This window comes from Marmota marmota, unplaced genomic scaffold (genome assembly GCF_001458135.2).
Source record: "Marmota marmota marmota unplaced genomic scaffold, marMar, whole genome shotgun sequence".
Lineage (NCBI taxonomy): Eukaryota > Metazoa > Chordata > Mammalia > Rodentia > Sciuridae > Marmota > Marmota marmota.
This window is the reverse complement of record NW_025999977.1, coordinates 55,255,736-55,326,008: the sequence shown is the minus strand read 5'-3', so window position 1 is coordinate 55,326,008 and position 70,273 is coordinate 55,255,736. Positions and strand designations below refer to the sequence as shown.

Sequence of the window (70,273 nt, the reverse complement as noted above, 5' to 3'; positions counted from 1 at the left end):
GGGTTTTCTATTTCCCAACTTCACAGTGAGCCCTTTGAGGGCAGGATTGGGTCCAGTTTGCCTCTGGATCCAGAACAGGGCTGGGGGCAGAGGGCATGCACATGTCAGGAGAGATGGAAGAGACGAAGACTGGTCATTGATTTGAATCCCCCGTGACAAATACACCCAAGATGTTTTATTCTATCTCCTTCCTGCCCAGAAATATGAAGATGTCCTCCTCTTGCAGTCCAAGACTGCACACTCACCTTGCAGGCCTGGAGGGCCCAGGGCTCGATGGCGAAAGCTGAAGGGCACAGCTGAAGGGCACAGCCGACATGCGCAGCTGGATCCACCCCACCCCACCCCGCATGCAGAGGTGAGACAGCAAGGAGTCCAAGCACAGGTCCCCAGGCAGAGGTCAAGCACACCTGCAGCTGCCCATCAGCATCTCACTGGGCCCAGATTTCCTTTTAAAATGCTTGTCAGCTCGATGTGCCCAGAGGACCCGAGTCACTCCCTGTGGAATCCAGGCCATTTACACAGAAGGCAGAAGTGAGACCTGGTGGGAGCTCACAGGTGACAGCAGGTGGGACCCGCCTTGGCTCCTGGAAGTCCTCACCTCTGCCCAGGAACCTTTTCAGAAGACTCCTATTTACACAAAGCCTAGAAATTTCTTAGACTTTTTGATTTCAAGACTACTTTATTATTTATTATTGGGCATCCTAAAAAAACTTTTGTTCATGAGGGCTGCATTTGATGATGCTTACTGTATTAGAAATTAAAATAGAAAAAAATTTAAATGTGTATCATTTTGCATTAAAAATAGCAATCATAAGTCCATTCCATATGAACATAGATTTCATACCGCAAGAACATAACTATTTTCCAAGCGAAATGAGCAGTGATGATAATAGCAATGGCTTATACCTGTCCAAACTCCTCAGTGTCTCACATAACAAAGCAGCTGCATCTCGACTGGCTTCCGGCTCATTCCATGGCATCAGTTGTTGAGGTCTGTGAAGAACACTCAACCTCCAACAAACACTCAGCTGGGAGAAAGAAAACACCCCCCAGCAGACTTTCCAGGTGACCAGGGCTTTTCTTCTTTAACAGAGCACCAGAACCCAACGAGAGGTAGCTTTGGCAAAGTCAGCCCCAGCGTGGAATCTGAAACCCTAGCCATAAATTCTGTACGAATGCTAACTATCGTGCACCTCGGATAGACTCCTGTTTTCCACTCACCTGTGATTTTGCAATGTGGTGCATTGGTCATTTGGCAAATATTGATTCATGGAGTTTGCAGATCTACCAAATGTTAACACATTTTATGACTCAGCCTTGGCATTACTACAATCCCTACAATCAGAAACGTCTCTAGGTGTTAGGAATCCGTCAAGCTCATAGGAGTGAATGCAAGTTCTCTAAAATTTTAATTTTCACTTGAAAATTTCAACTTTATCATTGGCCGCAGGTGCAGTCAGTTAAGTTTCTTAAAGTAGCAGACTCACTCTCTTTATTTTCAAGAAAACATCTGCCAGATTCTAGCTCTGATTAACCTACTTTGTTAGTCAGTCAGTCTTTTTTCCCCAAGTCTTTCTTTTCCCCATGAAAAAGCTGTTGGCTCCATTCAGAGCTAGAAACCAACCCCCCCGTCCCCCCACGATGAGGTAACTTACTCCCAACACCCACGACGCTGCCGAGCTGCAGAGGGACCTCCTGTGGACTCGCGAAAATTCATCCTTTTCCCTTTTCCACCAGGGTCATCCTTATGAAACTGTTATTGTTCATGATGACAGTGAGTCCAAGAAGAAGGTGACAACTGTGAGTAATGACCGAGAGAACTGTCCTTGACTCCTTCCTGCCCGGCACCAGCCCTTTTCCCTCGACTCCTGCACACCAACAGGACCAACAGGGCACCATGAACAATCAACCGGATTTTAGCATTTCTCTGAAAACAGTTTGACCTGTGGGCCCTCCAACAGCACCTTGGGATTCCCCAGGTGTCCCTAGGTCACTCCTTGCAAAACACAGCCATAAGGAGGAGGTGTGGGCCAGCTGAGCTGGGAAGCCTCACTCAGTCCTCACAGGCCGCTGGCTGATGGAAGTTCCCAGGGTCTGCACAGTCGGGGCAAGGCAGAGAAGGGCTCTTCATGGAGGTTCCTCTGCAAATAGCTCCCAGGAGCCCAGGAAATCACAATTCATCTGAATAACCCATTGGAGGCCGGGTCAAAAGTAAGAGGTCGGCCTATTCCACGGCTGACCCGTGAATCAGAAACCCAGCGTCTGTCGTAAAAATTACGAAAACAACTGCTATGGTTTGGGTGTGCCCCAAATTTCATTGCGTGTGTTGGAAACTGAATGTCTTGTGTTAAAGGTAATTGAGGATTCAGGGGAAGCAATTGTGTCACCGAGGCTCTGCCCTCACTAATGGACCAATCCCTTCATGAATTGATGGATTTGTGGGTTAGTGTGGGAGGGGCTTTGCACGTTCTCTCTGGCACGCTCATTCTGTCTCACCTCCCAAAGTCTCTCGCCATCTCCCGGCACAACAGGAAGGTCCTCACCAGAAGTTGAGCAGAGGCCAGCAACGTGCTGTGGGGCTTCCAGTCTTCAGGACTGAAAGTCGAAATAAACCTCTGTTCTTTATAAATTACCTGGGCTGCAAAAACAAGTTACAGCATCAGAAAACAGAGGAGGCAAGGGTCAGTGTATCCTCTGGCAGACAGTGGGGCTCACGGCAGTGAGGGCCAGAGTGGCAACCACAGGGCATGCAGGCAGGCAGGACCAGGCTGGGTGCGCGGCAGCACCTGCATGTGGGACAGCCCACAGGTAGAACAGACTGCACCCCGGCCTGAGCACCAGGACCGACTCTGTACACAAAAGCCTAGACTTGGACACCTCGCCCTTGCAGGTGACCAGGGAGCTCTGCCCAGGCTACAGAGTTTCAGTGGAGGGAACAGTTCCACTTGGGCAAAAGACGTCAGGCCCTCTACAGTGTTCCCAAACACTTCTGTTCATGCCCCAATGCATCAATTCGGTTTTAAAAGAAATGTCACAGTCTTTCATGGAATCACAAATTAGTGAAACCATTTTAATCATTTAATTCTTCATTTAATGACTTTCTAAAACGTCCAGAGCATGTTTCTCCCCCACTCGTTATTGGAGGCATGGCTGATCAGCGAGGTGGGTGAAGTCAGATGGCAGAGCCTTTGGAGCCTGGATCCTGGCTCTCTGACCGTCGAGCTGCGATGCCAGGGTGGAAACCTAACCACTCGGTGCCTCCACTTCCTCAGCCGGGTGCTGGGCAGAAATTCGGCCCCTGCCTGTGGAGTCACAGCGAGGACTGAGTCAGCTCTCAGGGCGAAGCTCTCCTTGGAGGCAGGTGTTCTGCTCCTCTCTGACGAGCCTGTGACCCGGGCCTTGCACACCCTCCCCTCTGGCTGGCTCTTCACCCACCCAGGCAGCACCTGTCCCCTGTCCCTGGTGACAGCATAACCATGAGTCCAGAAAGCCAAGCAGGCAGCTCCTCCTGGCTCCTCCTATCAACAGGAAGAGGAGGCCCCAGCAATAGATGGCTGGGGCTGGGAGAAGGTAGGGACAGAGGGAGGGCCCCTGTGCCTTTGGTATTTCTTCGCAGCTACCCCAGGGGATCCATAAGCCATGGGCCAGGCAGGTGCCCTGGGTAGCACTCAGGGTTCACAGCTGAAAGATGGAGCTGGACTCTCAGCCCTGACACCATGCATTTGGGGAAATGCTCTGGGTAATTTCACACTGCAGAGGGCACAGTCTACACAGCCAGAAGTGGGGATCCACCAGGTACCCCAGCCAGTAAGGGCCATGCAGCCTCACCACAAAGGTGGACTCTTGGCGTTCTTGCTAAGGGTTTGTAAGGGACTCTCCCTCTGTGTAGAGAGACCCATCTCAGAGCCAGGCAGGCCCTGTACCATGAGATATGTTCTAGAGACAGGAAGGGCAACAGGGCAGGCGGTGAGCTATTGACCATTTCAATCAGCCTCTGGAAGGACTTTGCAAAGACTGATGGGTCGGCATAAGTGACTCACAGGGAAGTGCATGCAAAACAGGTAATAACTCCCGGAGCCAGGACACACATGCCTGCAAAAGGGGGTCAGGGTCAGGCACCTCTGGGGAGCTGCCAGTCAACCGCACCTTCTACACTGTGAAGTCCTTCAGGGTGGCACTTACCAGGCCTCTGTTTAGGTTGGTGTTTTCCTGTTCTTCCGACCCAAAATTAAATCACCAATAATACTGGTGACTTTCAACTTTCAATGACCCTGGCCCAACCCACATTTCTTTCACAAGACATCTGCGTCAATATTGCCAACCACTATTTTCAAACTCACATGAACTAAGGATATGAATGTAGCTGAATCAGAAGCAGCGGACACATTTATTTGCAAAGAAGGAAAAGAAGGAGGAGGAAAGGGGTGCATGAAATGAGGAGAAAGGATGATCAGGAGCAGGAAGAGGACACAGGCAGGTGGCCACACGTGGAAAGCTTGGCGTGTGCTGAATGCTTGTCAGTCACCGTCTCATGCTATCCCAGGAAGCCCGAAGCCAAAGTACTCTTCCCCTTCACAGAGGAATGGACCAAGGGGACTGGCCACGTGTCCCAAATGGCAGACGTCCTCAGACTCCAAGGCCTTCCTCTTTCCTTTGCACAAGGTTGCTGCTGGATTGAGGAATGCGAGGGTCGTAGGAAATTTCTAGGGAAAGTCACAGCGAACCCACGTTTGCCCCTTGTTTTATTGTGAGCATCACACACACAGGTCACCAAAGCACTTAACTACCACCCAAGACCATTACTGGAGAACAAAGGCGGCTGACGAAAGCTGGGGGGCTGAGGATCCCCGCAGCCATGATGGGCAGAGCACCATGCAGGGGTCAGGAGACCCCAGGGCCCAGGGCCAGCCCTTCCTGCAACAGCTAGGGACCATGGGCAAGCCACCCTGTCTGTATGGGCTGTGTTGCTGCATGGGACAGTCGGGGCTGGGGCAGATGGACTCAGCAGCTCCCACATCCCTCCTAAGAAGCACAGGCATAACTAAGAGGCATCAGTACATCATGTGTACCCACCGTAAAAATTCCACAAACTCCTAATGGACACACAAAAAAGCAATCACTGTTTACAGATAATAAGGCTTCCTAACCAAAAATTTATAAAGAAATCATTTAAAATGTCATCATACTAAGTGGAAAGTAACAGTAGTACGACAGGAGAAGGAAAGCCTGACCACAGGGCAGCAGAACTTAGAAAGTATTTCTGACACAGCAGCTTTAAAAATCTATAAGAAGCAGCCTAAGGAATCTCCATACTGCCTAGAGTGGTTGCACCAATTGCAGTCCCACCATCAATGCATGAGTGTGCCTTTCCCCCACATCTTCGTCAACACTTATTATTGCTTGTATTCTTGATAATTGCCTTTCTGATTCTGGAAAGCAGTAAGGAAATTCCTTAGAAAACTTGGAATGGAACCACCATTTGACCCAGTTATCCCACTCCTTGGTTTATACCCAAAGGACTTAAAATCAGCATACTACAGTGATGCAGCCACATCAATGTTTGTAGCAGCTCAATTCACAATAGCTAAACTGTGGAACCAACCTAGGTGCCCTTCAATATATGAATGGATAAAGAAACACACACAATGTAATATTACTCAGCATTAAAACAGAATAAAATTATGGATATGCAGGTAAATGGATGGAGTTGGAGAACATCACACTAAGTGAAGTAAGCCAAGCCCAAAAAACCAAAGGCCAAATATTCTCTCTGATAAGTAGATGTTGGTCCATAATGGGGAGGTGGGGATTAGAAAAATGGAGGAATTTTGGGCAAAGGGGAGGGTCAGGAGGGGAGGCGGCTTTGGGGCAGTAACGATATATGGACATAATTCCTAGGTACATGTATGACTGCACATATGTATACATAATATACTCTACATTGTATATAACCGGAGAAATGAAAAGTTGTGCTCCATTTGTGTACAATGAATCAAAATGCATTCTGCTGTCATCTATAACTAATTAGAACAAAGAAAGAAAACAGGAAGGAAGGAAGGAAGGAAGGAAGGGCAGCCTAATAAGAAAGGGTGAGACCCGCGTAAGGAAAGTCATCAACGTTTTCTTATTAAAACACCATGTTTGAGGGCTGGGGGTGTTGCTCAGTGGTAGAGCACTTGCCCAGAATGCACCAGGCCCTGGCTCTGAGTACAGTCCCCAGCACAGGAAGGAAAACGGAAGATCTTGTTCCTGGGTGGTCAGACACCATTTTCAATTATGTCCATTTTCCTCCAAGTTAATCTATAAATTTAATGTAATTCCAAACAAACTAGTGAAAGAAGTCTCATGGAACTTATCAAAATAAAATATATATTCTTCAGAAAAATGTATTTTAAATCAATACTACTAAAGAGGACTTGCCCTATCAAATGTCAAAATATGATGATTTATAAAGATAAAAGCAATGAGATATTTGTGCAGTATTAAACAAATAGACCCATGGAATTCATTAGACTCTAAAAAACAGATTTATTATGAATGGAATTTTAAAACATGGCAAGAGATAAAGAAATAGTTTTAAAGCATGGCTACAAATCCACTGACACTTCTTCCATTGATAAGTGGGGTCTAGATTCGCTCTCTTTGAATCTGGGCAGGCATGTGAATGTGCTGCCACGTGACTTCCGATGTGAGGTCAGAGAAGGCCACGCGGGTTCCTCCTCCTTCTGTGGCGCATTCACATCTAGTGTCCTGAGCTCCCATCCAGAAGTCGAGCCACCCCGAGGCCTCCACACAGCCTCACAGAGGCCCAGTATAGTGCTCCAGGGACTATCTCCAGCTGAGCCCAACTTTGGAGTCATCCCAGTCTAAGGTGATTCCAGCCCTCCACTGCTGACGTCACCCCAGCCATTCAGGTGTCCCCAGCCATTGTGGAGCAGAGACCAATGATCCACATTCCACCCAAATTCTCAATCTACAGAATTCATGAGCATAATAAAGTGATAGTTGTTCTATGCCACAAAGTCTAGAGTCATTTGTTATCCAGCAATAGACAACCAGAGCAAGAGAGATTTCCAATCAGTAAGGAAACCCTGACCCCGTCAATAAATGGTATAAAAACTTAGAAATTATTTCTTAATGTTGAACCCTACCTCATGCCATAGAAAAATGAAATTTAAGTAATTCAAAATGAATATTTTAATACTAAAAGTTTCAAAACAAAATACATCAACATCTATATCTGTGGGTTCCACATTCACAGATTCAACCAACTGTGAATCAAAAATGATGTTCTGGGGGCAGGAAAGATGGTGGAATGAGATGGACATCACTACCCTAGGTACATGTATGACTGCACATATGATGCGTCACTACATTGCGTACAACCAGAGAAATGAAAAGTTGTGCTGCAATTGTGTACAATGAATCAAAATGCACTCTGCTGTCATATATACCTAATGAGAATAAGTAAATAAATAAAAAAAATTTAAACAGTGTTCTTGCCAGATGTGGTGGCACATGCCTGTAATCCCAGTGGCTCGGGAGACTGAGGCCAGAGGATGACAAGTTCAAAGCCATCCTCAGCAACTTGGCAAGACCCTATCTCAAAATAAAAAATTTTAAAAGGGCTGGGGATGTGGCTCAGTGGATGTGGCCCCTGGGTTCAATCCCTGGTACTCACCCACCCCCAAAATGATGTCCTTGCTGATGTGTACAATGTAGTTAGGCCTCTAATTGCTGCATCCGTAATGAACATGTACAGAATTTTTTTTCTTGTCATAATTTCCTAAAGAATATAGAATAACAACTACATATGTAACATTAATAATTTATGGAATATCATACGTAATCCAGAAATTATTTAAAGTCTATGGGAGAATTACATAAGTTATATGCAAATAATTGTGCTATTTTACATAAAAGATTAAAGCACTTACCAATATATGCATGAGGCACTCTAGAACCAAACCCCATGGATACTAAGGAACAACTATATACAAAAAACATTTTTAAATTGATGGGGGAAAAAAAGATTGACAAATTCAATCACATAACATAAAAATCTTGTATCATGGGCTTCATAAACAAAGTTAAAAGATCATTGACAGATTGATAGAAAGTATTTGCTGCATATGTAATAACAAAACTATTAATGTAAAGAAAAAACAAAGAACACCTACACATTCAAAAGGAGCAAAAATCCAACAGAAAATTTGGGAGTGAATGTGAGCAGATATTTCAGAGAAGAAATATAAATGGAAAGTAAATTTAAAAAGATGTCCAACCTCAATAGCAATCATGCACATTCATGTTAAGGCAGAAATATCCAAAAAATATATTATTTTTCCCCAGAAAGCTTATATACAGACATTACCAGCCAGCTGGCCTACCCACAAACACCAGCCAGCCCATCAATGGACCCCAACAACCAGCTGGCCCACCCACAGACCCCTGGCCTGTGTGTGCCCCTGCAGATGGTGCCCTGCAAGCTCCCACAGACCACAGCCCGCAGGCCCCTACAGACAGCACGTGGTGGATCTCGCCCGCCAGCTCAACTCTGTAAGGTCGGGAGAACATCAACAGAGGCTACAGCAAGCAGAAGAAATAAACAGTGGTCTCAAAGAGGTCATCTTCAGTTATCCATGGAGAGAAGATAATAGAAAAAAGAATGAGAAAAGTGAAGAAAACTATGGGACTTATTGGACACTGTCAGGGGAATAGGTCCATACAGATTCATGAAGGACAAAGGACACCACACAGTCCAGACCTAAGAGGTCTGCCCTGAGATGCATCATGCTCAAATTCTCAAAAGCCAAAGAAATGTTGGAGGCAGCGAAAGGGTGACTCAACGCATCAAAGTGGTCCCCATGAGACTGTCAACAGGTTCTCAGCAGAAACCCTGAGCCCAGCATAGAGCGAGACGGTGTGTTCAACATGCAGAAAGAAAGAACTGTCACCCAAGAACGCCACACAGCAGGTTAGCCTTTAAAAACAAAAAAGAAATAAATGGAGGGGGTTTGTCACCCCTAGACCTGCCTTATAATCAGTGCTACAGAGACTTTTTCCTGAAAGAATACTAGGTAGCCATACAAAAGCACATGGAATTATCCATCTCACTGGCAAAGGTAAATATGCAGACAACAGAGTGATACAACACTTTAATCGGTGGTGCTTAATCACTTTTAACCCTCATAGGAAAGTTAAAAGACAAAGCATTAAGAACAGTTGTGATTTCTGGGCTGGGGCTGGGGCTCAGTGGTAGCGTGCCTGCCTGGCACGGATGAGGCCCTGGGTTATCCTCAGCACCACATAAAAACAAGTAAGTGAAATGAAGGGATTGTGTCCATCTACAACTAAAAAAAAATATTAAAAAAAAAGAAAAAGGACAGACAGCTATAATTTGTGAATAGATACACAATATAAACAAATTGCATGCAATTGAAATTAGGGCAGTGTCAGTTTATAGCAGACTGTTCTGACTGTAAAAGGTTTTATGCAAACTTCATGGTCACCACAAAGAAAAAAAAACCTACAAAAAAGTAAAAAAAAAAATTATCACAAAGCATGTCACCTCAAAAATATCAAATCACTCCCAGCAGCTCAGGAGGCTGAGGCAGGAGGATCACGATTCAAAGCCAGCCTCAGCAACAGTGAGGCACTAAGCAACTGAGACCCTAAATAAAATACAAAACAGGGCTGGGGACGTGGCTCAGTGGTCGAGTGCCCCTGAGTTCAATCCCCAGTACCCGCCCCCCCAAAAAAAAAATCACATCACAAAGGTGGACAACAGAGAGGAAGAGAGAAACAAAAATGAAAGAAGTTCAAAACAGAAAACAGTGAACAAAATGGCAACAGTCAGTCCTGAATCATGAATAGTTACTTCAAATATGAATGGATTAACCCACCAATCAAAACAAGCAGAGTGGCTGAGTGGATTTTTTGAAGCTGCAGCTACACGCTGTCTAAAAGACACGTACTCTAGAGTGAAGGCACATACACGCTGAAAGCGAAGGGATATAAAAAGGGAGTTCATTCAAATGGAAACCAAAAGAAAGCAAGAGTAGCTGTATTTACATCAATCAAACACTTTCAGTCAAGAACCCCACAACAAAGAAGACCTTAAATAATAACCAAAGGCTCAATTCAACAGGAAGATCTAGCAATAATTCACATGTATGCGTCCAAAGTCTTAGTACCTAAGGATGTCGAGTAAATATTTACAGATCTGAAGAGATTAACAGCAGCCATGCAGTCACTGCAGGAAGACTCAGCGCTCTCAGTGACGAGTCTGCTGTCCAGGCCGAAGAGCAGTAGGGAACAAGAGACTAAGCAACTCTGCAGAACATCCGAGAACATTCCACCCAACACGGGGGCAGCATCCTTCTCAAGAGCCCCCAGAACATCCTCCAGTGTGGATGACGTGCTAGGTCACCAAAAAAATCTTAAAATGTTTAAGAAAGTCGAAATCATTCCTTTTCCAACGATGAAATTAAATTAGAAGTTAATAATCCAAGTCAAACAGGAAAATTTACAAGAACTTAAAAATTAAACAATACTCTTGAACAATCAGTGAGTCGAAGAAGAACTCAAAGGGGAAATTATAAAACATCTCAGGACAACTTAAACTAAAACACAACACACCAAAACACGGGAACAGCAAAAACATTATCGTGGGGAAGCTCTCAACTAAACGACCTAATGTCACACCTCAAGTGAGTAGAATAAAAACAAACCAAGTTAGCAGAACGGTGGAAGTTATAAGATCAGAGCAGACATAAATAAGACAGAAAAGAGAAAAATAGAAAAAACACCAAAGCCAAGAGTTGGTTTTTTAAAACATAAACTAATTTGACAAACTTGTTAGACTATTCAAGACCATACTGTAATAGATGGAACTTCCAGACAGCAAATCCATAAAGAAACAACTGATTTGAACAGAACTACAGAGCAAGAGAAAAAAAAAAAGAGTGAAGACCCAAAAGTAGACAAATGAGATTGTGCCAAACTAAAAAGCTTCGACTCAGCAAAGGAAATAGAAAACTAAATAAAGGGCATCAATTAGAGAAATGCAAATTAAACTACACTGAGGTTTCATCTCACTCCAGTCAGAACGGCAATCATCCAGAATACAAGCAACAACAAATGCTAGCGAGGATGAGGGGAAAAGGCACACTCAGACATTGCTGGTGGGACTGCAAATTGGTGCAACACTCTGGAAAGCAGTATGGATTCCTCAGAAAACTGGGAATGGAACCACCATTTGACCCAGCTATCCCACTCCTTGGTTTATACCCAGAGGACTTAAAAAGAGCATATTATAGTGAGGCAGCCACATCAGTATATATAGCAGCTCAATTCACAATAGCTAAGTTATGGAACCAACATAGGTGCCCTTCAACAGATGAATAGATCAAAAAATGTGTTGTATACAATGGAATATTACTCAGTCATAAAGAGAAAAGTAATTATGGCATTTGCTGGTAGATGGATGAAACTGGAGACTATCATGTTAAGTGAAATAAACGAATCCCAAAAAACCAAAGCCAAATAGTCCCTCTGATATGCAGTTGCTGACTCACAATAAGCAATGGGGTCGGGTGATAGAAGTTCACTGGATTAGACAAAGAGGAATGAAGGGAGGGGAGGGGGATGGGAATGGGAAAGACATTTATAATGAATCGGACATATTTTTCTATGTTCTATATGAATATACAACCAGTGTAACTCCACTCATGTACAAACACAGAATGGGAAGGTATATTCCAGGTATGGATTCTATGTCAAAAATACATTCTACTGTCTTGTATAACTAAAGAGAACAAATAAAGTTTTTTAAAAAAAATGAAAGGACATCTTTAGAATGGCAGAAAATATCTGTAAACCACATATTTGATACAAAGTTCACACCCAAAATATAGAAGGAAGTCCTACAACTTAATAGCAATAATAATAATAACTCAATTGAAAAGTGGGCAAATACTCTGAATACACATTTCTTCAGGGAAGACCACTAGATATATGAAAATGTACCGAACAACACTAATCATCAGAGAAATGCAAATCAAAACCATAGTCTGCTATCACACCGTGCCTGGTAGGATGATTGCTGTTTAAAAAAAAAAAAAGATAATAAGACTATGGTTGAGGCTCAGAGGCAGGGCGCTTGCCAAGCAAGTGTGAAGAACTGGGTTTGATCCTCAACACCACATAAAAAAAAATCAACAAGTAAAACAAGGGTATTGTGTTCATCTATAACTAAAAATGTTGAATAAAAGGATATCAAATGTTAGCAAGGATGGGGAAAAGGCCACACCTGCGTCCTGTTGGTGGGAATGTAAATCAGGTGGCCACTACGGAAAACCCTATAGAGGTTCCCTGAAAACGGAAAACAGAACTGCCATGTGATCCAGAAATTCACTTGTGCGTATATATTCAAAGAACTTGAAATCAGGGCCTTGAAGAGCTGCCAGTTACCAGGCAGCATCATTCACAAGAGCAAGAACAACTAGCGTCCACTGACAGACGAGTGGATAAAGGAAACAGCGAATGTACACATGCACACAGCCTCTTCCAAAGGGAAGGGAGTCCCATCGCTTGTGACGATGTGGGTGAACCTGGAGGATGTTGTGCCAAGGGAAATGGCAGAAACAGAAGGACAAACACCACTAGGCTCACTCGTGTGGACCTGAAAGGGTTGACTCCTAGAAGCAGAGAGCAGAATGGTGGCTGCCAGGGCTGGGGCAGGGTGGGCTGCTGGTCCCAGTTTCCATGATGCAGGATGAGTCAGTTCTAGAGAACCAATGCTCGGCTTGGTGGCTACCGGTGATGATAACACATGTGTGCTTGACCTCTGCTAAGATGGTGGGTCTTCAGTGTTCTCACCCACCCCCAACACACACACACACACACAAACATAATATGGGAGGTTAGGTGAGGTGATGAATGAGTTAATTAGTTGGATTGTCATGACCATTTCATTATCAAAACATCAGATTTTATAACTTAAATTTATATAATTTTTGTTTTCTAATAAATCTGGGAAAAAATAAATAGTCCAATGCGGAGAGAAAGAGTAGAATACTGGTTGTTGGGAATGAGGAGAGGCGGAAAAGGAGCTATTGGTCAAAGGGTACACAGTTTCAGGGCTGGGGATGTGACTCAAGCGGTAGCGCGCTCGCCTGGCATGCGTGCGGCCCGAGTTCGATCCTCAGCACCACAAATTCTCTCTCTCTCTCTTCTCTCTCTCTCTCTCTCTCTCTCTCTCTCTTTAAAAAAAAAGGTACACAGTTTCAGTTATGAATGATGACTAAGTCCTATGGGGTAAAGAAAATGTGGTGTATATATACAATGGCGTCTTACTCAGCCATAAAGAATGAGTCTATGACATTTGCCAGTAAATGGATGGGTCTGGAGACTACCACGCTAAGTGAAATAAGCCAATCCCAACAAACCAAAGGTTGAATGTTTTCTCTGATATGCGGAAGTTAACCACATAAGGGAGGTGGGTGTGGGAACAGAAGTTCAGAGGAGTAGACAAAGGGAAACGAAGGGGGGGGATGGGAAAAGGAAAGACAGTGGACTGAATCGGACGTATCTTTCCTACGTACATACATGAATGCACCACCCTGAATCTCACCATCATGGACGTCCATAAGAAATTAACTTTTTTAAAAGTAACTATGGGTAAATGACAGAAAGATCAAATCGGGGAGGTAAGGGGAAGGAGAGGTACTGGGGACTGAATTAGAACAAGATATATTCCATGCTTTTATAATTATGTCCCAATGGAGTCTTCTGTCCCTAAAAGAAAAAGCAAAAGATGAGCAAGTCCTAGAGAACTTCTGTACAGCATGGCGCCTGTAGTTATCTATACTTTATTATATACTTAAAAGTTTGTTAAAGGGGTAGTCTTAGGTTAAGTGCCCTTATCACAAAAAATAGAACATAAGGTGATACCATCCGATGATGACGGTGGGCAGGAGTAAACGTCCAGGGATGTGGAAATGTTTGCAGCATAGATTGTGGTGATGGTTTCACAGAAATATACTCATCTCCAAACTCATCAGGTTGTACACAACAAACACATGTACCCTCGGCCTAGGAATCACACCTCACTGAAATGGTAGAACAATAAAAACAATAATACTAATGAGCTGACATCTGATGGATACATCAGTACTATGAGTCCAGCTGGCGTGAGTCTCGACCATGGAGTGGCTGGGGACCTGGCTAAGGCTGCACGGTCAGTCCAGCCCCGGGGACTACGGATTGGCTTTCTCGCCATGAGCAGCCAGCTGTGTGGCCTCTCACACAGTCACCCAGATCAAGTCCCTCTGGGTTGAGTTGTGTGCTCAATGCCATGCTGGGTCCAGATCTGTGGGTTACAAGGGGTCAGGGTACCCTCCCACAGGCTGCTGTGGCCGACTGTGTGCCCAGAGTCCATGAGATTAGAACATGACCCCCAATGCAACAGGGCAAGAAGGGGAGCATTTCAGATGCACACAGGCTCTAAGGGTAGAGCCCTCCTGACAGGTTAATGTGGGTCCTGAGAGAGTGAGCTTGTTATAAAATTGAGGATGCCCCCTCCTGTGATGCCCTCCACTTTGTTATAACACAGAAGGAGGGTCCTCATCAGATGCAGCCGCCTGCATCTTGGACTGCCCAGCCTCCAGAACTGTGAACCATGTAAGTTTCTGTTCATTAGAACGTGCCCAGGCTCAGGCACCCTGTGAGTGGAGATCTAGGCCACCTGCAAGGCGTGATAGGCAGCCCAAATCTCAGGTCCACCACCAGACCTTAGCCAACATGCAGCTGTCCATGCCAGAGCCCAAATCCCAAGAGGTGCCCAGCAGATGGTGGTTCCCTCTCCTCCCAATGCCCTTGGGGACATGCACATCCAGGCCACCTAGCACTCCTTACCTCCTTAGATTTCACACAGGGAGTCCTGGACAAGGTCAGGGCAGGAAATGCACCAACCGGGTGGGGCTTCTTCAGTGCACGCCTCCAACCTCAGGGTGGATCTTTGCATCTGTGATCAGAAAGCCATGGTTGGAACAAGAACAGGGCCGCCCTGGGGCCTGCGGCCTGGGACGGGCAGACGGCACAGGGCTGCGCATCAGGGAAGAGCAGACACAGCTAATGGGCCCTGGAAGGTGAGCGCAGAGCTGGCACCAGAGACAGGAGGCTCCACAGGACAATGACAGGGCGGCCCATGGCTTGGATCCCGTCAAAACCATCAGGACTCAGGGCAGCAAGCACAGGCTGGGCCTAGGCCGACGGGGAGTCCTGGGAGCAAACAGGGATGAAGGGACAGGGCTGAGCAGGCCTGAGGAAGCACTGACAAGACACAGGCAGGGGTGTGGCACTCGAAGGTCAACTCACAAGGAAGCGGGTTCATAAGACAGGACGAATGGAAAGTAAGTGGCTTCAGAGCTGCTCGCGGAGTAAAATCCAGTTTGGCCAAAGGAAGGTGAAGGTGGAAATAAATGTGCAGACAGAGAAAAAAGGAACAGCGGTCGGCGCTACGAAATACGAACTCTCCCCCGCCTCTCCCCCACCCCCCACCCCCCCCACCCCCGCTCATTTTCCAAATTGTGTGCTATGAGCTCTGAATGTGGATCAATTTTATGTTCTGGAACAAAAATGAACGTTTTGGCTTCATCTTTCAAATCCCGTGGGAGTGAGTCATAGCTGGAAGTCCCACGCTGGCGTTGGTAAGTCACCCACAGGTACACCAGGTACACCGCAGCGGCCAGTAGGGGCTGAGAGGGCAGGTGAGGGCCGGTGCAGCGCCCTGCCCAGGATGGATGGTGTGGCCCTCGGCAGACGCTCTGGGGCTCCCCTCGTCTTGTGGGAAACCAAGTGGGGGGGCGGGCACAGAATCCAAGGCAGGAAGAGGTGCCCCCTGTGTGGAGCCTTCCCGTCCCCTCCCTGTGAGGTCCCCAGCAGGACTGGAACCCCGAGCTGGACACCTCTGTCCCTGCCAGGTTCCAGTCATTCCTTCGTGGGGTTTTGCTGGCTGGTGTCTGGTCACATCATGGTGACCCAGAAGTCCCTTGTGTTGCCGCAGAGCGTCCAGGGGCTCGCGTGCTTGCTTCCAGCACATTCCGGGCAAAGCCTCCACTCCTCAAGTCCTTGCACTCCTGACCCTCTGGTCTGGCAGGTTGATGTCCCTGGGGCACCGCAGACAGTACTAGGTTTATGGCTGTGGCTCTGGGCCAGGTGAGAGCAGCCTGGTTAGAGGAACAAGGCCCAGGATTGCTCCTGGCCAGATCTGGCTGGGGCTGGAGACCCACGGGAGTTGTGCATCAGGGACGTGAGAAAGTCCCACAGAAGCCTGGAGAACTCTGGCCTAGCACAGAGCCGCTCTGAGGAGGGCCTTCCTGCTGCCTGGGAACAGGGAGGCCCGAGAGGCTGGGCAGAACGGCTCCTCAACTCTGGTTTTGCTGCTTTCCACAGTCCCTGCCCAGGTCTCTCCAGACTGCTCAGCTCTGGCCAGCTGACGGCACCCACCCCAGGGGAACAGGCCTGTTCCCACGTGGCTTTCTGCTGGGGTCCTTCCCATCCTTCAAGAGCCCATCGTAGGTCACCATTTCCCCAGGCCCTCCTCTCGGCTGGCGCTAACCCAGCCCTCCCCACACACATCTCCTGACCCTGGCAGCTGTATTCCACAGCAGCCCAAGCCTCGCCCAGAGCCTGCCGGGCTCTGCCTGTCCCTCCCATCCTGGCTTAGGAGGACAGGGTCCATGTCCCCTTCATCAGCGCATCCCACCATCCCACCCTCCATTGCTCCAAGCACATGACCTTCAATGCACCCAGTAGGCACTTACTGAATAAGACCTCAGGAATTAAGGTCCTGGCCAGCAGTTGACTCTGCTCCTAAGCTGCAGGATCTCAGAGGATCCCAAACCACCTAATTAAATGCTTCAGTGACTCAAGAACTCTTTTCTTTTCTTTTCTTTTTTTCTTTTTTTTTTTAATCTCTCCTTCAGTTCTTGAGAAGACCCTAATAAAGGAGCAAAAGTGACCGTGTGCTCTGTGAATTTTGTTCTGAATACAGGCGGTGGCTTCCCCATCTTGCCAATCACCAGAGGCACAAGATAAAATCAGCTTTGGAAATATGGATCCAAAAGGAGCAAAATCCATCAGCAAAATTTCCTGGAGGAGGCTCACCTTCTATGACTGAATATTTATAGGCGACCTTACTACATTAGGTTCTTTGAAATAGAAAACCCATCACCACGAGCGACCCTCATAGCTGCCATTACCTTGAAGAGAAAGAAATCCACTTAGCAGCATGTCATGTTAATTTCTGCACTCCTTACAGATTCTCTCGAGAATCTAGGTCTAAATGTCCTGCAGAACAATCTAGAAGACACTGCCACAGTCACAAGTGGCCCCTCCCTCCACCTGCGCCTCCTGTCTCTGGGCATGAGTCTGGTGCTGGTGCCCTGAAGCTGAGTGCCAGCTCTGCGTACACAGGGTGGTTTCCCAAACCAACTGTTTTTACAAAAATAACAGCTCCTGCTGGGCATTTGGCATGCATAATCTCATTTAACCCGCAAGACAGCCCTGAGCAGGTGCTATCCTCACTTTGAAGATGAGGAGCCAGGAGTTCCCCAGATCAAACTCCTGAACTTTGACTCCCTCCAGTGCCACCCACTGCCTGTCCTACAGTCATGGCCATGCCCACATCATGCAGATACCCACTAGCTATGGGCCTGCTCATTCCCCCAAAACCCAGACTTTTTTCTTTTTTAATCATCCCCATATTACAACAGAGAGAACTATCGTGGAGAAGCGTGTGGCCCAAGACAGCTCCAGGAGTCGGTGGGGGGTCAAAGACGAGCTTGCCTCCCGGCAGCCTGCCCTTGCCATTCCCTATCACCAGCAGCTGCCAGGCTGCCTCCCTCTGAGCCCAAGAAGAGGGCACCTCACCCAGGAAAAAATTCCAACCTCTTACACTTGCTTAAAATCATCCCGAGCAGGGCAGCCCCTTGACCAAGCCATCCATTCTTCTGAAATCCCACATGGAAGTTTTTCTTTCCACCTGCAGGGCGTGATGGAAACTGCAGGAATCACAGGCAGATCTTGTTCCCAGGCAGAGTCTGACTCAGAGGTCTGGGTTGGGGTCTGTGTGTGCTGTCAGTGCTGGGGTCCTCAACCCCAGCTTTAGGAGAAAAAAGGACGAGGCACCTCTGCACAGAGGAAAAGAGGCATCACAAAAGGAAGTGGTGCTGCCCGGAGGACGGGGCGCTGCAGGCTGAGAGCTGATCCCCACCGTTGCCGAGGACTGAGAGAAGGGGAGGGAGCCCACAGCTCCAGGACACCGGTGGCAGTTCTGCACCATGGCCCCTCTGCACAGGGGCCTTTTGGACTCTAAGCTCATTGCAGGCAGCAGGGGTGTCTCCATTTCTGATTCCCCAGCCCCTGGCCAAGAGCCTGGTGTGTGCAGGGTGCTCAGTTAATATTGACTTAGGGAGGGAGGGAGGGAGGATTTAATTTTAAAAAGTAAAGACTGGCATTAAGGAACACTGAGATATGACGCATGTGCATAAAGTTATATAAGACTCACTTTCATCTAAGACGGGCACACATGGAGACTCCATGTCGACGGATGGCCAGGAAGACGCAGGCTGACCTGTGATGCCTGACCCCTTTGTGGAGCCTCACGTGGCCTTAGCTTTCTACAGCCAGAGAAACTTCTGACTACCTGAAAGATAACGTTTTAGAGGCTGCAATGATTAATTTTATGTCAACATGGCTGGGTCAAAGGGTATTCTGGATGTTCCCATAAGGGTGTTTTGGGGAGATCTATACACAAATCAGTAGAGTGTGAGTAAATTGGCCCCCATCACAGGGTGGGCCTCATCCCGCCAGCTGAGGCCTGAAGAGAACAACACTGACCTCCCTAGAGCAGGAGAGATCCTGCCAGGCCTCGGGCGGGAGCTGTGGCCTCAGCCTTTCCCTACAAAGGCTCCACAAAGGTGTCAGCATCACAGGACAGCCTGCGTCTTCCTGGCCCTCCATCAACATGGGGTCTCCATGTGTGCACATCTTAGGTAAAGGGGGTCTTATATAACTTTATACCCATGGGTCATATCTCAGTGTTCCTTAATGCCATCTTTACTTTTTAAAATTAAGTCCTCCCTCCTTCCCTCCCTAAGTCAATATCAACTGAGCACCCTGCACACGCCAGGCCTCCACCCTGCCGGCCCATCTTGCAGTTTCTGGACTCACACTCACACCTCTCTCTCTCTCTCTCTCTCTCTCTCTCTCTCTCACACACACACACACACACACACACACACACCTCTGCACCCAGGGGAAGAGACGACTGTGGCTTCAGAGAGCGGCTGTCAAACTCTGGTAGGTATGAACTCTAAATGCACCTACCAGGCATCCTCCCGAGATTCAGAGAGCCTTGGGGTCCATATTGAACCCACTACCCCCCACCTCAAATGAGTCCACAGATCACAGCTGAAGAGAGGGGTAAACAGAGAAACAGGGAGGAAGAGAGAGAGAGGAGGAGAGAGGTCCTTCTCGGGTCCAGTTCCCCAATAACTGGTCCTCTAGGAACATGGCCGAGCACCCCGGTGTGAGGCCAGCCCTGAAACGCCAGCTCTGTCCCAGAGGAGCCCCTGCAGCCTCAGACCAGTCCAGCTCGTCACCCTCTCCAGAGCTGCTGCCCACGACAGCTCATGCCCCCAACCCAGCCCCACTGCTCGCGGGGTGCTGTCCCCGCAGGCTGGAGTCACCTTGGTGTATCCTGCTCTTCTGCTGCTGCCCTCCTCTGGGCATCCAAGACCCTGGGTGCACAGAGGTGCCCACAGGAAACAGACGGCACAGCTCTGCCACCTGGCCCTCCACAGGCTTCCTAGGGTGCTGCAGACCCACGGCCTGGGTCCCTCCTGAGGGCACACGGGCAGTCCCCTGAGCTCTGCCTCATCCTCCCCACAGTCCCTCCAAGAGACACTGGTCCCTGGCAAATGAGCCACAGGATGGTGAGTCCAAGTGATGTGCCCAAACCTGGCGCCCTGGCACCCCAGCACACTGACCAAGTGCCAGGATTCCAGACCCTGCAACAGGGACAAAGCATGAAGGTCCCAGGAGAGTGGGGTGGGAGCGAGGGGAGACGCGCTCTGAGGTCCTGCCGAGAGCACCCCTGAGCGAGGCAGGCACCACTGAGAAGGCCCCGCTCGCCCCGGCGCGTCCTTGGGAGAGACAGAAGCCGCTCAGGGTCCGGCGCGCTGCCACCTCAGAGATGGTAAACCAGCAAACGTTTGCAAACAGCATCCTCACAGAAGACTCCCCTTTGGTTTTGTTTAATGATTACTATTTAGAGAAAGTCATGACCTAAAAAAAAAAAAAAAAACAAAAACAGAACACAAAAGCACCCAGATGCTGCATTTGGTTAGTTCCCAAGGAAATTCAAATTCAGAGAGAAAAGAAAGATCCCGGGAAAAGAATAAATTGCAATATTCCCAAAACTCGGTTTCCGTCACCACCACAGCTGCCCCCGAGTGGCTCCCTGGGATGGATTTCTAGACAGAAACCCCCAAGCACTCTCCCTCCCTGGGGGCCTTTATTGACGCTGATTAGTTTGTTTTCCTTTTGTGAAGTAAGAGCTGGGCGCAAAGTTCCATTCACCCATTAGTTGATTCGTCCCGTCAGGAACACAAAAGCTGGCTATGGACAGAGACTGACCCACAACAGGAGAGTCCAGCAGTCTCTCTGGTGCCATCGTTCTAAGTGACCCTCCATTGAGGACCCCAGAGCAAACACAACCTTGCCTGCTCCCTCTCCCACTCCTCGAAGGTGGCGGCCTCTGAGTCCCCTTGGGCTCCAAGGAGGCCCCTGAGTCTGGGGTGGCCACCTGAGAACCTCAGGTCAGGATCAGAGGACAAATGCCCTGAAGCCAGCTGTGGTCCATTCAGGGCTGGCCTGGCGAGTAGCTGCAGGAACCGGTTCACAGGACAGAAGGTCACTGGCAGCCCCGGGCAGGGCAGGACAGGCCGGGTTTGCAGCCTGCACAGAAAATTATTGTATTGACCAGATCAAGGGCGTATTTGGTGGCCTAGGCTCCTGCGGGCTGTGAGGCTTCTGCCCTGGGAGGGACACTGACAGTTCAGTCTGCTCCTTCACACAGCCCCCAGGACGTCTGTGACCCTGAAGGAGCTGGAAGAAGTTTTGGTGAATGACAGCCTGGATAACCGAGCACTGTCACCCCCAGTGCGTCTCCTCCCTGGTTCTGCTATTTTTTTTTAATTCACTTTTAATTTACACCAAGGCACATGTTTTTGTACTTAGAAGCCATCTGAGAGTCCCTCTTGACAGGGACACCCTTGAACTTGGAGCTGTGAGACCATCACCTGACAGGAGAGAACTCAGATCCCCCAGGTCAACCCTGCTCATCTCCCGTGAGGCCTCGCGGCTCCAGGAGGGCCAGGTAAGAAGGGGCAGTTTGGGGACATGACTTCTGGCACCACAGAAACGACATCGTGGGCTTCAAAGGGTTTCTGGCGTTAGTGGCCGGAAGTGCTCACAGAGAGGTGCTTCTGTGTCAAAGAACTAGGATCAGAATTTCCTGGGGTTCCAAAAACAAACCCACAAAACTAAAATGCACATTCTGGGCCCCCTGCCCATTCAGACACTCGGTGAGTGGGACCCTGAAGCTGTGCCCTTCCCCAGGGGACTTGGGCTCAGTGCAGCCCAAATGCAGCTGCCCTACAATCAAGAGGGCAGCCTCTAGGTGGAGGCCAGTCCCCCTGCCAGCAGCTGCCCCATGGCCACAGCTCTCAGGTCCCTCTATGGAACCTGCATGGCCTCCCTGGCCTCCCTAGACAGCACCTGGGGCCCTGGAGCCACAGCTGCAGTCGCCCTCCTTCCTGGACTCTGCCCTTTGCCTCCTGCTTGCCTCTCTGGTGGGGGAGGGGGCTGTGCTGCAGAAGTCCCACCCAGCACCCCAGCCACCTGGGGAGGCTCCCAGCTTGACCCCCACTCACCTGCCAGCACCATCCACAGCCTCATCACGGCCTTCACTGAGCAGGACAGGCCCAGGGCCATGCTAAGTAAATGTTGGTTGAACAAACAGAGCCTCTTTGTTCCTTTCCCCCAGGACTCGCTCCCAGATCCCCAACAGGACCCTGCCAGGCTGCACATGGCGGCCATCGGTCTCTGGCTGGTGGTTCACATCTGAGCCCAACTCCACTTGCCCCTCGTCTTCCCCTAATCTCAACGCCCCTGCTCTAGGAACTGTCCTTGGTGTCCTCCTAGCCACTCAACAAACCTTCCTGGGTGTCTACTGTGGCTCAGGCACATTGGTGGACCAAGAACCAGCAGAGGAAGGCAGACACGGTCCCCCTGCACCCTCCAGGGCCAGCAAGCACCCCGGCAATTCCCTCCCCAGCCTTTTGGGTGCCTCGCCCCCTTGTTGGACTCCCGCACCTTTAGGACGACACAACACATGCTCAGGCGGTGAGAGGACTGTGCCGGCCAGTCTGGAAACCTATGGGAAAGCCCCCAGAGAGGTCCTGGAGTGGACCAAGCAGGAAAGAACCAGGCCACAGCAAGGGACCTGCCTAAGTCTGAGGAGGGAAAATGCCCTTGACCACAGTAGTTGCTCTTTGTCACACTCCTACTAGTGATAAAAATCAAGAAATCACAGCCAGGCCCCCGGCTCAGGAGCCCACATCCTCCCCCACTGCTCCCAGGCCCTGGGCAGGGACAGCAGAGCATGTGGAGCTAGCTGACCAGAGTGACCAGGCCTCCGTGCAACCCCAGGACTCCCCCTTGCAGACCCTCCAGAGAGGTCTGAAGCTGCCAGGGACCCTGAGGTCAGCTCAGGGAGGTGGTCCAGGTTGACAGACATGAGCAGAGTGCAGCGAGGGCCATGCATGTGGGCTCCAGAGCCGCCTGCCTGCCACCTCTCACTACCTGGGTCACTTTGGTAACATTACTTTGCTTCTCAGCTGCCTCGGTTTCCTCATCATGGTGAGAGCGCTGTGCCGAGCATTCCAAGGAGCCAGGTGCAGGGGGCCCTGCCGAGTGACTGCCACCATTGTTACCAGCTGCCCTCCGTCAAGACACTAGGAAGTGCTCACTTATCCAATCCCCACCCCTGGCCTCTCAGGGAGTGTTCCTGACCCCAGTTCAGATGGGAACCCCTCTGTGGTTGACATCTCCATGGCCACCCAGGTCCTGAGAGGGACTTGGACCCGGGACCCGTCTGCACAGCCATCACATGGCTCTGCCTTTGCAGGTTCAAGTTCCAGAGCTGGTGCCAGGTCTTCTGCGGAAGCTCTGCATCCCGCCCACAGCAAGCCGCCAAGCCTATCTGGCGGTCGCATTCCACAGGTGGACAGGTCCGGAAAGAACCTCCGCCCACTGGGTTTGTGTGAGTGAAGTCCTCCTGGGGTGGGGGGAGGGCAGGCTGGACAGAAAAGCCCCAGGTAATGTAAATGGAAACTCTAACCGACAGCCCTGCACCTGGTGTTTTTGCATCTCCCAGGGATCGAGTGTGAAGCTTTGTGAGCACTGGCTCCGGGCCGCTGTCAGGTGTGCCTGGAGGGACCTGCTTTGGCCCACGTCTAGGGACAAGCTGGTCTAGGTCTCAGCGCCACTTTACATCCCAGCCTGGGCATTCTGTGGCTTATTTAGACCAACTCTTGGATGCCCCAGAAAATGCCTAGGGCCACCCTTGACCTCAACTCTGAGCCAGACTGGGCTGCCCATTCCCCTGGGGCCCTCCACGACATTCCCAGCTGCAGACAGGAGCTCTCTTGGCTCCAGAGAAGAGGGAGCAACACCCTGTTTCCCCACAGACTCCAGGGACTCAACAGAGACAAAAGGCCACTTGTCCAGGCTGCAGGCTGCAGGCTGCAAGGGTCACCGCAGGCAGAGTCCCTGCCCTGCAGGCCCTGTTCATGTTGCTGGATGTCCGAGCACCTGGCTCCACCTGTGGCAAACATCCCAACAATACCCAGGCACAGAAGGACAGTGGGGCTTGGGGAGCTTCAGGAGCTCGCCCAAGGACACACAACGTGGAAGGACAAGGGCCCAGGACCCAGGTGTGCCCAAGGCTCCTGCAATTTGGTTGGACCTCGCTGGGCCTCCCAGACAGAACTGCAGCTCCTGCTGTGTAGGGAACCAGCCCGACCATGTGACCAGGCATTGGCCATCCTCTAGGACAAAGGCACGAGCCTGGGCACTGGGGAATCCCCAAACTCACAGACAAGGTCCCTGAATGACAAGCAGTGGGGCGTGGCGGGTATGACTGTGCGAATCACCACAGCCACACGCCCGCCTCAGCAGAGCCGGCCCAGCTGCAGGCAGACAGACAGCCACGTGCTCAGAGTCAAGGACCCAGTCCACAGCACAGTAAGTGCTGACCCAGCCACAGTCGGCTGGAGAGGACCCCTGTCTCTGCAGAGCAAGTGCTCTGGTGGCCAGCCTTGCCCGCAGCCAGAGAAGTCTCCAGAACAGGACACAGCTGCAGGGGAGCCAGCTGGAGCGTCCTGCCCTGAGCAGAACACAAACTCCCACAAAGCTGAGCAGAAAGCCTGTGTGACTGCCCAGGGACCCTGGGTCCCATAGGCAGGCAACTGCAGGGCCTGACTATATCCCCTCCCAGTGCCTGAGCCCCATGGCCTCACAGGGAAGGGTAGAGCAGACGATTGTTTACCAATCTGTTTGCCCTTCCCCAAAATAGATTCTTGCCCAAGGGTGTTCCAACTCCCAGGGCTGCTGGCCTGGCCTGGACTTCCAAACCTGCTGTCTGCTGGAGCCCTCTGTGGGAGGTGCCCCTGAATGAGATAATGACATGGGCAACTCTTACCAGAAAGAAAGCCCAAGAGCTACAAAGGCAGCTGTTGACCAAGGAGTTTTAGCAACTGAGAAGAAACAGGCTCCACCTCAGCTCACAGCTCAGCTCAGCGGTCACCTGTGGGTCTTTCCCACCTGTCCCCTGTTCCCATCCTCTTGGGTCCTTCCTGGGTGCCCTCACCATGAGCACCCTGTCCCTGAGTCCAAGTTGTAGTCACCAGAGGATTCCAAGGAAAGCTCCTAAAGTGGTGAGCCTGGGCCAGGAGGGCAGCTCTGGCCTGTCACTCCACCTATGTTGCCAGGCAGGCTGCAGGAGCTGCACCCACAGAGGAAACGACCCGCAACGAGACAGCAACAACAAACCAAAGCGGGCGGACTATTTTTATCCTTCCAGAGATTCGCAGCCGAGACCCTGGCTGCTGAAGGGCGCCCCAGACTTTGAGCAGATTTCTCTCCCGCGGTCACCTTGAGACCTTCCCTCCTCCAGCCTCCCCCTCGCCCTCCTAGGGGAGCCGGGAAAGTGGATCAGGTCAGAGCAAAGTACTCTTCACCCTGCCACCTCCACTGGAAAAAGAATTAGTCGCCAAGTATTCAGAATGGGTCACTGCCACCTGAATCAATAAGGGGACAGCGGATACCACTGGAGAGCTGGCCCCTCTTAACCCCAGCTCCAGGCTCCACCCAGGCTGTGCCCAGACTCCCACCAGCTGCCAGCAGAAGAGAGCTGACAGCCTGGGCTGCCCTACACCTGGGTCAGCCAGACGCACTGTGGTGAGTCCCCTTCATCTCCTGTCACACACACACGTGTGCACACATGCACTCCAACACATGTGCACACACATTCAGAACACCACACACACACACACCCCAGACGTGTACACGATTCCCACAGGCACGCACATGCCACACACTCACACCACACACACATGCACAGTCTCACACCCACACATGCACATACACACCACACACACCAGGATCACCTGAGAGCTGCAAGGGGAACGCATCGAGCCAGGATGCTCACGGGACTTCCCACAAGCTCCCGGAAGGCCCCAGCTCTGAGGTGCACCCAGGAAGGCTGAGAGGAGACTGGACACCCCTGGTCTCCACCCACCCCTCCCTGAGACACGCAGCATTCAGGATCACCTCCAGAGAGGCCCTTGGCCCCAGCCCAATCACTACCTTGCTGCATGACCTCCAAGAAATCTCCTCACCTCTTTAAATCTGGGGCTGTGCCAGCGCAAGAAGGGCAATTTGATGTGGTCATCTGAACAGTGGTGAGGCAGTGCCCTCCAAGACGCTCCAGTCCAAGTGTGGGGTCATCACAGTCCCCACCCTGCTCTTCAGCCCCTGCCCCTCCAACCCTGCAAAAGTACCCAACCTTATTTGAATCAGTGCTGTGGACTCGGCCTCCCCTTAAAGAACTCAGGGCTCTCTGGAGACGTCTCAATGTCATAGGCAGCTTAGCCCAAAGAAATCCAGCCTCTGGAACTGCCATCAGTCCCAAGGAGAAACTGGCAGCATCAGGACAGGCCGCCTGAGTGGCATTTGCCTCCACGTAAAGCGGGCACAGTAAATTAAGTGGGTTCGCATGCGGCACAGAGTTCAGCTCCCATGTTTGAAGCTCAGTTACACCTAAGCAGTTCTCACATCTGTACGTGGAGAGCAACCTTGTATTTCTCTAATAAAAACACAGTAATCATTTCATTAAACGTCTGTGCTGTGGTCTGTCCAACTGAACCCCTCTGGAGGGGCACGTCTGGGGGCTTTAAATTTCACAAACACTGCTGTAGGAAACCTGCCTATACACACTCACCTGGTACAAAGAGTTCTGAGTACCAACACTTACATCCATCTTTAAGGCTTCACTTTGCACAGAAACTGAGCAGAAGACATCAACCTTGCACCACCGACGGGTGGTTGGGGAGAAGCTCCTTCAGCGCACCCTAAGTAGAAGTTCATGATTCTTCATAAAGGGGTCGAGTAGAGGGGAGATACACGGGATGAAGTCACTGCTGAAACCCTCCTCGAGCCGTTTTCTCAGTTAGCACAGAGCCGACAGGAACAGAGCCCCAGAGAGGGAACAAAGGGCAGCGTCCCTCGAGAGGCCTGTCCTCCCTGCTGGGCTCTCCCCTGGGTGGAGACAGACAGGCTGGGTTCCCCTCACAGCTCCATCCTGACCACGCTGCCTGGCTGGGGGTCTCGTCCCTCGGGACTCAGTTCCTTGTTTGTCAACAGGAAAGACAGGGACACCCGCAGCAGGGCCACCCCAGGGCGAGTGAGAGGAGCACGTAACATGGCAGAACGGCCGCCATCGGCCCGCCTGCTCTTCCTTCTTGTACGCGGCACAGACACTGAACTCACCTTTTCCAGTTTTCCACGGGCCTGCCATCCCTGGACCTGGCCACAGCCATCCCTCCGCAGGAGCAGGTAGCAGAGGCCAGAGCGGGCTGTGCAGGGACCAGAGCCTTTCTCCCCGAGGAGGGGGCTCCTGGCCACACGACGGCTGTGGCCAGTGTCCAGACATGGCAGGTGATCGGGAATTCAGACAGCCTCCTTGGGATCAATAACGTGGCCATACACAATGTTTTTAAAATATTTTTTCAAGAACACAGAAAGTAACTCTAGGGTTCCACAAGCAAAAAAATTTTAAATGATCCCACTGGTGTTTATAAAGTTAAATGATTTGCCCAAATGTGCTGGTCTGTCCCAGGGTAGGGGTCAGTATTCCTATGAATCAAAGGGAGATGTCAAAGCATCTGGGCAAAGTGGGCCTCACAGTGACCACCAAACCTGACTGCTCCACACAGCCCCGGGGACCCCACTGTCCTCCCTACCCAACCAGGCCACTGAAGTCCCGTCCCAGCCCACACCCCATGTATGAAGGGGCAAATCAGTGACTTCAGACGTCATCTGCAGGAAACGGCTCCTTCCTCCTGGCTGTTCTCAGGACTGACAGGCAGAGCCAGAGCGCTGCGCCCAGTGTGCTTGCAGAACCAGCTTAAGAAAGGCCTGTGGACGGGGACAACAGCTTGCCCAAGTCTCAGAGGGCTGCTGCCACACACAGATGAGCTGGTGTCTGTGGAACAATGTGCAAACAATGACAAGCTGTGTCGAGTGTGTTTCACTAAGGACTTTGTCCCCTCCCTGGAGCCAGCCCTACGACCCTTACCAGCTGAATCCCCAAGGCTGGGAGGTCACCCACCAAAGCGGCTTCTCTACGCTGTTGCCCTGCTCCCCTCTCACCGTCCCTCACCAGGCCCTGGATGGGGCCCTTGCCTGGCCTCCTTCTGGCCCCAGAGCACAAGTCTCTTGGGTTCCCAGGCCACCCAGGGAACACCCTTTGGCTGTCTCCCAGGAAGCACTTTGAACATCTCAAGTGCCTGCTCCAGAAACATCAAAGACGGCTCTTCCCATCGAGGCCTTAACCCAGTGACCTGTGGAAGTCCAACTGGCACAGGGCCCGTGGACATGACCTGGGAGGCTGCTTTGATCAGGGCTCAGTGGCCCCCAGGCCTTGCCTGCGTTCATGTCTTAGGCAGGTGCGATGGCTTCTGTGAGGGGCTGTGATAACTGTCCCTCTGGCCCACTCAATAAGACCGGCATCGTCACAGCCTGTGGCCCATGTTATCACGGGTTAACGGGTTAAGCACTTTTAATTTTAGAAATAACTGAACAGAATAGCACACACTGGCTCTGTGTCTCACAGTTCAAGCTCTCTCCATGCAGAGGGGCAATAATATTTTTAGGCCCTATTCAAGTTACCCACCCCAGCTGCAGATGAAATATTAATTAAAGGTTATGCTTTCAGCCTTCGGAAAATGATTACTCAAGATAGCAATTATATTTCCCCCTTTCTGTGTAATAAAACTGCACCTTGCTGTGCAGAGGAATTAATAATTCCAAACCCTGTTGTTACAGTGGCACCATCAAAGCTGGAAGAGGAGGCGTGCCCAAGAGGCACAGACCCACAAAGAAAGTGGGTGCCTTCAAAGAGCAGGATCCCATGTGCAGGACTGGTATCATTTCTCAAGGTCATTAACTGCTCAGGCTGTCTGAAAGAGTGGCCCAATTACAAAGTGTACAGAGAAACTGAAATTAGAACAGGACACAGCTACAGCTCAGACTAGAGGTAGCAAAGAGCCTGAGGGGCTATGCCAGCAGCCTGGCACACCTGGGTCAACTAAGCAACTCCGCCAGTCTCTTCCAAGGGTCTAAAAACTCAGGACAGCCCACAGTCACACAGTAAGTGGAATTCAAACTGATTGACCAACAATTCCACGAGGGCCGGGTTGTGTCACTCTTGTGCACAGCTCATCCTCACAGGCTACCTAGCACCATGCCCGGCACATAGTAGGTACTCAATAAATGTCAGTATTTAACAAATGGATGATGAACCTCTGAATCAATCACCCATGTTTGGAAGGCAGGACACTGCAGCACAGCAAAACAGACCTTTAAAAAATGTGATCTTAGATGAGCCTCAGAGCACAGGGTAGGTGGGAGACAGCTCGCGGCTTCCCAGTGATCATTAAGACAGGAGGCACCTGTCCCCAAGATGAGGTCGCATTTCCCTAAAGGCACTGTCCTATGGAGCATTTGATTCTGGAGCAATGTGAAAATCAGGACTTCCCTCGGGGAAGCCTCAGTGACCATGCCAAAGTGCCCCTGACCCTGAGGGAGATGCCATGACTCTCACTGTCCTTTAAGTCTGGTCCCACAGGAGCCTCCTGGCAGCCTTTCCTCAAGGCCAAGCCCACAGGTGACACAGGAGCAGGTATGTGGGCAGCTGTGACCAGGCAGGTGTCTCCAAACCCTGGGGCTGAAGCAACAGGTCAAATGCTGAGGAGAACGTGCTGACCCTGATGGAGGACAGAAAGCTGCTGACAGGAGGGACGGCGCTGCTGAGAGTCCCTGGGGTGGGCTCGCGGCCTTGCCTTTAGGACGGGAAGAGGAGAGCGGCTCAAGAGCTGGCAGCAAGGAAAAAGTCCCACGGAAGTCACATCAGCAAGGAAATGGGCTGCCAGGTGGGTGGGAGGCAGCCTGTTGGGGTGGACGGATTCTTTTGGCCCAAGAATTCCTCTGCAAATGCTGGCCTATACGTGGGGCTGAGGCAATCCTCCGTAACCTGGGAGCCAGAAGGGACAGGAAAGGATGTGGAGACTGTTGGGAGACACCAGGATTCACCAGCTCTTCAGCAGAGGGTGCTGGTGAGATGCAGAGCGCCTGGGGGTAGGCTGGCAGTCCCAGCACCCATCACCACCCAGCACCAGGCTGGGGCTCAGCACAAGGTGGACAGCAGCTAGCGGAGGGGGCGGCATCTCCCGGCATCCTGCAGAGCTGCCATTGCACCGAGAGCCACATACGAGTGTCCAAAAACCCAGCCGGAGGCAGTGGCAAGCTCCTGTGTCCCAGCCACTGGGCAACACTGGGAGGCCCCACCTCAAAACAAACAAACAAACAAAACCTGGGCCCTGCCCTTGAGGAATGTGCAGGCAGGAGGGCAAGCACTTCAACAGCTTCAGTGTATCCCGTGCAGAAGCCAGGGCCAGGGCACAGAGCCTGCACCAGGGCCCGCCATGGCCACCTCCTCAGAGAAGTGTCCCTGAGGCATCTTCTGACCCCAAGTCCTAGGAAACCATCTTATCAGATCACCCTCTACCACGAGGGCACCCTGGAGGGAAGCACGCACAACATCAAGGCCAGGGGCACTGTGGAAGGGGGAGGGGGAGGGAGGACAGGCCCGACATGCCTTGCAGCCCAGAGCACTGCAGGGGCAGGGCCAGGCCCCAGTGCTGACTCACGGCATGGTGCACACATCCCACCAACATATGCAGGACAGCACTGGCCCTGAGAGTGGGGTGGGGAACTGGTGGCCCAGGGCTCCAGCCTGCTGGACACTCTGCAGGGAGTCTGCAACATGCTGGGGCTCCCTCCACCATGACCAACTCTGCAGAGAGCTCCAGGCCCAGCTCTGCGAACTCTTGCAAATCTCTGAACTTCTCAGAGCTTCAGTGTCTTCCCCGGCTCTCCAAAGGGGACTGGGCTAGCGGGTCACCAAGGTGACTTCCAGGCCTGACAGTCCATGTCTCTGCAATTCTACCTATTTCTTTAAACATTTCTTTTCTTGCTTTAGACTAGCAGCACCAATCTGCTGGGAAGAGCCCCCCCCCCTTTTTTTTTGCCTTAATTCCAACCACCTCCAGGAAAGGGGTCAAAAGCTGCCAGCTCTTTCTGATTCCAAATAACATAACACTCACCCTCCTTGGACACATGAGCTCCAGAGCCCAGAGAGTAGGAAAAACCCTGAAGCATGAAGGACGCCAGCTTTCCCCATCCTAAACTCGAGGTCCTTCCCTGCTAAGCCTGAGCTAGTTCTGGAGGCAGCGGGCTAGAAGCAACTAACAAGGGTGGAGGGGTAGATGCCAGCCCCAGGTAGTGGCAAGGTGCTGGGCAGAGGCACAATTGTCCAGGAACTCCATTTTTTGCCTCAACAAATGCTGCTCTCCGGGAGTTCCCAGGAAGCCCCCCAAACCTTCACCAGGCTTCCTGGACCTGCCTCAGGTTACTGCTGTGTGGGGAAAAGGCAGAGATCACAGTGGGGCTGAAAGGTACCATCCGAGGGGGCCCAGGCCAGGACAGGGAGCACTGAGAACTCTAGGCCCGCCAGGAGGGAACGGGCAGGTTTGGCACAATCTGGCCCCTGTACAGGGCCTGGCGGTCAGAGCTGAGGGTGGCCTGCAGGCCTCACATGGGGAACTGAGTGAGCTGTGTTCCAAGAAACAGGCTCTCCCTCCCCTCCTCCAGCACACCAAGACCATTTTCCAGGACCACAGAGGAAGTCAGAGCTGCTTCTCACAGCACTCACATGCAAGAACAGGGCACTGGCCTGTCACAGGCTCCTACTGTGCACAGAGGATCCCTGTGCAGAGGGCAGACAAGCGGGGGCCAAGGCTGCCTCTGGAGGAGGAGCCTGCGCCTGGGCACTCCACAGCCACATAGGAGGGAAGCTTGAATTCTCATCCACAAGGGAGGGGAGCACCCTGAGGACACAGGACGTGAGGGTACCTTGCAGCCCACGACCTAAAGGAGAGAAACTGCTTAGACCCCAGGTGGGAGGAGGTAACCCCCTTCCTGCAGAAGAGAAGCTGGGAGTGTTGCGCGGCCAGCCTGGTCAGGTAGAGCCAGGATCTGCCCAAGGCCTGCTCAGCGGAGGACACGGGGTCCCATGCTCGCTCTACTCACTTCCTAGGCACCTTCTAATCCCTCTCAGCACCAGGCCTCCTGCTGGGGACCAGGGCACTCAGGAGCTCACAGAGGGGACAAGAACAGAACCAATGTTGATGATAAAGCAGAGCAGGACCTGGCCTGTGCTACTGGGGATGGCCCGGAGGGGCGGAGGCCTAGGGAGGGGTGTGGCCGCATGCAGACCCCAGGCAGCCAAACCCAGGGGATTGTGCCTCCTCCCCAGGCCCGAGGCCGGCCCACACTGGCCTCACAGCTGCTCTCTAAGCGCCTGTGGGAGGAAGTTGGAGTCAGAGCGCCAGACCCGAGTCCTTGCTGAATTCCCCTTCCAGACATGAGAGACGCCAAGAGGAACCGCACTCACACACCACCTGCACCAGCGCTTCCGGGCTGGCCACAGAAGCAGGTCGTGCAGCGAGCCAGGGCCGGCGCCTGCGGCAGGTTCCTCTTCTGGGCGGGCCCCTGCGCCTGGCCGAAGCTCCAGGGAAGGGATGGGAACCCCGGGGGCGGGGCTCAGGAGACGCCCCGCCCACTGCCCTGCCCCGCCCCGCCCCAGCCTTTCCCACGCTCCTTCCCTCGCGCTCAAGGTCCCACCCAGGGCCTCTTCCACTCCCGAGCAGCACCTCACCGCTTACTTTTCAGCGTCATCCAGAACAACCTGCTGCTCTCGGCACACACCCCATCCCTGTCCTGCCTCCTGGCATCCAGCCGCACCTGTCAAAATCACCTCTTTTGATTTTGAGGGCTAGGGATGGAAGCCAGGGCTTTGCGCAGGCTACGCAAGAGCTCTACCCCTGCGCTGCACTCTCAGCCCCAAACCATTTCGTGTTAGTTCATATCATTGCTAAGGCCTTACATTACTCCTGGGCCTAGACATAATCTTTCTCTCCACCCCACGCCCCAGCATGCCCAGCCCCAAGCCTTGCAGTTCGTGCTGACCTCTAATCCTACTGGTTAGACTTGGACAGCTACAGGCAGACTCCTCCTGGCATCTCAATAACGCAGCATGCTGTACCCTCCACACACACGACTTGTATGGCCTGCAAATTCATCTCAGTAAAACTGTTTTAGGGAAAAAAAGTAATGGAAATAATAGTAATACCTACCTGATAGAGCTGTTAGAGGAGCCCATACAGTGCTTCAAAGAGCTTCCAACGACCAGCTCATGTAGACACTTGACCAGTGTCAGCTATGAAATTAAACAGAACTCATGCTCACTTCACTGAATCTTTATAACAATGGGAAAAGTATTTTTACTTATTTTACAGAGAAGAAAATGACAATCAGCAAAGTTAAGTCACTTTCACATGGAGAGACAGGAGTCAAACCCCCTACACCCCTGTGGTCGGATGCCATCATTCCTGTCCTGGGCACACGTCAAGAAGACAGAATGTGGCTATGAGCAACCCCTGGGCTGGAGGGCACTGTGGCTCACAGTGGCAGTGGGGGAAGAGAGGACAGCAGCAACCACACCTGCAGTGGAAGGGTAGGCCAACACGCCTGCCGGCTGGGGAGCAAGTGTCCCCCTGTCCTGGGGGACTGCAACTTTCCTGATCCACTTGGGACCAAATGACCCACTCACTATTACCTCGAGCTTCCCCTTGGCCAGAGCACCTGAGATGTGCTCCTCTCGGGAACAGGAGCCTGACAGCTGACACTTTCTGAGGAAGAAGCATGACTGGGTTGGGATCTGTAAAACTGAATTTTCTGGGGCCCTTTTATTATGTTTTAGGAATCTTGCTTAATACTATTATTCACAACACTGGAAATGTCTGAACTTCCCACCTTCAAGTTGGCTGTAAGTCACCTCACAGGGATGCTGCTACTCGAGAATTAAAGTTCTTGACATTTGAGAAGCCATCCTGCTCAGACACAGGAGAAAAGGTCACCCAGTGGAGAGCACCTGGTAACCCATCAGACGCCGGTTCCTGAGTGTGCAACCCTATCCCCCCTGAAATGACACGGTGACACCCCCAGATATGCACAGTCAAGGCAGTCCCTTCCCTCAGCACAACCCCAGGCCTCCATGTCAGGCAGCCTCACCTCTGCAGGAAAGGGAGGCTCCTCTCCTGGGTGTCCCCCTGGGCCCTGAGGTTGAAGTCACACTTGACACCAAGAGAGGGGAGGCCAAGCAGATCAAGTGCCAGGAGTAGGAGGCACAACTGGGTCCCAGGCTGGAAGACAGAGCTCGGGACAACTTGGTGTAAAGTCAGCCCCATCCTGCAGATTCCAAAACCGGGCTTCAGAGGGCTCCAAGTGGGAAGCAAGTGCATGAGTGAAGGCCCCGCACCCCCTGCTCGGGCTCCACTCCACACAGGCTCCGTGGCCCCCATGGGGTCCCAAAGGCCCTCAGAAGGTCACAAGTCTTCAAAACAATTGAGTCAGAACAACCTGGCAACCCCAATGTGACCAGAGAGGCGGGGGGTGCCCGAGGTCTTCCTGCAGCCAGCCCATCCGCAATTCCTCCCGCCACGCGGCCCTGGCTGTCCCCACCCAACATCTCCGTGGCACTCGGCCCCTTAAGTGGGGCAGCCTCACAGTTCTTCTCCCCTTCACAGAGGGGAAATGAAGGCACGGAGAAGATACAGGGCCACCAACTAGTACTAAGTAGAAAAGTGGGAATGTGAGCCCAAGCTGTGTGACTCCAGGTCTCTCCAAAGAGTGTCACCTGCTGACACTGGTCTCGGTCACCCTCCTTCTCCCAGGCAGCTCCTACATGACCTTCTCCAAACTCACAGCATCTCAGCCTTGCTGCTTCCCAGAGCAGATGAAGGCAGGTGACAGTGGCATGTGCCGGAGGGCAGCATGAGGACTGTCACATCCAGGTCTCTTCTTCTCTCCCTTGTAAGGACAGTCACTGGATGGTGGGACAGATGGCTCCCCACCCACCAACTCTTCGTGCCTCCATCTGCAGATATATCCAAATTTCTTTGCTGAAGCCAGGTGTGGTGGCACACACCTGTAACCCCAGAAAGTCGGGAAGCTGAAGCAAGAGGAGGAAAAGTTCAAAGCCAACTTGGTGAGACTCTGTCTCGAAACAAACAATAAAAAGGATCAGGATGTGGCTTGGTGGTAAAGTGGCCCTGGGTTCAATCTCCAATACAAAAAAAAAAAAAAAAAAAACNCACCCGTCGGTGGTGCAAGGTTGATGTCTTCTGCTCAGTTTCTGTGCAAAGTGAAGCCTTAAAGATGGATGTAAGTGTTGGTACTCAGAACTCTTTGTTTGCTGAATTTCCAATTCCTGGTCTTTATGAATCTTGCTGCAGTAAGCATCCTTATTTGGGTAGCTTTGCTTGCACCCCAGAGTATATCTGAAGGGCAAATTTCTAGAAGTAGCATTGGAAGGCTCAGAAAACAGGCACTTGTAATATTGATACATAGTGTAAAATTGCCACCAAAAAAATGCAAACTCTGAACTAGTTAATACCACCAGCAGCCGTGAGTGAGAGCCCCATTCCTCCACACCTTGTCATTACAGCCGAAGATCAAACATGTTCACCTTCACCAACGTGATGGGTGAAAATGACACCTTGTTCTGATTTGCTGTATGAAACAGTGAGGTTGAACACCTTGTCATGTATTCACAAAGTATTGGTTTGTTTGAGTGAGTGAGACAAGGCTCATGAGAGTAAAGACACTTTTTAAAGTATTAGTATCAGTAACCATGGAGCAGTCAGCTGTACCTGCTGTCAGCCACAGTAAGGAACTTAGACAGATCCAAGTCGGGGAAGCCACAGACCTCACCAACATAATGTCCAGGGTGGCTTCTACCAAATCCATCTGCCAGCTGAGCTTGTGGAAGCAGGGAGTTGAGCTAGCTTGCTCGATAGGTGGACATACACTTCACCTCCTGTGCTCCACATTGCTTCTTCAAAAGAGAGGGCCAACCTCTGAGCGCCTGCTGACTCTGTTAACACACGTCACCTTTGGAGAACAGTGAGGGATGGGGTGGTGCATTGTTGGAATCATTAGGTCTTATTCCAAAAGAGCAAAAATTGTCTTTTAGGATTTTTTCTGCTTGATTTTAACATTTTATTTAATTTTTGCTCTGAATGGGCAATGCATTCATGTGTTGAAAATTCAAAACAATACAACCAGGCAGAGAAATCTGGCTGCCACCCTGGGCCTGATTGTCACTTATCACCCATCCTCTGCCCCTGATCCTTGTAATGACTCTTCCGTTTATTGTCAATAGTTGTTGCCATTGTGAAAATAATAGGGATTTTTCATTTTACAAATTTCAAAATAAAATAATGTAATGTACAAGCTTCTTCAAGTGATCTTTGACTTCTCTGGTCCACTTGCCCATCCAGAGGCATCTCCCCTACTGAGAATCCCTGGACAAGACCTCTCAAAGGTCCCACCCAGAAGCGAGACCACAGGGTAAATGTAAGAGCCAGAAGTCAGCTGCTTCTAAAAACAGCCATCAGGCAAATCACTGTTCTGTGAGTGAGCGCCTCATCCCTGGGAGTGTGCAAGGGATAGTCAGCAACATCATAGAAATTTCTACAGATGTCAGGAAAAAGGAACATGAGGTTTCTCCCACTTCCAAAATTCCATGTTAAAATTCTCTCATTCACCGGACACAGTGGCGCATGCCTATAATCCCAGCAGCTCAGGAGGCTGAGGCAGGAAGATGGTGAGTTCAAAGCCAGCCTCAGCAAAGGGGAGGTGCCAAGCAACTCAGTGAGACCCTGTCTCTAAATAAATACAAAATAGGGCTGAAGGTGTGGCTCAGTGGTTGAGTACCCCAAGTCCAATCCCTGGTATCAAAATAAAAAAAAAAAATCATCTTGTTCGTTTATTTAAGACCATAAAGAAAAAAAGCTTCTGTGAGCCTAGCAGCATGTGAGGCTGAGTCATCGACCACCCCTGAATTCTGGGAGCTTAAAGTTAATCCACAGTAAGGCGAGTCTAGGGTGTTGTGCACAATTTTCCACCTGCCACAGAACGACCCTGGTGGCAGACAGACATGCAGACAAAATTTCAGCAGCATCCAGAGAGGCCAAACCTTGCCAGACAGCTTCCTCCTACCCCGAGGGGCTTCCCGGCTTCTCAGGTGCCTCAGTGGCAGAACCGAGGCGCCCTGCAGGATCTGGAGGCGCCTGCAGGATCTGGAGGCTGTAGAAAGAAAGAGAAGGAGTCCAGAGCCCTGGGCACTGCCTCTGACCGGCTCAGCCTGGGACCATCAGCACCCTTCCAGAGCCCCTCTTACCTTGTAAAGGCTCAAGGTACTCATGGGACTCTGAAGGCCCCACCAAATTCCATCCTCAGCTGGGGCTGTCACCCAGACTCTGAATGAATCAGAGCAGTGACTCTATTAGAATCTCAGCAAGGAATTGTGAAATTTCCTCTAAGAACAATCTGGTTATGGTTTGGATCTTAAATGTCCACTGAAGCCTTGGTCCCCAGAAGTGGGGCCTAGTTAGAGGAAGAAGGTCACTGGGGTGAGCCTTTGAAGAGTTCCCCCTTGTCCCTGAGTCCCCTGGCTTCCTGACCTCCAGGAGGTGGGCAGCTTTGCTCCGCCAAGCCCCCTGCCATGCTGTCTTGCCTCATCATGTGCCAGAACAGTGGTCTGAGCCTCTGACCATGAACCCAGATAGATCTTCCCTCTTTTAAGTTGATTTCTTGAGGTTTGTGTCACAGCGAGGAAAGCCGATTAACACAGACTCAAAGGCTGGAGTGGAAAATTTTCAAACCACAGTGGAGCCAGCGCTCTGTGCGGGCTCACCCCATGCCAGGGATTGCTCCACGGGGAGACGGGACTCACAGGGGACCAGGGAGCGACGGACACATGCAGCAGCCTCTCCTCCAGGCCAGCTACCACCCAAAGCTCTGCGTCCCTGATCCCATCACAGAGTTGAGACGCACTGCTGTTGGCTGAATTCTGTCCCCCTCGAAATTCATCTATTGAAGCCTAGCCTCTGTACCCCAGAAGGGGACTGCATTTGGAGAGCAGCCTTTACAGAGGTGATGGAGTTTAAGTGAGGTCACTGGGGTGGCTCTAATCCAGTCTAACTGGGCCTTATACAAAGAGAAGATGGGGACAGAGACTCACATAGGGAGGTGGCCTTGGGAAGACACATTGAGAAGCCAGTGGTCGGAAAGCTGAGGAGAAAGGCCTCAGGAGAAACCAACCCCACTCCCTCCATCTCAGAACTGGGAGAAAGGAGATGCCTGTTGTTTAAGCCTCCCAGTCTGCGGGATTTGGATTTGGCAGAACTAGCAAACTAACCCCATTATTACTTGTCCCCTTAAGCTTTTAACCTTTCTTCTTTTTTGAGCAATCTCCCCTTGTGAGGGGGAGCCATAAGCTGTGTCCCCCACTCAGCTGAGCAAGAAACGGAAACACACACACACACACACACGCACGCACGCACACACACACGTACACACATGCACACTGGGGCCCAAGGAGAGGCAGCCCATTCTGCCCAGTTGTCACACAGGGGACATGAAGACCACGTCCGGAGGCTGGCCACTAGAAGGCCCTGTCAGCTTTTCTCCTTGTAAACTTTCCAACGATCCCACGGAGACCAAGGTACGGAAGCAATCATGGGGCCCCTTTCTTTCTAGATAGTTCTACACACACATACATACATGTATTGCCCCTCCATCTGTTAATCCCCCAGTGGAGAAATGTCCACTCCTAGAAGTGGAGAATTGATCGTGGTCCATGGGTAAGTCTTCATTTAGGGGCAACCTTACAAATGTGAGAGCTTCTCTACCATGTGACAATAGGGTCTCGGGTGCCAGCTGACCTGTGGATAAACCACCCTGGTTCCCTCTCCTTTTCCCCCACAAGGCCTACTCCTCACCCTCAGGTGACCCTTCACCTCATCCGCAAACTTTTCCCTGGGTCATCACGAACTTGCCAAGAATTTCCGTAACTAGGTATTTGGAGGAGAAAATGAATCTTCTCTTCCTTTTCAGTCAATAATGGTGCAGATATGAATTGAGAAGCAGATTTATTTCATCACCAGAACGTGTCCTCAGGGAGTGCTGGGGTGACTTCAAGTGCGCTGGCTGGTGCCCATGGTGGACGAGCAGGGCTGAGCTGGCTGGGACGTGCCTTCTGCAGGACGGAGTCCGGAGGTGGCCCTGAAACTCCTCCAGGGCTCGCCCTTCCCCACAGGGAATGCTTGGGCTGCCCAGGATCAGGGATGCAGAACGCCGGGGCTCTTGGGGTCAGAGCTGCTCCCTGGTCTCTCTGAAGACAGCAGCTGCCCTTTGAGCGCAGCTGAAAGTAGGTCCACCTCCCAAGAGCCAGCCGCCGAGGTCAGCTTTTCTCCTTGTAAACTTTCCAAAGATCCCAGGGAGATCAAGGTACGGAAGCAATCACGGGGCCTCTTTCTTTCTGGATAGTTCTACCTGAAGAAAACTGTGAAAACCCTTGAAAAAATACACCGTAAAAACGTCTTTTAATTTTTCAAAATGTTATTTTATTGGAAACACAACACGAGGTTTAAATAAGCATCCATGCCAAAACTGCCCTCGAGCCCAGCCCCTAACAAAAATTTATGTTTCTCTTTATTCAAATGAGTCTTGTCCTGGCACATGCGGGTTTCACATAATTTTTAAATCAAGTAAATAGCAAGTTGACTGTTTTTTTCTCTTTCTGAGAAACACGCTTTCCTTGGAAGGACGTGAGGATAATAACATGAAGATGAGTAAGAGCAAAAAGAATGGACGTCATCGGCTGTCGGGACCACTGGGGCCCAAGGAGAGGCAGCCCCAGTCTGCCCAGTTGTCACACGGGGGACATGAAGACCACATCCAGAGGCTGGCCACTAGAAGGCTCTGCGATTCGTCTGATTCACACTCTGCCTCCAAAGACCCTTTGGACACAGCCCCCTATTCACACGTGTTATTTAAACTTATAAGTGTGGCCCCTCCTGGGGGAAGAGTCCCCTGCCCTGAACAGAATTTCTCTTGTCCCCTCCCTTTCGCATGCCCCTCCTTTCCTTATCCCTATTTGCTCCTGAAGAGTCATTTAGCATCAAGATAATTCAAGAGGACAAATGTCAACTTTCATACTTCCCCAAGCAAGTTGTTCCAAAATATATTTTGCTCCAACAAATCCTAATGAGCAGGAGGGGATCCATTTCAAGTACCGAGGCCCACCCTCACTGCCTGGCTGCTCCCTCTGGGTCGGCCCGGCGGTCCCCATCCTGCCCCATGCAGTGAAGACGCTGCCCAGGACCCTCCTGCTCTGCCTGCTTCCCAGCAGGCTGACACGGAGCCTGGCCCTCCATGGGCCTGCCTTCCCCCTGGTGCCAGCCCCTCATCCCACTCCCAAGGCCACGGGCAAGCCGACCAGCCATGCATTGGTCTCCTCTCAGCCGAGTCTTCTGAGGAGAAGCAGCACCACAAGGCTCCACTGGGTAGGACAGAGGACAGTCTCCCTAACAGTGTCCCACTCGAGCCAGGACATGATGGACAGGACTCACAAAAAGTGAGACATTCCTGCAGTGACTGCGGGAACTCTGTGCTCTGAAGTGTCCCCCCCGGCAACTTCCGTCAACCAGTCCACATTCCGGAATAAGGCTGGCTCGGGGCCAAGTGCACACACAGCGCACACACACTCAGTTGCACGCACACTACTTCACGGCCACCCGCACATCGGATGGAGTCGGTTCACACCAGGCACGTGGCCCACCGTCCTTCCTCGCAAAGTCACCAGCTTTTCTTTCGTCTTTTTGTGCATTTCAGCAGCCGCCTTCATTACACGACATGTCACCATGTGACCAGAAGTTGGGACGTTTAATAAAGACAAGGAAATTAAAGGCTTGGTCCCGCCACAGGAAGCGAGGGAGGACGGAGCGCTTGCCTGCAGGTCAGACTCCAAGAGCGGCTGCGCCTGCCTCGCCCTGTGCCCGGCCCGTGGGTGGCCTGCACCCCGTTTCTGTTCCTTCTCTCCCTCTCTCACTCCCTCACCCAAGGGACAAGGGTGGCCTGGACCTACTGTTGTCAGTCGACCAGGAAAATGACCTGACGGTCTGGAGACACAGCCAGCACCTGCTGGTTATGGGCCACGGGAGGAGGTCCAGGGGAGGTTCTGACACCTGATGACGGAGGCGCCCTGGACACTGCCGCAGGATCCTCACTCCTGGGCCAACCTGCGATCCAAGGAGCTCGAGAGTGTGAGTGTGCGGACCGTGTTTCTATGTGTGTGTTTGGGGGATTGTGCGTGGAGTTTGGGGTGTGTATGTGTGCGGCGTCTCCTGGGCTATGTGATGTGTGGTACGTCTGTGTGTGTCTGTGCAGTGTGTGTCTGTGGGTCTGTGGTGTGTGTATGGTGTGTGCTGTGTGTGCTATGGGGTGCACATGTGTGTATGTATACGGTGTGTCTATGTGAGCGTGCTCACCCTGCAGTGTTCTTTGTGTGTGAAGGTGTGTGCTCTGTGTATGAGCACGTGTGTGGAAGTCCAAGCTCATGTGCTTGTGGTGCCCTGGAGTGAGCCTGAAGAGAACAGGATCAAGGCATGGGCACGAGGGTTGGCACAGCATGCAGCTCACTTAGGAGCCCTGCTGCGCTGATGTCACTAGCCGGTGACATCCAGTGACAATGAGAATGCCACACACAACACACAATGGACACGCAGCATACCTGAGCACTCACTCGATGCACAGAAAACATACAGTGAAGGTCCACGTGCAGCACACACCCGGCACACAGAGGCCGTGAGGCCCGCAGCCAGGCAGAGAGCGCAAACAAGAACAGGGGCAGCTGGGCCCCGGGGAGGCTCAGCCAGGGCTGCGTGGCAGGGGGAGGCTGGGCCTACGCCAGGGGCCAGAAGAGAGGTCTGGTCTCTAGTCTGGGGACAGCCAGGGCCAGGGCTCCCTCTCTAAGACAGCGAAGGGCAGCCCTAGGAGCAGTTCAACCCTCCTGGAAACACTGAGCCTGTGGCTTCCGGCAGCCCTCGCAGAGCCCACCTGGCTCTTCCAGCTGCGGCTTTCATCTCTGGGGGTGGAGGAGGATTTGAAGAGGCATCACCTGCACACAGGTGAGCTGCTGTGCAGGAAGCATGCTCCTCATGTCCCCTCTGAAGGGGTAGACGGAAAAGGACACTTGCTGTCCACTCACACCATGGTGAGGGGCAGGTGTGGAGACAGGCAGGTTCAGAGGGTCCATCAGGGGCTGGCAGGTGTCCTGGACTCAACAGACACAAAGCCCAGAAGTGGGAAGCGGGACCACACAGGGGAGCCACAGCCCAGGGGTCAGCAGGTGACAGGCCAGTCTGAAAGACGGGTGACAACATGCTTCAGGAACCAGGCCCAGAGCAGGGATCTGCTGGCCTTTGCTGGTTTCTCAGGTGCAAAGTTGTCTTCCAGGGTCGGGTTCAGGGGTCCCACATGACCTGCGTTTCATGAGACCTCTCAGCGGGTCCCTGCACCAGCCTCTGCACAGACACTGAGAATCTGCGCCTGGTCCACAGCCAAATGCACCAAGGTCAGTAACCAAAGGGAACGCCATTTGTTGTCACAGCTTCCCCAGCAACAGGGAAAGCTGCTCTCTGCTATTATTAACTTGACAGAAAACCCCTTGCTTTCTGACAGAAAGCTCCCCCTCGAGCTGGGCTCTTTCCCCCCAAGTTCTCTAAACCACACAACACAGGCCCCCTCTGGGCAGCTGCCCCTCGCTCAGGTTCCAGGATTCTATGGTGGTCGAGGGAGGGCTGGCTTCCCTCTCTTCTGAAGCACAGGGCAACAGCACCCTCCGGAAAGACCTGCCTATGCCTGCTTAATCGGAAATGACTGGCAGAATATTCTAGGCCATCAGAAGCTTTTATGATAGCAGGGGATTCTCGTTAGCAGTCTTGGACAGTGAGTCCCCAGAGCGGAGGGCGGCTCCTCTGAGGCAGACGTGGCACAGCCTGTGCTGTGCTGGGTGACCGATTCCCCTGGACACTGCCGCTCATCATCCCACCCAGGCAACCAAAGGCTTCTGCGGAGACAGCTGTGACCCAGCACACTGAGCTGCTGTGGCTGGTGGCAACTTCGTGTGTGCATACTAGGATGGGAGACTCTTGCCTTTGGACAGAGCCACCCCATTTTTTAATCTGGCAAACTGTCATATCCCTCTATGGACATTAAATATTACACAGTTCAGAGGCCCCTGAACATGACTCCTCACACAGCCTCCAGCTCTGGAGCCCAGGCAAGCCTTTCCAGGACAGCTCCACAGTACGCTCCGCTCAGTATTTTAAAAATCTGACCCAGAATTCCCCTGCTGGGAACCTGCCCTAAGGAAAGCACTCAAAAGAAAAGTGTTATATGCATAAAATATGTTCACCACGGTGGGCTCTATAAATTAAAAATTGAATGCAACTTAAATGTTCAACATCTGGACGTCATAAGTAATTTATGTCACATAGAATCAATAATGCCATGCAGTAATTAAAACGGTAACTGTGATAACTATAGTCACAAAGTATATGGTCTTCATATTGTTACATAATATCTTACAGAAAATATATGAATATTGGACAAGGTCAGGAAAGCACATCCCAAAAATGAAGACCATCATTGAGGTCATTCATTTAACTCTCTAATTAAATGTCCTTCACTTTGGTCCAGAAAATTCTCAGAGGACTATTGTACACTTACTTGTTTTCATAGGATGCTGGAAGTGGGGATTTATGCTTGTGTATATGTGTGTCTTGCTAGGGATTGAACCCAGGGCCTCGTGTCTGGAAGGCAAGCACTCTACCAACTGAGCTATACCCCAGCCCAAGGGGATTTACACTTTTAAAAACTCTTTGGGAATTCACTCTAAGGAAGCCAGCATCTGCTCATTGTTGTATTACTTCTTCTACTGTATTTTAATGGGAACAACAAATGTCCAATAATAAGGGATTGATTAAACACAATGGAATGCAGTGCTTCCAATCAGAATTATTAGAAGAATAATAACATAGAGATGCATCTGATACATTAAATAGACAAAGCAAATTGCAAAAGTAGCTTTAATGACTGTTTCCTATTCTATAATTTTTTCCTTTTTATTTTCTTTAGGTTTTTTTTTTGGTTTGGTTTGGTTTGGTTTGGTTTTTCTGATCTGATTGAATCCAGGGCTCTTAGCCACTAAGAGAACCCACATCCCCAGCTCTTTCTATTAATTTATTTATATTTTGAGACAGTTTATTGCTAAGTTACTTAGGGCCTTACTTAGTTGCTGAGGCTGACCTCAAACTTAAGATTCTCCTGCTTTAGCCTCCCAAGTCACTGGGATAACAGACTGCACTGCCAAGCCCAACAATTTTTTTTTTTGCTTTATAGAAATAAAAATTATTTGAGCATAGAAGTGTTCCCTGATTTTTAAGCCAGATAATTTTTTTTAAAGAGAGAGAGAGAGAATTTTTTAATATTTATTTTTTGTTTTTCGGCGGACATAACATCTTTATATGCACGTGATGCTGAGGATCGAACCCAGGGCCACGTGCATGCCAGGTGAGCACGCCACCACTTGAGCCACATCCCCAGCCCAAAGCCAGATAATTTAAAGATAAAAATATCCAAGGGTTAAGAGGTAAAACTAAAACACTCTTAGAAAAAAATACAAACATATATTTGCATAACCTTGGATTACACAATTATTTCTTACAAGTACCACCAAATGCACAAAAACAAAAGCTATATAGATAAATTGAACTTTATCTAAATCATTTAACATTTTTTGTGACAAAGAACACCATCAGGAAAGTGAAAATATGACCCAGCATGGGAGAAGATATTTGGAAATCAAGTATCTGATAAAGGGCTAGTATTCAGAATTCATAAAGAATTCTTACAGCCAACAATTAAAAGACAAGTAATTCAAAAATGGGCAAAATATTTGATTTAACATTTCTCAAAGATGTACAAATGGTGAATTCAGTGAAAAAAATGTTCCACACCACTACTCTTAGGGAAAAGCAAATCAAAGCCACACTGAGACCCCATTTAAGAGCTAAAATTAAGAAGACAGGCCACAGCAAGTGTAGCAAAGATGTGGAGAAACTGGAGCCCTTGCACATTTGTGGCAGGAATGTGTGAGATGCTGTGGCCATTTTGGAAGACAGTTTGGCATTTCCTCAAAGAGTTGAACATAAGGTTCCCTTTTGACCCAGGAATTCTACAGCTAGGTGTGTTCCCCAGGGAGAGAAACGTGTCCACGTGAAGACTTGTACAGGGACCTGCGTAGTAGCCCCGTTGATCCTGGGCGTGAGGGAGCCCCGAGGGTCCCGCCGTGGAGGATGGACGAGCACCTGTGACATGTCCACACAACGGGACTCTGCTGGCCACTAAATGGGTGACTGATTAACACAGGCTACAGCATTGTGCTCAGGGAAAGAGGCCAGACTCTAAAGGTCACATACTGTGTGATGCCATTTATAGGGAATAGAGCAAACCCCTGGAGAAGGGGGTCGATTCGTGGGTGGCGGGAGCTGCAGGCCCGAGGAAATGGCAGCGCCTGCGGCTGAGGCGTGTGGGGTTTCTTTCTGGAGTGAGAAAAAATGTTCTGGAATTAGTCGTGAAGTTTGCACGCCTTTGTGAATATATTAAAAACCACTCTATCGTACACTTTATAGAGGTGAATTCTATGATACGTGAGTTCTATCACAATTTAGAAAATATGGTGCTTGTGTGAAAGAGAGAGCAAATGTGAAGACTCATTATTTACAGGCCGTTTCAAACCCAGAGAGTGCCACGGGGACACCACAGCCTAGGACTCCTGGGTCTCCCACTGATGACCTCAAGGAAAACATCTGATGATCTCAGCAGAAAAGCCAGATGCTTCCCCTCCATGAGGGACAGCAGGCCATGTTCACATGGAGATTGCAGATACTGCTGGTGACTGGGGGGAGCCACATTGTCTTAAGGTGACCAAATCTCCAAACTTTAGGTGTAAGTATTTAACTGGTTGGAGATTGGATGTGCACTCTAGTAGAACTGCCAAGCCTGCTGCATTTTTATTATTGTTATTTTATTATGAACCCAATGTCTGGGGCACAGTACAGCAGCTCCAACCCCCTGCAAGTCCTGTTGCTTTGCCTGTCCAGCCAGGTTCCTGCTCCTCTGTTTTCTGTGCCTCTCGGTACCAGACATCACCTCCTATTGTCGAAAAGATGCAGAATTCTGAGGCCCAATATCTGCTGACAATAGGCCATCAACTTTTTTGATCTTCTGAAGCTGCTTCACATTTACCTGTATTTCCAACTGTGCTCTGAAACCTTCTTAGAAGCTTCCCTGGCACAGGGTCCCCAGTGAAGGTGACAGCGATGTGAAGACACAGGGCTGCTTCAGGCTGAAGAACCAGCACTCACAGATGGATGAGATCTGCTCCTCTCAGGAAAGCTGCAGAACTCTCCCCTTTGGTCCCCTGGCCATTGGGACCACAGTGGAAGGTCTGAAGGCCAGATGCTCCCAGAGATGGGGGACATGGGGGTGCTGAGCCCAGCTTTCCTGCCAAGCCGGGAATCTATCCAGGAAGCATCCTGGGTGGATGGCCTTCTGTCCCTGGGACAACGCCCGGTCTAACAGGCAGCTATGACTTGCATTCTTGCTCAGGCGAGGCTGGTATCTGACCCACTATGGCTTTGCCCCTAGTTTCAAGCTCTTTGCTGTAAAGCTCCAGTTTAGGGAAAAGTCCCTCAGATGTGTGACTACAGCCACCAGGCCCAGACCCGGATTCAGTGACACTGAGAGCAGAGGAGGACCAAACTCTACCCCGCGTCTCCACTGCAGAACCTGTGGCCACACACTCAAACCACCTGTAGTGTAGCAAGAAAATCCTGAATACCACTTTCTCACGGTGTTCAATGAGAAATGCTTTAAGAGATGTCCCATGCAGCCCAAAGCAGATCTTTATTGTCTATATTTGGAGAGAAATCTCCGTGGCATACTTCAGGGCATGGGATTCTGCTAACAAAGTCAAGGGGCAATTGCTCTGGTTCCCCTCCTCCCCTGCAGAGGCTAAGTCAGGGTCCCTCCCTCTTCAGCCCTCCTCTGTTGGCTCAGGCAGTGCCTGCCCAAGCTCCATCTGGATAAGAACCCTCTGGAAGGTTGGTAAGTGGAGCAGTTCTGGCCTGGTCCCACTCACCATGGACAGGACCGTAGACAAGTCCCCACTCCTGGTTGTACTCATTGGTAAAAGAAAGGGCTATGATCCCCGAGGTCCTCTCTACCCTAATGGCCTTGCTGTGTCCCACCCAGCTCCTCCGTCAGGCCTCAGATGGGCAAATGCCCTAAATGATAAACCCTCGTGTTGCCCAGCCAAACCCATCAGAAAGTCAATGAGGACTCGCTCCTCCAGATGAGCAGTGATGGCATGGGCTCTGTGGATTTAGAAAGATAGCCTTTCCCGTATTCCTTGTAAAGAAAACAAAATGCCATCATAAATTAACTTGGTGACTCTGCCAGCCAAGAACCACTCATCCCTCCGAGGTGCTGGCTGATGCTGTGACGTCTTGTGACTCTGGAGAGACCCTGAGGACACAGAAAGGATGGAGAAGGCCCCCTTCTGCGGGTGTGATCACATGATGGTGCCTCGTGGTGGGGGCTGGGCTGGGTCTGGGGAGTGGGCTGCTGGCCTGGTGCACGGAAGAGCCCAGGGGACAGCGCCAGGCAGAGCAGCTTCCATCCTGGGGTCTTGGGTTCCTGGCTGTGGCTGGATGTCCAGTGCTCAGGAGCAGGACCTGCTGCCAGGAGCACGGGGGTCACCAAGATGCTGCTCCAGCATGCCTTGTGCCCTGTTTCAAAAGAAACCCAAAGTCGGACTGACAGCACTGAGTCACAGCTCCCAGGGCCGCCTCCACCCAGCCCAGCCGAGTCCTGTCTGTGTGGGCGGCAGAGAGGGCGGACCAACGCCTGCAGGGCTCGGGAGCTACAGGAAAAGCCACCAAGAGTGAGCAACGGCCAGAGCCTGGCCCCCCGTAGCTGCAGGAGTGGCCCAGGACCCGGGGCAGGCAGGCAGGACGGGCGGGAATCCCAGGCAGCTCCTAAGGGTGGGAAATGCAGCAGAAAGGGAGGTGAGCAGCAGGGACAGCACTTGCCCGATGAGCCGGGGGCCTCTAGGCCCAAGCTGCCCGCACAGCACCACAGCAGAGCCTCTTGTCTTTCCTTGATGCGTCCAGGGGGCCAGCCTCCTGGGCTGCCCTGGACAAGGTCCCTGGCTCAGTGACCCGGAGCACAGAGCCTGGCACAGAGAGGAAGCAGTAGAAGTTTACAGGGATGCAGGGGCCACAGTGTCTGCAGAGCCAGAGCCAGCCCTGGGCACGGTAGGCCATGTGTCCCCATGGCCACCCCTCCTCTCCTCCCGATTATTCCCTCTCCCTGCAGGACTCCCAAATCCTCAATCACCGCCCACCTCAAAGCTCCCACAAGCAGCATTTGATACTGGGCATTCGCCACAGCACGTCAATCTCACAAACACCCTGCGACCTTGGGCTTCTATCCCGATTTTCCAGATGAAGAAACTGAGGCTCAGGCAGGTTGATTAACCTGAGTGGGATCACCAGCGTGTAAGTAGCAGGGTCCAGCCTGCCCAGCGACCTGGAGGCCAGGGGAGGCCCCACCCATGGCCTTCCCTGGTGGCTCAGTCTCCTCCTCTGCTCCTTCCTCCTGAGGAGAGAGGCCGAGTCAAGGATCCCAGTGGAACAATGCCTAGAAAATATGTGGGGAACATTTCTCCTCGTTGAGATTGGTTCTTGGCTTTCCTCAGGGGAGGCTGATCTTCTTCGAGCCTGGCAAGCCTTGGGCTGGGTTTCCATCTGGGCAGGGCCATGCGCCCCCATGCCCAGGGATTCCCTGTCACAACTATTTGTGACTAACTGGCTCAGTACAGCCAACCAGGGCACCCCAGCAGCTCACAGCACCGGCCCCCACTGGTCTGTCCACCCTCCGTCCATTCTTCAGCTGACATGTACTGAGAACCTCCCCTGTGTCAGGCGTCAGAGCACAGAAATGGATAAGGTGTGGCCTTGGTGGTGGGAGGTCACAGACCAGCAGAAAACAGCTTTCATGTGCATCCTCGGTGAGACAGTCGTGTTGCAAATGTCATTCCACTGCACGTCCACCACCTTCAAGGCCAGGGTGATGAGCTTCATGTGACATAAAGAGGTTGCTGAGAAGCACCAAGAGGTGGAACACTGTCTCAAGTCACCATGTTGCTGACTTGGACTGTCGGAACCAGGGCCACACATGGGGTGGCTTAAGCAACACCTATTCATTTTTTCACAGTTCTGGAGCCTGGAAGGGCAAGACCCAAGTTTGGGCAAACTTGGGGTCTGATGCAGGACCTCCTCCTGGCTTGCAGACACCTGCTTTCCTGCTACATCCTCACAGAGAGAATTCTCTCCCTCTCCCCCCCCCCACCTTTCTCTCCTCTCTCTCTTCCTTACCCTTCTCATAATGTCACCAATTCCATCACATTTGGACCCATTCCTTACAACCTCACTTGACTTCCATCACCACGCCAAAACTATCTCTGAATACCCCCACATTTGGGGGTTAGGGCTTCAACATGTGAATGGAGATGGGGTGGGGGTGGGGGTGGGGGACAGGCAGAATTTAGCCCATAACAGTCACTGGGTCTGTGTCAGAACAAGATTCAAAACTACCAAAACCGGCGTCTTCCTGTTCTGTTGCCCTGGCAGCCTTTGGTCTTACCACCTACAAGCTGACGCTCCAAAACAGTCCGGGAGACACTCTCGGCCCCAGCCGTGTGCTAAGTACTACCAGTTCTGTGGGTGGTGCCAAGATTCCTACGTGTTAGGACCGGAGGGCACCCCTTCTCACATGTTGAGGTGTGTGTCCCTTGGATTTTGCTACATCTGCCCCCAGTCGGCACAATTCAAGCAGAAGCCCAAAGCAAAGGTTGCAAGGTCACATGCATTTTGGAGTTTCTGTTTACCTGCCCTCTGTCCTGGGAAGGCATTTGCCTGTGGGGAAGAGCAAAGTACAAGTCCTTCTGATTGCACCTCCTCAGGGCAAAACCTCACACAACTCCCAGCTGATCTGACAACTCTGTTGTTCGGTGCGGGTGGAGAAGAGAGCAAAGTCCACTGTCAAAGGAGAAAACTCCTGCCCTGTTAAGGCCCATCCCGAAGCCACGAGGACCTCAGGTGCTTGGGGGAATTGCAGGACACAGAGAGTTGCAGACAGAGCAGCAGTTGATTTCACCGGCCTGTCCCTTGTCACCTCTCACAAACCAAACTTCTGTTGCCTGCTGGAATTCCAGCTGTGGACATTCTCCATCAATTTACTTTTTCCCGCGACCAGAGAATACATTGGTCCTTTGCGAACATTGGAAATATGCCAAATAACCCCTAAGTAATCAGGCCCCACTGGGCTGAGTCAGTCTCGGTCTTGAAGGCACGCTTCTTTTAAGTGGATCACACGTAAATGGTGTTACAAATGTGGAGCGCACCCCTCAATAACACAGCAACCCCGCTAACTAGACGTATGCACAGTGTATCCATACCGAATGTAAGCTAGCACGCTCGGGTGCCCAGCAACGCACTGGAGAGGCCCCAGGGCCACAGTGGCCATTGCAGGGCTGACACAGGTTCCTGCAGGCAAGTCCATAAGACGCTGACTGAAGAGCAAGCCTGGTCCCTGGGTACAGCAGTCCTAGTGTCTTCCCTTGTTCTCTTATAATTTGAGTGACCTTCGACTGTAAGCCGTGATGGCCTCCACTTGATCTGCAACAGCCTGAACAGAAATACAGCACTGATCTCAGAGGGTCAGGGAAGAGAAAGCCTGCCCACGCCGTGACAGTAGGAAGACTCTATGACCACAGGTGGTCACAAATGACCACACTACAGCAGAGCAGGAGGAGTAAGTGCCAGTGTCCTATGGCACCGTCAAGTGACTACAGTTTACGACGATGTATTTCATATTTGACTAAAGAACAGACGAGAGGAATCTGAAGTTTCCCAACTCGAAGAAATGACAAATGTTAAGGAACTGAAAATGCTAATCACCCTGATTTGATCCTTGTAGGAGGTATCCTCGTATTGATTACTACACTGTACCCATAAATATGCACAACTATTATGTGTCAATTAAAACTTTTTGAACCTCAAAGAAAAAATGAAGATGACCACGCTGGGCTCAAGAAGAGCTAACACAGTGTCTCGACAAGAAGATCCCCTCACGCAGGCACAGCCAGTCTGACCCAGATCAATGGACACTCCAACTAGCCAAGTAAGGCCGGGCTGCCACCTGGCTCTGCATCCCAAGGCCTCATCTGTCCTTACGACTCCTCCTGGGTGTCAGTATGGCAGTTTTGTGGATAACAAAGTGAAGATTCTGTTCAGTTACCTGCAAAAAAAAAAAAAAAAACTGACTTCAAAAAGTAAAAAGAAAACCAAGGAGCCCCCTCCAGGTCAGCTACTGAGGGAGGGCAGGGTCCTGTTGAGAGAACTAAACACCTGCTTCTTGTCCCCTTTGCCCCTGACAAAGGACACCAGCTTGGTCTAACTCAACTGCCACCTGGGAAGGCAGGACGGAGCCCGGGCACCGCACAACCCAGCACATTCCTGCTCAGCACGGGAAAGGCTACCCGCCCCTGCTTCAGGCTTGTGTTGGAGCACTGAGTGCACATGTGACCCTCGGGATCCTGAAAGTCACCCGGGGCTCCCGGCTGGCCAAAGCCGTGTGGTCACCGGGCCAGTCCCCCTCCACACCCACAACAAGAAGGGCCTGTCTGTCCTCTCTGACTCTCATCCCCTGGTTGGTTTGTCTTGGCTTTGATCTTCAGGAGTGCCTGTGTACAGAGCCACCCTGAACAGAAAATGCCTTTGTTCCCTCAGAAAACACCAGACACCTTCTTTCCCTCAGTGGGAGTTGGAGCTGCCACCTCGGGACTAAACACTGCAAAAGACCAGACCTGGCTTCCCCCGGGATGTGTCCAGCCTGGGCACTGCGGCTGGCCGCTCTGGCTGAGGAGAAGCACTTCACCTGCCAACGGGGATCATAAAGTTTGTTGTCAAATGTTGAGAAACATCAGCGCTCACGGGATTAGTGGCCTTGACGGGTGAAAACTCCCTGTTGCCTGGGTCATGGGAGCAGTGTGTCCTTCACCACGCCACTCAATGAGGCTTAGCTGTGAGGGCCCAGGGTGACCCTGTCGGACCCTCTGCCTTCATAATAAGGAAACGGACATCCAGAGGGGCAGGGATTCGCTGAGGCCACAGAATGCTGGATGCAGAGCTGGGAACCGCCAGAGCTTCCTCCAGTGTCCTTTGGGGCTGACATGTGTCTTCCAAGATCCCTGTGTTGAACTGTAGCTCCTGGTAGCCCAAAAGGGGACTGCATTTGGAGACAGAGCTTTTCAAGGGTATGAAAGTTAACCGAGGTTACGAGGGTGGACCCTGATGCAATCTGTGTCCTTGTTAGGAAGAGATTAGGACATTGACATGCACAGGGGTTGACCACGTGAGGACACAGAAAGAGGATGCCACGTGCAAGAGGGAGAGAGGCCTCTGGAGAGAGCCACGCTGCTGGCGCTTGGCCTTGCACTTCTAGCGTCCAGGTGCTAAGAGGACAAGTTCGTCCGTTGAAGCCACCCGGTCTGTGGCACTGTCAGGACCGCCCTAGGACAGCACCCCCTCTGCTTCCCCACACATGGCAGCCATTCAGGGTACAGAGCTTCAAAGTGCATGCTTTAAAGCGATGTTGGGGAAAGTACTCAGGGAGCAGGTGTTAGTGGCATCTCCTCAGTGACGTCAGCTTTGCACAGACGGCAATGGAATGTCCCGGAAACCGTCTCCCTGCATGGCCTCCGAGCCGACTGCCATCAGATCCTAAGGGAGCCAATCAAAGTATCCCAGGCAGCGCTGGCACCCCTGGGAGTGACTAGGTAAGAGGAACAGTGCTCACTTTTAGGAACAAAATCAAATTTCAACAAAGTATGGTGAAAACCTTACAATTAAGAAATTCACCAGGAAGGGGAAGTAGGGGGATTTCTAAGGGAAGCCGAGGTGGAAGCAGGTACAAGAGGATGGAGGAAAACTGAGAACAGAACTCATCCCCAAGAGCGCACCACAGGCCCTTAATGAGCATGCACTGTGGACCAGCATTCAGGAGGTACAATGTAGGCCACAGAGGATAAAGCAGAGCAGTCCCACCTGCGGCCTTGGAACTTGCTGGCTGTGGGAGCTCAGGCAAGTTCTTTAACCTCTTTGTGCCTCAGTCTCCCCATTATAATTTTAAATAGAAATTACACTAGTACCTTTCTCACAGATGGTGGCACTCTCCAGTTCTTGGCCCAGTGACTGGCACACAGTGACACCCTTAACCTATCTAGTGGGGAAAGTCAGGCTCTAAAAAGCAGTTACAAGAAAATGCCATGAGTGGCCAGGTACAGTGGCACGTGCCTATTATCTGAGTTACTGGGGAGGCCAAGGCAGAAGGATCATAAGCTGGGGGCCAGCCTGGGCAACATATTAAGATCCTGCCTTAAAAAAAGAAAACATACAAATAAAAATTCCAGAATGTTCTAATCCAGGTGTATGGAGGTTTTAGATACCCAGTGGAGGTAGCCTCAGACTCTGCCTGTGGTGCGGCATGCAAAGACAGGTCATAGCGGTGCCTCACGAGCTGACGCTGGCTGGGCTCTGGGTCTTTTCCGGGAGAGAGAGAGTGTAGGTAGAGGTGGGGTGGGGGTGGGGAGCCTTGCAGCAGTGCTGCCTACGGGGCACGAGACTGGAAAGAAAACTGCGTTCAGCTGGGAGAAGTGGAGAGGATCCAAGCAGGACTGTCTCCCCAGAGCAGGGGGTTAAGAGGAGGAGGTGGGTCAGATCTGCAGACTGAACGGGTGGCCCTCTGGGAGGCAGCTGGAGTAGAAGGACATGGGAGCCTCCCCAGTTCAGGTAGGAGCCGGCGGGGCTCTGGGGGGTGGCCTCCAGGCAATGCTTCTCAGGCACTGTACTCCAGCCCCCCAGCAGCCACAGGGGGCCATGAGCAGCAGCACCAGGAAGCTGATGTGCACAGAGCTCCACCAGGGTCTCCTCGTGCCTTGGGGGGATGGAAAGGTGCTGGAGCAGGACCCCAGAATCAGCAAGCTTGGCAGCTCAGGGCAGCTCAAGACTGGCTGAGACCACGTCCCCAAATCAGATCTTCAGCAGAGCCATTGAACTAAGGCCACACAGCCATCAGAACTTTATTAATGAAAGGAGGAGGGGGCATCTTGATTACAACACACAGAAAACTGAGAACCCAGATTTTTAATATCAAAACTAAAATGGACATGGGCGTCAACTACTTGTTTAAATTTTTGCCTTTTTTTTTTTTTTTTTTGGTACCTGGGATTGAACCCAGAGGGGCTTAATCACTAAGCAACATGCCCAACCCTTTTTAATATTGCATTTAGAGACAGGGTCTTGCTGGGTTGCTTAGGACCTAGATAAATTGGTGAGGCTGGCTTTGAACTTGAGAGCCGCTGGGATTACAGGCGTGCGCCACCGCACCCAGCTTTTGCTGCATTCCTTGATGTCGTCTCAGGCTATTCTTCAGGGTCACGAGTGAGAACATCAAGACCCACAGCATCGTATCTGCCTGAGGTCCCAAAGCTAGCTGAAGAGGCAGGCTCGAGCGGGAAGCAGTCGTGGGCAGGGTGCTCATTATCCCAGAACAGCTGACACCAGACAAGGGACAGGGACATAGAGAAAGAGCAAGTCTTGCAATGGACAGGTGCCTTGTCCCGTCCGGCAGGACACATCAACGTGGGCAGCGAACCTAGGTGGGGAGGAATGAAGGGACAAGAGACACAGAAGGATGACAGCAAGACAGGAGTTCTGATCAAGCTGCAAACTTTTATTGTTCACACAGGGGTATTTATATGCTGGGGATGGGGAAGCTCTCTCATCGGCAGTTGCTGGATGTCTGCACAAGGTGAGATAACCGCAGGATGTTTCAGGAAGATAGGTTTCAGGAAGATAGGTGGCCGCAGGATGTCTCAGGGAGATAGGTAGCTGCAGGATGCCTCCCAGGCAGGATGTCTCCCAGGGGGCTGTCAGGCTAATCTTTGAAGGAGAATTTCCTTCTAGTCCCTGACAGTGCCTCCTCCTGTTACAAGATGGAACATCACGAGACCCTCGAGGGTCTCAGACACACCACTTCCTGGAGATGGAAGCCGCGTTCCCAGGAGGCGAAATCACCCCCAAACAGTCCTGCTTCTGCAGATGGAGCCTTCCTCGCTCACTCAAGGACTGCTTCCTGCTCTCTGGGTGCCAGCATCTTCCCTTACCCCCGACAAACTTAAAAATGTTGCTGGCTGCATTCACCCCCAGACTCCCGAGGCCGTCCATCGGGCCCACTCTCCCTCTCCAGGAGCCAGTGTTCTCCTGCATGATGCTTGGAAGCCAAGGCCGGTGGCTTCATTTCTTTCTATTCTGAAACTGATCAGCTAGAGAAAGGTATTTTGCAAAGCGCGGTGGAGGTAGAGTGTCTCCTGGGCTAGCCACTTCACGGACATATGGCCCGCTATCCCACCAGCCACCAAGTGATTATTGGAGCGGTACAAACAGATTTTTTTGTCAAAGTGGAGGTGTGATTTTCTCAGGTTCCCTGAGAACACACACACATATTTTTACCAACCCAATCTGTTTTCTAGCAGCCTGTGGCCGCAGGGCCTGGGAGATCAACTTGGGTGGCTAGGAGTCCCCAGGTTAGCCAGTGTTGTCCCTGGAGGCTGTGAGCCCACTTGGAAGAGACTGAGACCAGCCCATGGGGCCAGCTCTCCAAAGACCCCAAGTAATTCACAAACAGCTCCTTTCTCCCCAACCTGTCTCAGCCTGTGACAGGAAGGACAGCCACAAAGGCTGCCTCCCTCATGACAGGGCCCAGCTGTACAGAACCAGTACTTTCTTTTCTTTAAATCACTACTGCTGATTTAGTTCTAAGATCTCTTTGAAATAAAATTGAGACTTGCAAGAGATACTAAGGTAAAGATGGCAGATAGAACATAGTCCTCTACTGTCATACCAAATCCATCAAACACAGAAATTTTGTTTGGCTTTGCCGCATAAATCTGTACTATCCAATATGGCAGCCACTATCCCCATGAGCCTGATTAACACTTTTACTAAATACTTTCTAAATTCCAGTTTCTAGGTCACAACAGCCACATCCCCAGTGCTCAATAGCCACATGTAGTTGGTGGCCGCCATATTGAATAGTGTGGATAAAGAACATTCTCTTCAACACAAAAAATCTTATTGGCAGCACTGCTTCAGACACAGGGAAAAGACTGGGGGTGGGGCACAGCATGGAAAGGCTGGAGCTGGCAAGGAGGTGAGTGGGCATTGGCAGGGCACGCAGAGGGAGGCTGAGTCCTCAGCAAGAGCTGGGGGAACCCAGAAAGCCCACCAGCTCACCCCACCACACGCAAGACTTGAGCAAGAGTGACAAAGAAGGCCACTGAGCCTAACTCTTAAAAAAAAAATAAAAACTCTAAAACCAAGATGATAAACTTTATTCAAAGGTTTTTAAAAAATTCTTCTGTCCTCTCCCTTGACACCTTCTTGATGGTGTGAAAGGCCAGGTATCGCTGGCTAGGTCTGCAGTAACAAGTGACCACATGCTGGCTGGGTTTAACAACAGAGATGTATTCCCTGGTGCTGATTCCTTCTGAGGCTGTGGCAGAGGTCATCACTGGCAATGGCCTCCAATCCTGGCCACTCCTTTCCTTGGAGAGGCATTTCTCAAGCTTCTCACAGGGTCCCCCATCTCTGTCTTCACATGGCTGTCTTCTTATAAGCACATCGTCATGTTGACTTAGGACCCACCCAGGTGGGGGGCTTAGCCTGGCAGCACAGGAGCAGGGTTGGGACCTACAGGATGGGGAATTTCAGGGCCTCGTTACCTGAAGAATTTTCTGGAAGGAATGCAGGCTCTGAGAGGCAAGTCCTTAGTCCTTGGCAAGGAGCACACTAGTAGAGGGACCTGGGAACTCTAAAGTCTCAGCCAAGGACCTTCCAGGCAAGAAGCTACCAGTTTTACCAGCGGAATCCACAATGGGCTTGGGATGATGGTACAGCTCCTTCTGAAAATCATGGGAGTGGGGCTATGATCAGAGTTGCTTGAAAATGTGCTTCAGAAGCAATTAGGTCCTCAACTCCCCCACCCTGCACCCCAGCAGAGACAAGGTCCATTCTCCAGAGAGGGGAGCAGGAGAGTGTCTATGGCAGAAGTTCCAGGCACCAGCAAAGGACAGGGTGCAGCAGAAGACAGGGGCCTACCCGGAGGATAGGAAGCTGAATACTGAGCCCACCTCACACCCGTCCCCAGGATCCTGCAGCACTCAGGAGTCAGCTCCTCCAACCAGTGACTCTTCCAGCCACCCCAAGGGGACCACGACCACCCCCTTCGCACTCCTCAAGCTCAGAGCCACCTTGTCCCCAGTCTTGCCCCACTTCACCTCACAGAGAAAACAGAAGCCCAGGGTCTGTGGGAACAGGTCCTCCCACCATGGGACCCCCCAGGTGGCCTGAGACGGGGGCTGGCTAGCAGCTCCTCTGCAGGACCAAAGGGACTCAGCTGCATCTCCAGGCCTCCCCCAGGCTAAGACCAGGCCTGTGTGCTTGCCTGGTGCCAGGAGCTGGTGTCGCATACCAGCCTCGGCAGCTCACGCCAAGAGCCCCCAGGCCCGGTGCTGCCCCTCAGGGACAGCTGAACCACAGGGATCAGAGGCACAGCACAACCAGGGAAGTGTCAGGTCATTCCTGAGAATTTGGAATGAGGAAGCGACATTGCTCTGGGTGGAGGGTAGTGGGGTGAGGGGCACAGGTGGAGGCTTCTGGCGTTGGAGGAGCCTGAACAGCAAACTCGCCCAAGCCAAGAGTTGCTGGAGGGACGATGTCAACTTCCCTGAGCCTCAGTTTGCTATCTCTAAAGGGGGGACAGTGGTACATGGGGACCACGGGTGCTAACATGCATCCCTTTCGCACAGTAATGGTGCCTCTCCTTCTCTGCCAGTACCTGGGACATTTTTCTTTGCCCCAGAACAAACAATGTGACTGAAAGTCTTGCTACTCATGGGGCCTCATTACCTGAAGTATTTTCTGGAAGGAATGCAGGCTCTGAGCAGGCATTTCATGTCCTTTTGATAGATGCACGTATTTCCAACAATCACACCATTTTTTCCTACCTCATAGGAGGTGGGGGAAGGATTGACCTTGTCCCCAAGAGCCAAGCTCAGGGTTTGCAGGCCTAATTCATCCACAAAATAGGCACTGGTGGAGGATCCATGACCTGGGGGGAGATAGATAATAAGTGACAGACTTGGTACATAAATGAGTTACGCAGTAGGTTAAGGGTCACACCAAGAAGGAGAACAAGGGAAGGTCACCCGGGCGGGGAGGCAGGGCAGGTTGAACATTAAGTGCATTGTCAACTCGGGCCTGACTGAGAGGTGAGAGGGAGGAAAGGGGGCAGGGGGAGACCNAGTTGAGGCCCTGCCCCCCAGCCCACCCAGATGCCCGCCTGTGACCCTGTCCTGCAGGGACCACCCTACCACAAGAGGAGGCCTCTCAGAGCAGCCTGCACTCTGGGACCTCTGCCTTGGTTGTTGCCCACCCTGGGTCCCACCCTGATCAGCCTGCAGGGCTGGACTCTCCATCCAGCCTGGACCGGGTCCCTCCTGTTGGCCTCAGGCCCTGCTGCAGTGGTCCAGGTCCATAGCCACTGGTCTCAGAGGCTGCAATGACCTGAGTCATGCAGCTCAGCCCACAGGGCCCTCAATTCACAGCCACCAGGAGCAGTGGCTGGGACTGGTGGTGGCCTGCATGGTGTATGGACTGTGGGTGGGGGTTAGAGCAGACAGATGGGTGATGGACAGATGGGTGGACCCCGGGGAGAGAGCACGAGGAGAGCACACTGCCCTATTCCTCCCCAGGAAGCCTCTGCAGAGCCAGGTCTCCTGCCCCAGCACCACTTCCAACCCCACCCCTAACATAGCTGCGGCCCACAGCCCAGGCTCCCCCATGTCAGCCACCCGCTAGCTGGCATTAGCATGGGACCATGGGTGCTGGCTGCACCCTCCTGAGGGCCTCAGCACAGTGAGACGTGGGCCAGTGATTTTCAGCAGAAGAACTATTTCTTCGATTGAAACCTCATAAAGAGCTCCAGCAAACAAACCAGAAAAGTGAAGCCAAAGAGAAAATAAGGCCCTGGCTAGAGCACCCACACCCCAGCAGCCCACCCCGCTCCCCTCGGCTGGGACCCAGGCCTCACAAGCACCCACCAGCCCAGGGGCACCCAGAGCAGGATGATCCCAGCTCCACAGGGGGCAGCGGAGACCAGAGCAGAGGAGCTCTGTGTGTCTGCCTGGGTCTGTGTGTCTTTGTGTCCAAGTCTGTGTGAGAGCGAGAGAGAAATCTCGGTGGATATGGAATTTAACTCTACAGCTAAACACACAGACCATAGTCGTAGTCATTTAACCATAAAACTAAAAGATAAAAAGAAAATCCCCAAATTACAGGGATTTTTCTACACAGGGAGTGGTGTGATAAAGAGCTGTGTGACCTCCGTCAGGCTCGCACTGACCTAGGTGGGGTGGGCAAACAGAGAGGACCCTGCCCTTGCCTGCCCCATAAAATCTCAAGGCTGAGGGCCTGGCTGCTGAGGCGGGTCAGGGCCAGTGCCGGTGGCTGGGCGTGGGCCCAGGTGCAGAGCCGCCACACGCCTTGCCACACCTCAGCCTCCCCTCGTGCCAGCAGGCCTGGGGAGCGAAGGCAGATCTCTGGCACTGGCCCCGGAGGAAGCCGAATCAATCGAGGCCCCCACCTTTCAGGGAGCAGCCTCACCGGGACCCCCTCGCCCTCGCAGCCACCCAACCTCACAGCCAGCAAAGGAAAGGGAGAGTTAAAGCAGCCGGTCTTGCTGCCACCTCAGAGCACAGAAAGCCACAGATGGGACCCCAGGCTTATTCTGGAGTCATGTCCCCCGCCATGTCTTGCCTCAATAGGCTCCCCAGCGCCAGGGTGCTAGGGTCAGGATCTCATTGCAATTCCCTTCCAATTCCCTTCTCACCGCAGCAACTGTCCCCACGGCCTCCTTAAGGGAAGAAGGCCAGTCCTGACACACAGCCACACAGATGGCCCCAAGCCAGGAGCCCAGCCCCTGAGGGGTGACCAGGTCAAAAGCAGATCCCCAACAGCCCAGGGGTGGGGAGATAGCAGGTCCCTCTTCCTTCCTTTTTTTGATGCCTTCCTTCCAAAGGACCCCATTCCAGAACTGCTCACACCCTGCAGGACAGCGTCACATGTCCTTGAGTCTTCAGGACCCAGGAGCCTCCTACCCCGGTCTCCATGTGCCTGAGGCCACCCTGAGACTGGCAACAGCATCTGAAAAGCCCTGTGAAAACATGGTCTTCTTTACTTTTGTGCAGAAAAGAAACCTCATATTCAGAAGCGCTCTGTGCTGCCAGCATCCTGCCAGGGGGCACCAGGCCTGCCCCTGCCCAGGCCGGGAGGCCCTAACTGGGGAGCCTGGCATGGTGCTCAGAGGCGCCATTGTAGCTCCCTCTTCTTGGCCTCCCAAGCCCCTTCCCCTGGTCTGGGGGCTGTAGAAGTGGCTAGAACCAAGGAGGGATCATCAGGCAGGGAGAGCACCCACCAAGGTGCAGCAGAGGGTGACCCACAGGCCAAGCTCCGTAGAGCCACCCGAGACAGAAATGTGTGGACAGCAGGAAAGGGGCAAAGAAGGGACCACTTTTAAAGACAGCGGGAAGTTAGAGAAGTGACGTCCTTTTAATCCCCTGCAAACGCCTGCCAGCCGGCTCAGATGCCCCGCACCTTCTCGTGCACCTTTGGAAGCAAGGATCATCACAGAAGTTTTACAGGTCAGGCAGCCAAGGCTCAGAGAGGTCGTGATGTTTGCTCACAACCACACAAATAATAAGGGCCAAAAGAGGGTTGAAACCATAGAGGGAATCATGGGACCAGCGGGGGTGGGTAGGCAGGGACGAGGGGCAGCTGAGGCCTCAATGGACCACCACCCACGTGCTTCACTCCCCTCTCACTCTGCAGAGCAGGCCAGGGAAGCCCGAGCTGTTCCTCTAGAGCATGTCTGAGGTCACACAGCAGATGAGGCCCAAACACCCAGAGGCTCGGGTCTGAGCTGCCAGGGCACTGCTCAGCCCCAGGCCGCATGTTCCCTCTGCCTGGACAGCACACTGACCAGCCAAGTGTTGAAGTTGCCTAGTTTTCCCGTTTGATTCTGTGGAACCGGACTCACTGAGCCTTCTCGGTGAATCGCGTTTAGAGAGATGCGTTTCTCCCACCCACACCTCGCGGCAGGCACAGACCAGAGCCAGCCCCCAGCTGTGGCTGGCCAGCAGCAGCACGAGGAACAGGAGAGTCACATAGGCTATGGCATTAGGAATGGTGTGCTCTGTGCTTTGGGGAAGCTGCCACACAGCCACCAAGAGAAGAGCCCCAACTGTGACCAGATAGTCAACTCACAAGTCACCGCCAAGACCACCTTTCGAGGCCTCTCAGAAGTGAGGGACCTCCAGGTGCCACCTGGAGGGGTGGAAGCTTCACTCCTCCATGCTCGTTTCTGCCCATAAACCCGGTCCCCGTTGGTCTCTCCCGGCCCACCTCCCAGGCAGACCTTGTGACAGAGTCTGTGTCCGAGCAGACCAGCCCCCGCCGGTCTCTTGGTCCACCTGCCAGTGAGGCTTGGAGGAGAGGCACCCGGAGGACAACTCACAGTCACCATCCTTGGCATCCGAGCCTGCCTCGAGCAGGTGAGGGTGAGTCTCGACTCTGTGTCCTCCCTGTGTCCTTGGTGGCAACAGTCATCTCCCTATGAGACTTCCTGGAAGAGAAGGAATCGGACACTTTGTCATACAGGAGCATTTGTTTCTAAGAGCGGAAGGAGGCCAGCTGTGCTCAGCCACCGCCACCCTCAGAGACCAGGGAGGAAGGGAAGGTCAGGGAGTCAGTGTGTCCAGCCACGCAGGCCCGAGGAGCGGGCAAACCGTCACCCCAGGGGCAATGTTTGGGTCAAGTGGTCACCACCAGGGACCACTCCTCTTTAGAACACCAGGGCCTGGGCTTCTCCCCCAGGGTTCTTATGTGAAGGCAACATCACCACTACTGCTGAGCCTGTGCTCCCTGTGCCTTTAAGTCACCAAGTCATGTGTATGCACCTAAGAGGTGAGCAAGTGTTGCCTGTCACCTCTCTTCTTTTTTAGGTGTGTGAACATCCAGAAACCAGCGTGGTTCTAATTTCTACTTGACACGTCGGTGTAGCAAATTTAAAATGAAAGATGTGTCACCTTCCCACTTCCCTTCCTCCCAGGACTCCGAGCGCTGATGGCCGAGACGTTGCTGCAGCCCCGTGCGATGGATGGGGTAAAGTTGGCCAGTGCTGGGTCGGAGCCTGGCCCTGCCTCGTCCAGCAGGCTGCGTGCCCCTGGGGCAGGGGAGACACATGACAAAGGCCTGCTCCACACCGGGGTGCATCCCAGATGCCCAGAACCTCCTGGCCACTGCCACATGCAGGAGGAAAGGAGATGCAGGCCCTCCCTGCCACCCGGACAGCAAGACAACAGCAGCCATTCTTGTGACTCTCGGCCATCGACCCCAGCTGTGCCTCCATCTCCCCATCTCTGAACTGAGGGTCATTGTAGAGTCTACTAAGTAAGCCCTGGTGACCACAGACTGAAATGACGTGTGCAGACCACAGCAGGCTGCTGGGCCTCCAAAAACTGTGCCTATGACCACAACCCAGAAGGACTGTGCTCAATAGATGATCAGCAACTGATGGAAGAAGTTAATAGAAAGTTCAATAGAAAAGACTCTTAGCACCTACATAAATTTTTATGAGTTTGTCTATTTTACCCTCTATGTCATATTAAGGGTCCAAAGGCAGGGGACATGATCTTTCCTGTAGCAATACACATGTAATTATTAAATGTCTCTGTATGGACATTATACTTTCATTGAAAATTTCTTGTAAAGGCCAAGCTACCTCTGATATATATAAGTAGTCTTCCATTTTAAGATTCAGGAAACAAGATTTTTACTCATAAAATAATAGAATATGTGCTAACAAATGTACTTTAAAATGGGAACTGCAGGCTGGGTGCCATGGTGCATGCCTGTAATCTCGGCGCCTCAGGAGGCTGAGGCAGGAGGATGATGAGTTCAAAGCCAGCCTCAGCAAAAATAAGGTGCTAAGCAACTCAGTGAGACCCTGCCTCTAAATTAAATTTCAAAGTAGGGCTGGGAATGTGGCTCAGTGGTTGAGTGCCCTGAGATCAATCCCGGTACCAAAAAAAAAAAAAGGATACTGCAATTGGTTTTACTGATTTTAACCTCAGAAGTCTCAAATTTTTATTTTCCAAGAGCATTACTTTTAAAAGGCTCCTATTCTGGGTAGAGCGCTCACCTCACATGTGCAAGGCCCTGGGTTCAATCCTCAGCACCACATAAAAATAAATAAATAAAAGTTAAAAAAAAAAAAAGGCTCCTATTCTGAGTGAACCTAAATATGATCACTTTCATCCAAAATGAGTCATTCACCTTCTAGAAACTCCCAGAACTTAGGGGTCCACCTCACAGGGCATGGACTGAAGTCCCCAAGAAAGCAAATAAAACCCCAACCCTGTTGGAACAGAGAAGACTTGTGAGAAGGTTTTGAAGCTGGGCTCTTTTGCTTGGAATCGGGAAGTTAAAGATTCCTGCCACGGTGGCCTTTCTTGCTGCGGGACCCCCACTCTGTCCTGCTCTGCCCATGGTCTCCCCAGGACCCGAGATCCCTCCAAAGCCCCTGAGAGATTGCTTCCTCCCACACAGGTCTGCTCATTGGGCCACTTAGTCTCATAAACATGTCCTTCACAAGACCTTGGGGCATTTCGAACCCCAGTTAATCCTCAAGCAAACTGCTCCTGGATAAAAAGTTACCGGCGTTCTCGTGGCCCCACAAACCCAGGCCACCCCACACTCACCACATGCCTCCCTTGGGAGAAGGGCTGGGCCCACGGAGGCTTCACAGTGGTGGGCACTGCCTCAGGGACATGGTCTCCTGGGAGAAGACGGGGGGCTCACACCTGGCCTTTGCTCTTCCTGCTGTGGGGCCCAGGCTTATCTGCTCAGCTTGAGGGAGCAGCTTCCAGAACCAGAAAACGGCCACCTACTGCAGCTCTGGCCCAGAGCCGTGAGGAATGAGGAGTGCTGTGCGGCAGGGCTCAGGCTAGCTAGGGGAGGGTGAAGAAAGCCCAGTTCTCTGAGCAGGGCCCTAATGAGGCATTGCCTGCTGGAAGACCAGGTGAGAGAAGGTTCCAGAACCTCTGGTTCACGGGTTCCTCACGCCCTGTGGCCCCTTTTTCACCACAGGCCTGTGCACATGGAGAACGGCTCCCTGAACCATGTCAGGCGAAGGATGCCTGAATAGACGGCTTTCTACTGCTGCTCTACACATCATCACGAACACGGATTTATCACCCCCAGCTTCTGCAGGCCAGGGCCTGAAGCGGGTCTCGGTGGGCCACTCAGGGTGTGGGCAGGGCTGTGTGTACTGGAGGCTCTAGGGAAGACCTGTTCACGGGGCTTCTCCATCTTCTCTGGCTACCTGCTACCTTTAAAGCCAGCTGCCGCCACTCAGGTTCTCACATGACATCATGAGGACATCAGCAATCTTCTGCCTTGCATGGGAGCACCCTCTAGATTACATCAGGCCCACCTGGTAGCCCAGATCATCTCCCGTCTCCATATCCTTAACTTAGTCACATCTGCCAAGTCCCCTTGCCAGGTGTGTGCCATATCATCAGGGTCTGGGGCGTTGGGCACGAACATCCCTGAGGGCTGTTATTCTGACCACCAGAGTCCAGGTAATTCCTACAGGACATTCTGTGACCGCAGAGACATCATTAGGTCCAGGCCAGAGCCTGGGAGCAGCCAGCTGACTTTAGGGCCCTCACCTTGGGCTGACTTTGTAATCAGGGAGCAAAAGTCCCTGGGTGCAGTCCCCACAGATCTTGTTTTGTGAAGACACCTGTTTGGGTGTCTCATTCTTCAAGGAGGTGACTTTCCTAGTAAGTCATGGGCGGGAATCAACCACAAGGGCTGAGTGTGGGGAGAAGACTCCTGGTATCTAGGTCATGGTCCCTAGAGGGGAGATGGGGCTGGAGAACAGGAAGCATTCAGGCCACGAGGGCGTCTGGGGGACACCAATAGGGGCCCAGAAGTAGGAATGAGATAGCATTGTTGTGAGAGTCCTAAGGGACTCAGGAGGGCCTCTGGGACACAAGTACCATTATCAAAAAGGGTGGCGGCACCCATCACAGATGCAGAGAGAGAGGGTGGCCTGGACATGGCCCCCACTCAGGACATGTGGGGAAGGGATGGAGCTAGTGACAGCAGCCACAGCCTGGGAGAGGCTTGCTGGGTTAGGGGCACCAGAGTTAGGGGCGTGGCACAGCCCTGCTCCTTCCATCCAGAAGACCCTAAATGTTGCTCAGGTCTCTAGAAACCAGCGATATGCAACCCTCAGACAAACAGCATCCTGAAACCTCATTTGATCTACCCACCTACAGGAAGAAGGCTCCGTTAACCCTTCTCCAGAAGCCACAAGGCCTTCAGGGTCACCGAGCAGGTAATGGTGGCTGTTCCCAGAAAATCCCCAGGGGCTGAGGCAGGGGGGAGCTGGGGGCCCCATTTCCTGTTCAGGAGCCAGGAGCCTCCGCTGTGCTGCTTCAGTCGCCTGGTGAAGTCTGGGCAGCTGTGGGGTCTCGTGCTGGGGTCGGACACAACAAGCCTGCTCCCTCGTTCCCATCTCAGCTGCCCTGCCAGCTGCAGAGGCTCCTGCCAACTACTTAACACTCGGAGCCTCAGTCCTGCAGATCCCGCCTCACCTGAGGACCCATCGAATGCCCGTTCCCTTTCCCTCGCTCTCTCCTTCCTCCTTACTTACTCGAGTCAAGCCAAGTCGATTTTCCTAATCAGCCTCACTAATTTCCGGTCCTAGCTGTTTCCAAAACTATGACGCCTTGCTGTTGGGGCCACGGTCTGAGCTTCCTGCCGTCTCCCCGTGTGGGCCACATACCAAAGGGGCGGGTGAGGACTGGGGTCAGCCCCTGCCCAGGGCAGTGGTGCAGGCAGCTTAATCATTAACTCTTTCTCGGATGCAGCCAGACTCCCACGCACATTCATGAGAGGCTGACCCTTCCTCTCCTTCAGCATAACTCGGCCGCCCACATGACATGAGCACCCCCTGTTCCGTTGGGAATCACTCCTCCTCCAGCTATTTGTCACCACAAAGTCTTCTTGTGTGGACACCTCATTTGTAGCTTAACAGCCCCAGCCCTCAGTCTCCGCCCTACTTCCTTCCCGGGTCCTGCCCTCCCTCACCCCAGGGTCCCCCAGCACTTCTCAGCACCCTGCCCTTTCCTGGACAGCAGTGTCTGAGTCACCAGCTCTGGCCACCTCCAGATCATTGCCTGACCCACTTTCCTCTGAAGCACCCTGCTTCTTGAGGGAACTCCTGCCTTCCTTCCCTCCTCTGGGCAGCCACCAGGGTCACAGGGAAGATCATTTCCCTCCTTTGGCCTGTCCCTGGTCCTTTCATCCATTCTGCTCCTTTGAGCCACTCTTCTAGATTCGAGGCTCCCCATTATGGATGCAGCACCCAAGTTCAAGTCCTCTTTCTGGCTCGGGCCCCTGGCTCTGGCACCCGGCTACACCTTGCGCATCCCCAGGTCTGAGCAAGTGGTGGCCTTGTCTGCCTCCCTGCCCCTGCTCAGTTCTTCCTCTGTCTGCGAAGCCCCCTCCCCGTCTCCCCCTCAGCTCCCTCCTGAAGGAAGGTGCTGGAGCAGCCCCCTCCCTGCCTCTCTTCAGCTCCCGCCTGCCAGCACTGCTTGATGGGCCTTGGCTTGGGGGCACATCACTCCATCACTACCTGGTGTCCTCTGAGAGTGGCCAGACCTCCCTCTTCTTGTGAGGACACCGTCACTGGATTAGGGCCTACCCGTAAGGCTTCATCTTCTCTATGCCTTGCAAATTCTCTGTATCCAAATAAAGCCACATTTACAGCCATCAGGGATCAAGACGTGAACTTATCATTTGGGGGATACTACTCTACCCACAGCACTGGCCAGGTGCCCTGGGCAAGTCCCAAATTTGCCAGAGTCTAGATCTCCTGACCTTTAAGATGGCACCCACTTGCAGGGAGGTGGCAAAGACATCATCAAAGGAAGTAGGTGGAATCCAGTCACTTCTCAGCTTGGATTTCTCAACCTCTTCCTGTCGAGACCCACAGAACATTTCTGCAAGTAGAACCTCTAGCTGGCAGCTGCTTCTACCTCTCTCCCCACCCCTTTCCGTCTCCCTCCCTCCCTCTCTCTCCTGAAATCAATTGGAGTGAGAAAGATAATATTCTAGCCAAAACCTAGACTCTGTGCTAATTCAGATTTTTTTTTTTTAAATTAAGGAATCACTGGCGAAATATGCCACTTCACAATAAATCACAATTTTCGTGCAACTTGTCAATTGCCCTTATACAATTAGGAACTTTCAGTGTAGAGAACAGAAGTTACTCATGGAGCATTTGTCCCTTCACCCCTTCCCTAGAGCCCAGGTGGCAGAGCTCAGGTTCTGGCCCAAGTGCCAGCCCACTGTCAACTGCACAGCTGTGGGCAAGCTGTTCCGGCTCTCTGAGCCTCCGTTTCTCATCTGTGAGGCAACAACGTGACACCCTGGGGTCGTGAAGCCAGGTGGAGCCAAGCCTGTGAAAGGATAGCTTGGCTGGCCAGGGCAGAGGCTGGGGGCCAGGGGTTGCTGGGTGCTGGCCTGTTCATTCTTATCAATTCTCCTAAATGTCTCCAATTTTGTGCAATGTAAATAGAAGTAATAGAGGCAATTTGAGGCAAACTTGTTTACGTTGTACAAAATTGAAGACTTTTGGAAGAATTCTCCTGGGCAAGAGAGACTTCAACCTAAATCCAGCAGTTAAAGCCAACAGGCATTCCTTATGAGCTGGAAGGTTTTGCTGGTTCACAAGGGGTTGAGTGCTCTCAGAGACCTGGAGGTCAGCTCTCCACCCCAGAAGGCAGAGACCGGGGACAGGGCTGTCTGAGGATTCCCTGCTCAGAACACCCTGGGGAAGGCACAGACCCCTCGGAGCTGGAACCACAGCCACCAAGACCCAGCCTAAGAACCTCTAAGTGAATCAAAACTGATTTTGTTTGGAAAATGCCGCAGGAGGCTTTGTGACCTTGAAGACTTGGGTAGTGGAGATGCTGGCGCAAAGCCAGACCAGCCTCGCCTGCCCACTGGGCCTAAGACCTGCATCTCCACCCCGCCATCAGCACCCTCCAAGCCCACGGGTCTGCCTGCACTGTGCCTGGGCCTGCACACCTCTGCCCAGAATCCCGTCTGTTAAGTCACGACAGACAAAGCTGTTTGGATGCCCCCCCAGCCCGTGATCCCTGCAAGCCCACCCTCCACTCCTTCCGTTTCCATTATGGAAACTGGAGCCCTTGTAAGAACTGGTGAAAGAAACCCTGAGTGGAGACGATCCAGCGCCTTCCTGCCTCACAACATTTGGCCAATGAGAAACCGCACTGAAGGGGCTGGGCGGACCCCCCAGAAACCTGCCATATAACTATTGCCATTTTTCTTTCTCTATCACTCATTCAACATCACTCCTGTTATGATCTTTCATGTTGCTCTGAGGTCACTTGAACAGGGTGCAGCTCTCTCCAGGTGGACATGTTGGGTCTCTCTTGTCTCGTCTGTGAGGAGCTTTTTGTTCTTGTTTCTGCTGTCTCTCTCATTCAGTGGATGTGAAAAAGTGGAAAGGGCAAAAAAGAGACTTCTTAACACAAGGGACTCTGGAGCCATTTGGTGAACATCTGACAGGGGTGTGCAAGATGAAATGAGTTCCCTGAGGAGGGACACAGCTTCCAGGTCTGCTCGCCTGTCCCCTGGGGCCACCAGCCAAAACACCCTTCAGTGACCAGCTGTCCCAACCCAGAGTCCCTTGGGCACAGAAAGGGTCTTTCCTCTCAGGGCATGTGGCAGGACTCCTGGGTGGGGGTGTGGGACTGGTGCTGGACCCATGTCCAGTTGATAACAGGACACTTTCTAGAAGCCAAAGTAGCTTCTGCGGTGAACAGTAGCAGAAATGGCCACATTGTTACTCTTGCTGGTCTTATCCCTGGGAGTTATGGTTATATTTTTAAATGTGTGTATATTATCATATTATAATTCATATTACATATAATAGTATATTATATGATATAATTTATATATTTTGTATTATACATATGTTGTATATATATATATATATATATATATATATATATATATAATCTGTAGAGGGATCTCCTCCTACCAGCAAATAAATACATATTGACAATGTTGTTTTAAATTAGAACAATTGATTTTTCGTCCAGTATTCCTAAATTTAGAATCAAGGGATTGAAAGAATATGGTCCCTTTTAGAGTCACCCAGAGAAGGAAGAGTCAGCTCTGGTTTCCCACTGACAGGACTTGTCTGAAGCCCACCCCATGGCTCCCCAAAACATGAACCATCTCACTAGTGTTGACTTGCACAAGACTCAAGCCAGTATCGGGGTAGTTTTGTTCCCACACTTTCCTTTTCCCATCCTGATGCTTCTAGAAGCGCCTTGCTGTCTCATGCAGGGCAGACACACACGTCTCTGTGTTGCCCCCTAAAGGGAGCCCCAGAAGCCATCGCCAGGGAAACCGAGTCCTTTGGTCTCCAAGTCCTCGAGGGTCTCCAAAGACTGGTTTTGAAAACTCTGCAGAAAACAGAGGTAATTGAACGCTCCTCTCTGATAAGCTCTGTCTTTTACCCAAATACAAAGTTCCTCATTAGCTTTCCCTGGGGCTTTGAACTCCAAACAAAACCCGTCCTCCCCTGACTGACCACTGGAGCCCGGGCTGGGGCCCAGCCATCTCCCGTCAGCATTTCCTTTGTGCTCTGTTTTTAAGGTGTTTATAATGGAGCCTTTTCTCTGCTCCAGGCTCGCCCTCAGTAGTGGAATCCCAGTCTGGGAGGATGTTCTGCCACTTTCCAAATACCACAGGCTCTTTTCTTCATGAGAGTAAAGCAAGCTGCTTTTGAGGACAGTTTCCAGCACTTCAGTAAGGACAGGTCAGTGGGAGAGAGACTGGTGCTCTGTGTCCCTGGGCAGTCAGCAAGGCCAGCAGGATCAGGCTGGGAAAGAGATTGGGGGAGGGGCCCC

The 70,273-nt window shown here is 51.9% G+C and overlaps 1 protein-coding gene and 2 long non-coding RNA genes across 40 annotated transcripts; 1 reads left to right on the top strand and 2 right to left on the bottom strand.

Moving 5' to 3' along the window:
- Positions 1–13,452: 13,452 nt before the first annotated feature.
- Positions 13,453–32,848, bottom strand: LOC107137522. 5 transcript variants are annotated; one of them, XR_007348252.1, is made up of 4 exons: positions 17,963–18,527; positions 15,382–17,267; positions 14,920–15,028; positions 13,453–13,800 (listed from the first exon to the last, which is right to left on the bottom strand). It is a non-coding gene; the product is annotated as an uncharacterized LOC107137522 (long non-coding RNA). The 5 variants fall into 5 exon arrangements; XR_007348249.1 differs by lacking the exons at positions 15,382–17,267; positions 17,963–18,527 and adding an exon at positions 32,429–32,848; XR_007348251.1 differs by lacking the exons at positions 15,382–17,267; positions 17,963–18,527 and adding an exon at positions 26,636–32,054.
- Positions 20,334–26,531, top strand: LOC107137521. Of its 4 annotated transcripts, XR_007348247.1 has the most exons (4): positions 21,035–21,192; positions 21,310–21,448; positions 23,261–23,395; positions 23,510–26,531. It is a non-coding gene; the product is annotated as an uncharacterized LOC107137521 (long non-coding RNA). The 4 variants fall into 4 exon arrangements; XR_007348246.1 differs by having other exon boundaries at positions 20,334–21,192; positions 22,971–26,531; XR_001502893.2 differs by having other exon boundaries at positions 21,024–21,192; positions 21,310–23,395.
- An 11,765-nt stretch (positions 32,849–44,613) lies between the features above and the next one.
- LOC107137518 lies at positions 44,614–67,296 on the bottom strand. 31 transcript variants are annotated; one of them, XR_007348229.1, is made up of 7 exons: positions 65,977–66,143; positions 61,669–61,875; positions 58,104–58,305; positions 51,130–51,372; positions 48,416–50,760; positions 46,255–47,798; positions 44,614–46,161 (listed from the first exon to the last, which is right to left on the bottom strand). XR_007348229.1 is itself a non-coding variant. In XM_048804877.1 (5 exons), the coding sequence occupies exons 3-5, from the start codon at positions 61,783–61,785 to the stop codon at positions 56,531–56,533; spliced, it is 825 nt and encodes a 274-aa protein (XP_048660834.1). In that variant the 5' UTR covers positions 61,786–61,875; positions 64,013–64,089; positions 65,977–66,127; the 3' UTR covers positions 56,507–56,530. The 31 variants fall into 31 exon arrangements, 5 of the variants coding, with proteins under 5 accessions (XP_048660834.1, XP_048660836.1, XP_015335490.1 ...); XR_007348230.1 differs by having other exon boundaries at positions 44,614–45,548; XR_007348232.1 differs by having other exon boundaries at positions 44,614–47,798; positions 48,416–48,711; positions 49,961–50,760; positions 65,977–66,140.
- Between the last annotated feature and the right edge of the window lie 2,977 nt (positions 67,297–70,273).

Bases quoted from the DNA above. Each gene is read 5' to 3' on its own strand.
- LOC107137518 (XM_048804879.1), bottom strand. From the start codon at position 61,785: ATGCCAAGGATGGTGACTGTGAGTTGTCCTCCGGGTGCCTCTCCTCCA. The intron at 58,306-61,517 runs GTGAGTTGACTA...ATCTCCCCCCAG, and splicing joins GGTGGTCTTGGCGGTGACTT to GTCATGGATCCTCCACCAGT. The intron at 56,886-58,103 runs GTAATGAGGCCC...CCCATCCTGTAG, and splicing joins CCTTCCAGAAAATACTTCAG to GTCCCAACCCTGCTCCTGTG.